Consider the following 60,948-nt stretch of genomic DNA (forward strand, 5'->3'; position numbering starts at 1 on the left):
GGACCTCACAGAAAACTCTGAACATCTGTTAAATAAGTGTCAGTACATCTCACCTGGTTCCTTTGAACAAATCCTGTTCAGCTCCTGCCATGCTTTGGTATCTCAGCATACAGCACCCTTGGGATGACTTAAAAGCTACTAACACCAACAGTAGTCTTTCTCTTGCCTCTTCTGAACTTTGGATAAGGATCTGAATTCGATACCGTCTTGTAGCTGTGATGGTTTAAAGATATAAACAAGATAACCTCTACTTATGAAGTTGGCTGCTTCTGTTTTGGTCCTAAAGAAGGGGTTGGAGTCGCTCTGGAAGCTCCTTTGTTATTTCCAGCTGTATCAGCTGGTCTAATGAAATATAACAGCCCTTACTACAAACTCAAAAAAAATTTCCGTAGACCAAGCAGACATAATAATGGGAAGTAATCAAGGCTACGAAGCACTTCTGAGCAGGCAGTTCATGTCTGTGTTCTCAGAGCCAAACAGAGGTGAGATTAGGCACAGACACAGTAGCCTTGGTGCAACGGAGAGAACAAGAGGAATGGGAGTGAGATAGCAGCAGGTGGTCGGAAAGGCTCCCAGTCTCCAGAAAGGCTCAGAGCTCCTGGAGCATTTAACCTTGTGCTCAGGAGCAGCCCTTAAGCGATGACCAGTGGCTTGGCTCACTTGCTGCTGGTTAGACAATTGCTTTTAGCAGGCACTGCGGTGTCTGTCGCCTTTGCCAGCTCTGTCTAGATGTATCCATAAAGGCAACTTACACAATGTCCTTCCTGGATGGAAGAGGTGGCCTGAGACATGTCTGCCTCACACACACACAGCCTCACACACTGACCCAGTCAGCAGGTCGGATCTGCTTGAAGGACAATGCAGCAAATCTTACTGAGGAACCTGGGTACATTAAAAATAACCTTCCCATGTGAAAAGCAAAGGTTTTTCAAGGCCAGGCTGGACGGGGCTTTGAGCAACTTGGTCTAATGGAAGGTGTCCCTGCCACGGGCTTGGTACTAGATGAATTTTAAGGTCCCTCCCAACCCAAACCATTCTATGACTCCATGATAAAAGTCCAGATCCTTTCCCTAACTGGGTTGTAAGAGTACCTGTAAGGTCAGCATTTCACAAACACTAAATTAACATTTGAAAATAAGTAAGTGGGTGATTTATCATACTTTTTTTAGGCACATACCTGATCACAGGAAGGATCACCTTTCTGAATCTGATTCTGGAGGGACCCTCAAGTGACTTGCCCGGAGTTAGATTTCTGGCACTTAGATAACTACCATTAGCCAAGATAAACATCTTATGTACTGTCAGACATGTAACTGCTAAGCTGTAGCAGAATTGAGTTCAAAGGGGCATCACAAAGTGTTAACATTCTCATTGCACAGAGGACTTAAGAATTAAAGAGAGCGAATAGGCAAAAAGATAATATTTTTTTAATCTCCTGAAATAAAAGTGCCCTTGCCAAACATTGCCTTGGCTTATAAAGGCATTTGAACAGTTTAAGCAGCTGCCAGGTGAGGAAGAGAGAGGAAGGTTATCAGCGGAATCATAATGGGAATTTTTAATTTTTTTTTTAGATATTTCTTCCTTTTTGAAGCCAGAAAGTCAAAAATAAGCATTTCATTTTAACTCAGTAAGACCACTTTGCTTAGTAACTTGTATCAATCCTCAGGCTCTCCTTTCATTGCTGTCTCATCAATTTTGCAATGACCTCCAGGCTTTCAGATTATGAAGACTCTACCACAGGTATCTCCAGGAAAATCAGAAAGCTGCAGGAAAGCCTCAAGAGCCAAGCCCAGATTTACACAACACATGATAAGAGGTCATGTTTCTACCGAAGGTCTATAAGCATATTTAAATAATAATAATTAAAAAAAACTCTCACAACATAGAACTGTCTTCTTCTTTGTCACCTCCCAGTGCTCATTTTCCATTTCCCCAAACCAAATGTGCAGCTTCAGAGGAGTGAGTAGGAATGCGTTATCCCAGGTCAGCCTCTCCACGTGTATTGTCCAAGGAGAAGTTCTGAAAACGCAGCAGTTCAAGGTGCCCTATTCCAATAGGAATCAGTATTTTTCATCTTCAATTTAAAGTAAAACACTCCATTTTGAATAAATTTAAGAAAGTTCCTGGGGATTTTTTTTCCTGGGATTTATTCTTTCAGCTTTAAATTATCTCACAGAAAAGATACAGAACAGTTCTTGGTGCTCAGTTCCCAGCTGAGTTCATTGCCATTGTGAGCTGTGAGTTCAGATCCCAGAGAAACCTTGTCAGCATTGTGCACTCACTCCTAAGGAGATGCCTGTACATTGAAAGACTTCTGTTATTAGGTATTAATTACCTTAGATATTTCATTACAACACAGTTCCCTAGGCCCCAAATGGAAAAGGAACTGAAACAGTACATTAAGGAAGATCCTTTTCATAACAGTGGCAGCTGGAGGAGAAATAGGAAGCACTAAAGCAGGAAGATCAGAGCATCACATTCAGACCCAAGCGATTGGGTCTATCATCTTTTGGCTGGCACACAAACAGCTACTTTATTGCTGGTGCCCTGAAGACAGCAAAAGCAGAATCGTTTATTACAAGAACAAGTCTGTTTCTATATTTCCTATCAGTTATTACACCCAGCCAAGCCAAAAATCTCTATAGCCTGTCCTAAAAGGCAATGCAGAGGGAAAGTGGAAGAAACATGGAATGCAGAGAGTGATCTTGCATCTGGAATAACCTCCCAGGATCTGACACTACACAGCTCAGAAGCTTCCTGAGCTGGAAGTTGATCCAGACCCTTGAATTCAATAATCCCACAAGATGAATCCTCCATGGTTTTGCCTTTATTTTACGAGCCTATCTATATATTTGGACTCCACAACTTCCTGTGACAATGAGTTACAGGATATGAGCTTGGCAGAAAAAAGGCTTCCTCTCATTTGTTTTTGAAGTGTGTTGCTCCAAAAATTCATTGGGTGCTCCATTTAATTGGTAGAGGTTCCTGTTCCCTTTCTCCCACCTCATCACCCTTCAGGAATTTACAGACCCATTCCACTATTTAACAAGCAGAGGAGCAGGAGGCCTCTGTTCTGATGTGGCCATTTGGTTGTCCTGTCACCCTTCTCTGAACGTTTTCTGATCTTGATGTGTCCTTTCCTGGGTGGAGGACAGCAAAGCCAAAATTGCCAGAAACATCCAAGATGTGGGAGCACTATTCAGATATGTGATGTTTTTGTCTTCTAACACAGAGATATTTCTGTCCTCTTCTGCCCAACGTTTTTACAGTCACTGCTAATATTTATTATCTCCTTGAGCACTGAGCTGATTTACAGAGCTATACAAACTCCAAGATCACTTAACCTCTGTGCTTCAGTCTATTTAAAATTTTTTTTTTAAAAAAATTAAAATCTGTTTGCCATGTAGAAGGTTCTGATTTAATAAGAGAAATTAAACTCAAGAGCAATTTTACTGAAGTAAGTAGCATTACACAGACCATAATTAATCTTACAGTCTTAGGGTAACAGTGCTCTCAGAGTTCTTCTTTCCAAAACATGGATTAATTCAGAAAAAGGGTCATTAAAGCGGGTAAAGTGAACTTCCTACTACATGACTTTGAAGATGCTGGGGGGCAAGTGGTCATGGGGTTAGCTGGCACTGAAGTAAATGCACTAAAGTCTAAGGAATTTGCTAATTGAAATGCACTACATGAATAATAAAGTAAGGCTTGGGAACGATCATGATGGAGGCCGGTTCTGCAAACATGAACCAAAGAGGTATCATTTACAGCTTTCCACTTTGACTGCGCCTCTGAAAAAAGACTTGAAGCCCAAGAGAGATTGCATGAAGATAGTATGGGGTCATCACCCCTAGTGAAGTTAAATGTGTGCACAATTTACCGTGATCTCCTCTGCAACTCCACAGCTTCTGCAGTGCAAGGGCTGCTAGCTCCCATTCCCCGTGCAAAATGGGAAGAGTGTGGGTACAGGGCATGGAGCACTGCATTAGACGTACAGTCTAAATGACCCTGGTGGCCCATCTCTAACAATAAACTGTGGAAACTCTTCCACAGGGAAGTGAGAGAACTCTGCAAAAGATGGCTGGAGCATCATCTACCCTGGACGTGTCTTGGGCCCTTGCTACTTCAGTATGACTACTAGTAGCTGCTCAGCCCTAAACTCTCAAAGTGTTTCAAGCTGGTGAGCCTTTTTGGCCTACATGTCTTGTAGGTTTTGCTGTAAAATGATCTCCATCACCCTCTGTATCTGGGTTTGGTCAACATATTGACTTGGTCCAGATAAGAACCAACGACCATCAGGAGGAGCAGGACTTGTTCCCCAGCCTAGCTCATCCACATAGACACAGACTATTGATGAGCTAAAACACAGAGGATGACCTTCAGGACCCTCTCCCAGATTTTCTTATGTAACTATTTAACCTTACCTCTTCAGGGTAGGAGTAAACATGGCCAGCTTCTTTTTTAATCTAAGCTTTAGGAATAAAGAACTTCTTGTCCTTGTCCTTAGTCCTAGATGTACTAAATATAGAGGTCATGAAAAAGCTCTGTCACTACTGAGTAATAAATTGTGGTTATTTCATGTTACTGTAGCTATCTAGGAATTGGGTATCTTGTCTAAATTGTGATGCCTGATGTTCTCTCTACAACAGAAACAACCACACTGCTGGCTTTCTTTTTCTTTTTTCTTTTTTCTTTTTCTTTTTCTGTTTCTTTGTCTTTGTCTTTTGTCCTTTGTCTTTTGTCTTTTGTCTTCTGTCTTTTTTCCTATGGCTATCAAGGCAAATTCACTAATTTTTCAGCTGAAACATGAACTGCCCTAAATATCATGCCCACCAACTTTATATAAGCTGCTTGGATAAACTTTTTTTTTTTCCCTATCCCGTTGTAAATTCTTTCCTTGTGTGTGCATGGTGCAAACAGTCAATGGAAAATTTTGGGATAAGTCTCAGGTGTATTTCCAACCACCAGATTTTGTGTGGCAGTAATATCCATATTACTTGTAACAGCGCTTTTACCCTTGAACTTTTTCAGGTTTCCAAGTGAGGGAATTTTCAGAAAGTCCAGTATGAAACAGTCTGAAAAGTGTCAGTCGCTGATAAAGGTTTAACACTGCGGATACTCTTACAGCCATGCCAGCTGTTAGGCAGCACCAAAATACTGCACTGGGCACGTTTCTACTGTCAGTGCAGCCCAAGTGAGAGCCCACTCTTAAGACCAGCCCTGTCACCCACCCACTTTGTGAACTCTTAACTGCTTCAGACCCACAGCCACAGCTTTTGAGGAGGAGAGCCTCCCCTTAGGGGAAAAGTCTGAATTCTGCTGGGACTGAACATGTTGCACGTTAACTCAGCTCAGGCATCTCTTTAATTCAGCTCTTTCAGAAACTTTCTTTTGTTTGTACTTCCACTGTGGCCAACAGCAAGGCCATGAGGGTGGAGAGCAGGGCTGGGAGATCTCTGCCCTGTCCACCACCCATCACTGAAGACAGACCCAACCCGTACAGATGGGCACTTGTAAGTGAAGATGCTCCCTGCCTGCCTATCTATTTATTATTTTTGCCATCCTATTTAGATTTGTAGCTATTCAGGGCAGAAGCCAGTAAATGTTTATGCAGCACAGCATCGTGGGGCCCAGATCCTGCTGGAAGCCCCTAGACGTTGCTGTGGTACACATTCTTGTTTTTATTTGCTACGTGAAGTTACTGCGTGATGAATGAGCCTGGAGTAGACCCAAAGGCCAAAGCGTGCACACACACACGCACACAGATAAAGCAAATTGTTTGGATTAACTCTGCGAAACTCGCTTAATAAGTGTCACTGCTGCTCTCCAGCCAAGCAGTGCTGCATGCTCAAACCTTTCTAAATGATTTTCAAAACTAAATTTTAATCAGCTGCAACTTGCCTTTTTAAAAATTAAAAATAAGGAGGTGGTGTCAGAATGGGGGGGCACATTCCTCTACTATTGCAGTCACATATGAAAGAAGTGATGTCTCAACTAATTTCTTGTCATACCTTTGGACACTGCAATTATTAACATCAGGATGTCTCTCTACGGTAGCGTGCCCACTTAGTAAGTGGCTAAACACCGGTCTGTGCTCTGCTGCACTCTGATCCTTCTGCAATAGCGTGACTCACTTGTCAGTGAAGGGGATGCAACCAGAGGTGCAGTGATCACAAGCCAAGTTATAGGTTTTGGGTAAGATCATTCCCCATGCCACCGCTGGGAGAGGAAATCATGTTTCAGCCAAGCTTGCCACAAAGGACCCTGAAAGAAAATAATCCTGTAAAGAAAGAAAATAATCTTCCCCATCTTTTCCTAATTGCCCAATGGATCTGTGATGGGATTGAGCTCTCATGAGCACTTGGAGGAAAAGCAAGGGGCAAGGTGCTACCTCCAGTCAGGAAAGGTCCTCTTGTATCACCACCTTCTCCACTGCAGGTCTCCATGTGCGGATAATATGAATGTCCTTCTTAGTGTGTAACTTCATACAGAACCTTCCTCTTGTTTTAAATTCCTTTTACACCCAGGCAGAAATACACCAAAGGAGGAATAAGAGGATGGTAGCTTCTCTGTTAAGCACCACCTAATACAGCAGCCTTTTTGCCTAAGGTGATAGGCAGGAACGACAGACATATTCCTCCATTCTGGGTTGCCTCCTGCTCCCTAAACTTCCAGCCTCACCTAGGTCCTCACCAATCCATGCTTTTAACCACACTGGCTAACATGAGCTCAGAATATATTTCCAATAGAGAAACAGCCTTCTGTCCTTTCACTCCCTTAAAGGAGTCAAGGACTTAGAAAAATCCAAGCAATGCCCCAGTCCTGATTGTCTTTAATTTTTATTTTTTAAAAAAATCTGTATTTTAGTCAGGATCAGCATTTTATGTAGAGGAAAAAAACCAGCAAACCTTGTTGACAGGATAGTCAGTTGCTTGCTCCAAGTCTTTCAGGGCCTTTTGGAGGTTTGAACCTTTGGACTCTCGACTGTCTGTAATAAGAGACATAAGATTTTTGTATACAGCTTTGAGAACTGGTATGGTTATAGTTAGGAAAGTGATTCTCTAGGAACATAAGCCCCTTTCCCCAAAGATCTGTTTCATTGTGTCTTTGAGTCATAGTGGATTCTTTAGCAAGCAAAACTAATATTTTACTCCTGTTGGTTCTGCAGAGCCAAAGCCGTTAATGGAAAAATCATCTCCATTCGGTTCCAGCTCATGCATCATCAACAAAATGGTTGGCCAGATTCCAATGGCAGAACTTTTGGGGAGGACTTAAGAGGCACACACAAAAGGTTTTCATCCAAAACTGAATTTGTGTCCCTGGTAATTAGGGGAGGGGGGAGAACGTCTTTCATTTTTTAAATCAAATGGATGCAATCTGGAAGCCATTGAGTGAAACCAGAGAGGGGGAGAGAATGTCGAACTTCACCATTTTTATCGAACCTATTTTCTGATGAATGACTAGACTTTCATGTGAAAGTTTTGGGGTTTTTTGTTGTTTTGGCCTGTGAAAGGCTGCTGGATGAGGAATTAAGGATGTGGAAATGCATCTGTGCCCAGAGATTGATGATATTCATGGCTATTTTCATTTTGTTAAGGTTGCAGAATGGTGACATCAATGAACACAGCTGGGCCACTTAATGATTAAAGGTTGGATGTAAAAGCCTGGTATTTCACTTAAAGGAAAGGCAATGCTTGGCTTTTTGCAAAAGAATCCAGTCTATATCATCCTTCAAAAGCTTGAGCTGAAAGTCATCCCCCACAGCAAATACTGTGATTCTTTTCGTAGTGTTTTGAATTTATGAAGTACTCACAAGTTCTGGGTTCTTTGAGGTTGCTTTCTTCTCAAGGCAAGGCAGAGCCAGAGGAGAACAGGCAGGTCTCAAAGCCCATTAATTCCCTTGCTGAACCCTTTCTAGGGCAGGGAGGGTCTCGTGTTCTCCGAACAGGTGGTCAGGGGTTAGAGGGAGGCAAATTCTCCACAGCAAGAGTCTCTGGGGCACCACGCCATCACAAAGTGGGAACTGTAACCCTGGCAACTTGACAACGGAGGTTCTCTTCCAATTCCCTTTCTTTCTCACATCATCACCCTTTAGCAATGGATGTTTTATCATGAACCCTCAGGCTTATGAACCCATTTTATGTTTCCTGACTCTTCCTCACAGCTTTCCAGGCTGTCTCAGGGACCACAGCTTCGGGATTCCCTGTATGCTATCCAAGTTTGTAACGCTAAGATGAGCATCCCAGGGCTCTGCAGCATTAATCATCATCACTTTCTGCTGTGAGACCTTGCCACCCTTCTCTGCTCTGCAGTAGGACACCACATGAAACCTCAAACGTCTTTGCATGCCTACAGTGCAGCCATATGCCTCTGGTCAAGTGACCCTGGGCTCCTCTTGCAGTCAGAGCCCTTTAGGAAGCAACTCCTTTGATCTAATGTCTACCTCAGAATGAAAGAGCAGTGCCTCAGGAGCATTTCTTTCATTTGGCAAACTGTAAAATAAGTTTGGGCTGCCTTCACCAGCTGTAGACATCAGCGACTCAGGTGTCTGCACTTCGTTTCACAGCTACTATTCATTCTTGTGCCTCAGTTTACCCAGCACCAGGAATCTAGAGACCCTAGAAGACACTGGAGGCTCAATCAGTGGTTTTCTTTCTCTCTCAAAACTGAATTATCACAAGACCCATCTTCACTCAGAGCAAAGCAATTGTGTAGCTGGCACTCCTGGTGCAAAGAGCTAAGGAGGTTGAGAGCAGCACCAGGTTTATAGTCCCGTTCTGGTTGACTTGTTTGAAATCCCTGGGATATTTTGCCATTGTTTTCAATAGTCTCATCCTTACCAACAGAGATATCCATCATATTAATTTAATTCTTGGCAAAATTTAAGGTTGTTAAAAAAAAAAAAGCTTAAATTCTTCTTAAAATGTATTATTTACATTGTATAGAGGCCTTACCTCATACTCTACTGAACACCTTCTTAGCTAGTTAGATTATTTACCTACTGATTTGCTCTCTCCCATGCCCCCAGGCTTCGTATTACTTATGTCAAGTTGCCATCTTGTTCCCTGAAAGAAATTAATTCTTACCTGTACTGATGCAGTTCCTTCTTTTTAGTAAATGTATAGCCCAGTCCTCAAACCATTTTTTACATGAGATATTTATTGACTCACGTCTAAGAACACTGCAGGAAGATGACCCTTATTACACAGTGCTCTCTTGGCAGAGATTCTCTTGGCCTCAATGACTGGTGGCATCTCTTGGGATGTGAACTGGTAAATACTAAGAACAGGTAGTGCCCTGGTGGGTAATGAAACAGTTATAACGATCAGTTGTTAAAGCAGCAACAGAAGATAGGCATGCTTCTCCAGAAGGATGTGCCTTCATTATGGGTCAGGTTACTCATACCATTTTGGTCCATGAATCTTCAACAAGCCTAAAAGTTCACTGCAAAGCCTTTAGGTTCTCTGTAATCAGCTGGTGAAGAGTGATCCTTCTAGCTCCGCAGTAGTTTTAGCACGCCTGTGGACAGCTAAGTGCATCTGGGGCTAATATATATGTACTGTTCCTAATCGCTCATCATTGCACCCACTGGGTATCACAACCTTTGCAGCCTGCCAGCGGAGTTTAATTGCTTCCCAGTCTGCCCGGGGCAAAAGCAACCAAGTCAGCCTGAGCCATGGTTTTACAGTCATTAAACCCATGCCTGTGTGCTGTTGGGTCACTCAGAATTTCCAGCTGATCCAGATCGTGCATCTCCTACTTGCCTTTTGTCCCATTAGCCTCTCTCCATAGTGTGCTTTGGCATGAAATCCCACATCTGAGAAACCTATCTATGCTTTCCCAGATAAGAAACGTCAAATGCCTTCTACAAAATCCTACTGAAAGAAAAGAGCAATGACAACAACCTCTCCACCTCTGAAAATACAGGAGATTAAAAAGAGTGAAAGGCAGATAGGAGAAGTAAACAGACACCACTGCAGATGGACTGGTAGCAGCTTTAAATCACTTTGATGCCAATCTCCATTTGAGGTTACATTCCCTAACAAGGGAAACTGTATTTAATCTTTTTTTATTTTGTTAGAATTTTATCCTTGAGTCAGAGAGTTTCACAAAGCATACCTGCAAAGGGTATTTTCTAAGGTTCCCTGATTTAGTTGGTGACTTCATTCAATGCTGCTTTAATAAACAAGGTCTCCCCAAAAGGTCTTGAGAGATTTATTCAGTGTGTTCAGCTCTGCTAGAGTATTGCTGCTTTACATTTGCCTTTGAATTTCAAGGTTATGCAAAAAACCCTCCTTCTCCCTGACTCTGTTGCGTAGTAGACTTCAGAATATGTTTCCAAGATAGCAAATTTAGTGTCTGACATCTACAATGTCTCTGACATTTGTAAAACATTTATCACCGTGTTATGTGTGTGCCTAATACCACTGATTAATTTGGAAGAACTAAAGTCTGACAGCAACAAAATAAAAACTTCTGTATATATTAAGAGAATGGGGAACCACTGAATTATGCTGAGCCTATAAATATTGGAATTGGCTTATCCCTTGGAAGCGCTCCAATGGTTTCATGGGCCATATGGACACTTGTAAAACAAAAAGGAAGTTGGAGAGTGAGCCAAGACAGGAGACTTCCATGTTCTCCATGCACATTCTTTGGTGTGGACCTGACTCTGGATATAGATACATCTGAATCCATAAGTAATATGGGTCAGGGCCTTTCTGGTGGTGCTGAGGCCAACTGGCACAGCACCACCTACAGTCCTGCACTGAGTTCTTCTATTCCCACTTCCAGGTCGTGACAACCTGAAACAGGGTATCTTCATGCACCGCATGTTAGGAACTGTCCTCGCCTTTGCAAACCTCAAAAAAGGCCAAGGCATCTGCTGGAAGGATGCTAAATGGCATTGCCCGGGGCCAGAACAAATTAGCTATATGGATGACAGAATTCTTGCACTGGGGAAAGTTCCTTGATATTTTTTAACTTATTAGTATAGAAGTAAACAAACCCTTGATGTTGCTAGTTTGCAAGGAGGGAGAAGTTCTTGGTTTATTCCTTTAGAAGTCTGCAGTGTTTCTGTACAGTAAGGCTGAGTTTCTTGGCTGGGTGATTGGGTTTGGGTTTTCTTATTTAGCAAAGTATGCCACTCAAAACAAATACAGCTCTTCAGGACTCTACAAAAACAACTTCTAGAGCTCACTTGTCACCAATGCAGCCATGCTAAGAACCTGCTTTGAAGCATCTGTTCTGCGCCTACCTCAAGGTTGATACCACACTTGAGCAGTGGCCATGTTTGAGAGAGAAGAGTGATGAGGAAGCTGGGGTTGGATGAAGCATGGGGGAACAGTGATTCTGAAGAAGCTGTCTGGATGCCTTCAAAGGATTGAGGATTCCTTCAGTCTCCCTAGGGGACGCCCTGGGAAAAGCTGGTGCAGTAATGAGTTCCCTTACCCTTGCCAGGGGGTTTCCAAAATACAGATGTCAAAAAAGTGGGTACACAGGACATACATGCCTAAGTATGTTTACACTTATGTTTTTGAAGATACCTCTTGGTTATAGGGCAGGCTGGTGGGCTGTTGACTTCTGACTCATCTTTTTGGAGCTCTTAGCTTTGGCATCATGGGGCATCCTAAACCAGCCTCTAACAGGTGGCAGTGAAGAGGGTTGGGGAATGATTCAGCAAGAACACAGTATTTATGGCTATAAAAGTAAAATGGCTTCTGGGAAGTGGGAGAATATGAGTTATTTTTAGAAAGAAAGGTCAATGAAGCCTTGTCTACACTGTGAGTTCTCCCATCTCCCAAGCTGGCCTGGAAGCTGCCTGAAATCACCGTGTAAACAAGCTCCCAGCTGCCAGCATCAATGTTACCACCCTTCAGCTTCAACCGGGTTTCAGAGGGTCTATCTGCTCTGTTTGCCAACAGGACTGCATCCCCGCATTGAAACACGGTATTCCTCACAAGTGGTCTCCTGAAACAGGGCAGAGCTCCTTCTTTCCCCCCTACAGAGCCCATGGTCACAACACAGAGAGAGGAAATAAATTATTTAAGGCCAAACATGAAGCATGTGACAGAACAGGGTCTTGACTGGAGCTAACTCTCTAACCATTGCACTACCTTGCTCCAGCTGTGTTGCAGATCCTTAAAAAAATATTTGAAGTTTGGAATGATGGATCACTTCCATAAAGAAGAAAATCTTCTCCACAAAGAAGACGACTGGTAGATTTCAAGTCAACTTTTAAACCATATATTTTTCCATTTCCTTTGTATTGGAAGAACAAGGCCTGGAAATATGGACTAAGAAGCTCTGAAAGAAGAAATTCCTAGGAAGAAAGGGCATCCCCAGACCCACGTTGTTAAAAATTATTTAAACAAGTCTCATGACTTCTAGTCTGAACTGGAAATCTGGAACATCCTTTGTGTACAAAACCACTACCTTTCTACTCAAGACATTGCCTAGTTCCATGTGACAGCTCCAACATTGAATCTGTGCACCTAACCCAACCATGATTTGCATCTAGCCTGTTCCTAAAATCCTGCAGTGAGAGAGATTTCAGTATTTCATTACTCTCATCCTTTGGAGTCTGTTCTACTACCTGCCCCAAATGCCTGTTTCTATAATTAAGTTCATTTTCACTTGTTCTGTCTGCAGTGGACCAGGAAAACACAATATTTCTTTGATCTAGTTAGTGATCTTTGAGGTTTTTGAAAACTATTTCCAGGCTTTTCCTTGGCATCTTCTACAGTAAAACTTTGTTCCATTTTTCTTTGCAGGCCATTACTTCAGCTTCTCCGATGCTTCTCCTCACCTCTGTCTGGACCACTTTGACCTTCACTACTGTCTCCAAATGGAATGCAGGACATATCAACCTTCTCAGATATTCACAGTAATTTTTCCTGTGTTTCAGCATTCTTCAGACCTTTGTCCATCATTTCCCATATTTTCCAGTCTTTAACAACAAAGGATTTGCATTCAGCCACTCCTTTCCTATTCACTAATGTGTCAATGTTGAAACAGTCTTTGGAAAAGTGTGTTTAAGTTGAACTGAAGTAAAAGACGCAAATAAAATAGGCGTTTAATTTTCTCTAAATCTTCTTTAGTCCCTCTTAGCCATTAGCTTCCTGCACTACTGAAATACTTCTCTGAAAGTCCCCAGATTGAACTCTTGCGTATACGCTCAGTAAGTAGAATAAAATGGACTCTTCTTTCTGTTTGTCTCTTTCCAGTACATAACAGGATAAAATATTCAGTTTGGGGAATTTGTCTGAGAAGGTTTGGCAGCCTTCTGAGATTTTTTTGGCCACTGGGGCAATCTGATTTGGCAAACTAGCTAAGAAGTTGTTGAAAGAATTAAAATGTATTATTGGATCAGATGTAATACGGCTGTTTTGCCAGAAATGTGTTTTGGAGGTCTCATTTCCACTGGTGGGTATTTTTCAAATTATGCAGGCTAGGTGGTTTTCTTATACGTGTGTAGTTAAAAAGGTCCTCGGATCCCCCCACAATGAACATGTTAGTCTGAAATGAAAACAAAATCATTTTCAAGCATTTTTTTTTTCCACTCAGAAGTTCACATTCAATATCGAAGTCATTAGATGCTGAAGTCATTAGGCCTACCTAAATCCTATTGTAAATTTACAGTTTATTTTATGGGTAAAACCCCAGCAGACAGCAGGTCAGTGCTTACATAAGGCTCGTGTCCTTTATTCTTGCCAGTTCTTGTACTTGGTTGAGTTTTTCAAGTCTGCAGAGGAGAACAATTGCTGTCTGAAAGGCTCGGATCAGATACTTTTCCTTACCCCCTTTCTGGGTATGTGCTTCCCCTTGAGGATTTTCCAGGAGGAATGTGTCTCTCAAATCACTTTCATGCTTGCAATGGTCCTAATTGGAAAAAAAAAAAAAAAAAAAAAAAAAAAAGAATGCTGTTTGGGAAATGTAGGGCATCAGTTACAGCTTATATTGGACAATGAAGTCACACTGAGAATTTTACAGGGAGCAGGGGTATGGTGGGTTCTGGAAGAAGATCTGAGGTTCAACTTCTGTTGAACCTGTTGTCTTCAGTAAATGCAGGAGCAATCATGCACCAGCTAAAATGCTCAGGTTAGTTGTCTCTGAGGTTGTTGCTCTTCTTTCAAGTCAGGTCTGAACCCCTCCAGGGAGAGAAAAGGCCACCTTTTATTCCAGCACGGCTCCACCATGTTCAGCATTGGCTTCTATTCAGTCCTTGAGCTAATGCTCCATCCGTAATTGACATCTAGATTTCATACATGCCAGAATTATGTAAGAACATATGTTCACATAAATTATGGTGGGGTTATATATCTTGTTTTTCTAGGTAGCCCTGTTTAATAAGATTAACCTGAAAATGTATATAAAGGTCACCTGTGATAGGTAGGTATTAACCCAGATGGGCCACCAATCCGAAGTCCTCCATTCACCAGCCCCTGGTTATGACTTCTGGTAATTTTACCTCTTTTTCTCTCAATTATGCAGCCCATATTTAGTTTCCTTGCAAACAGGTTATAACCTGCCCCACTGTTTCATATCTCCAGAGATAAGAAGAGTGAAGAGTGGCCCAGCTTCTGCATCATCCTGACCATCTCCTAGATTCTGGCTGTAAAGTGAAACCTTCGAAATGCAGTCTTTGCAACACCAAGGCAATGGATCTGGTCCCTCACTGTGGCATGGTAAATATCCCAGCAGAGCAGTTTTCAAGTGTCCTCTTTCTACCAACCTTCCTCATGTCTTACACTGTGCCCCTACAGTGCTGGTAAACCAAAATATAGGTCACCTTCCCGTATCTTCACTGAATGCCCTGCAGTCACCTGGCTTTGCTGCCTGAGTGATTGTGCCTGAAGCTGGTGCCCAAAACCTCTGCTGAGATCTGTGTGCAGGGAAACACAGACGTTTAGTCAAGCTCCTCTCTCTCCACCATCTCTTTTACATCAATGTAAGAATTCTCAGCAGCTTTTTCTTTCCTCTATAACAAATCTAATAACACTCTGAAAGTGCAAACAAAGCTTTTCAATACAGAAAAAGCTTCAGAAATGCCTTACATGGGCAATTTTTCTAATATCCAGAGCTGGTATATGACAATTCTGTGGCGATCAAGGAAATTAATGAATCACTATTTCCAATAACTAGAGGACATGAGATCTCAAAATCTCTTAATAGGCTTCTTTCCAGTCAGATGTGGACAAATCAGTTCATTGAAATAACTTCCCATTTGCCCTCAGGAAACCCAAAATGTACTGCTGTTGAGAAGATACATCTTTTTTTCCAACTGTTTCAAAATTTTAAAATTTTAAATTAAATTGAATCCCCTTCTTATCTCGAGGTTTTGTTTTACGACTGCTTGTCTCAGGATGCCTGTGAGAATCAATCTTATGGGCATCAAAATCACCCATAGGGCAGCTCTTGAACAGACAGAGGACTGAAAATTGGGAATTAAGCCCAGGATACTTCTCTGAAGGCAGGAAAAGAAGGAGAGGAAAGCATGGCAATTGATTCATGCTTAGAGTGGGCATGTGTCTGGCAGGTGGTGGAGAACCTTAACAGAGCTGAGGCAGGACTGATGTTGCAGCGCTCTGTGGGAAATGGTGTGGCTTTGCAAAGCACTGTACAAAAAGCAAAGGTTTTATTCCAAAGTATCAGAGAACAACATACCACATGAGCCCACAAAAGAAGAGACAACCCCATGTACGTGGGGTTTGCCATCAGGTACAACTTCCACCAGCAGCTGCTGGAACCAGCACCACTTACTGTCTTTATCCCAGCAACTGAACAAGACCAGGAGATGGGCCAAACGTCATTTTAATTCTAACCTATGCTGCTAATTTTTGAGCTCAGTCTGTAGCATGGTTTTGGCCCAGGTTAACTAATATTTTCCAAAACAATTCCTGGGCATTGTTCAGGCATTATCACAAGCCAGGAATCCTGCCAACTGCACAGTTTGGATGAAACCAGACTGTTTTGGGTTTCAGCTGTGTGGATGCATGCCCTGGTGGGGCAGATGGCTTCTGGGCCAGCAAACAGGTGCTGGCTGGTTTCTTCGCCAGCACAGGTACATCCTCTGTGTGCAAAGGGAACAGGAGCTGTGCCCAGAGCTGATAAGTATCTATCCTAAATTGGACTGTGCGTTATTATGTTATGGCCATAACAGCTGGACTGTGATAGTCAAGCTGTTGGATGTGTACATCTGTGCTTCTACTATTACCATATGTCTGGTTCTTTTTTGATTTATTTTTTTTCCTGGAATTTTTTTTTCCACATATATGTCAGGCTGGTTACTATCTACTTCCTTGGATCAATTGACTTCTTTGCCCTTTCCCAGCTGTCTGGCCTAGTGCACACTATTGCTTTCAAAGACAAAGCTGCAGCTCTGCCCCCTCTAGCTCTGATTTTTTACCTTTTTCCCTATTGTCTAGCCCTGAATTTCTGGCTTTTTTTCCTATTGCTGTCCAACTGTGTGGGATGTTCTTTTTTACTATGCTCCTACACAGCTCTATCTCATCTGGTCCCTTCTCTGCTGTACATACCCCAGGAAGGGGCCAGGCTAAGACGATTGGCACCTCAAGCAACACTTGGAGGTGGCTACTGTCAGCTGGGCTCAGTTTGGGCCCCTCAGCACCAGCCAGACCCTGAGGGGCTGGAACGTGTCCAGAGCCGGGCAGGGGGCTGGGGAAGGGGCTGGGGCACCAGCCTGGCGGGGGCTCAGGGGGGAGCTGGGGGTTCAGCCTGGAGAGAAGGGGGCTCAGGGGGGACCTTCTCGCTCCCTGCAGCTGCCTGACAGGGGGGTGCAGCGAGGGGGGGTCGGTCTCTGCTCCCAGGAACAAGTGACAGGACAAGGGGAAACGGCCTCACCTTGCCCCAGGGCAGGTTTAGATTGGGGGTTGGGGAACATCTTCCCTGAAAGGCTGGTCAGGCACTGGGACAGGCTGCCCGGGGAGGTGGTGGGGTCACCGTCCCTGGGGGTGTTTAAAAGATGTGTAGATGTGGGACATGGTTTGGTGATGGACTTGGCAGTTCTGGGTTAATGGTTGGATTTGATGATCTTTAAGGTCTTCTCCAACCTAACAATCTATGGTTCTATAAAAAGCAAATACAAATGTTTAGCCAAATGAAAATCTTTATATCCCATCCTTGATCACATCACACCTAAGCCTGACCAAGTCAGGGCTCTGTGCTCTGCCTCCCTGTCCCTCTCATGCCCTCCCTCAGTAAACCAGGCTCAGTCCCATGCCCCTCACCCATTTACCAGCTTCCCATTCCAGTGAAAACCAAAATCCTACCACCCTCCCCATGCCATATCCACTGTGGACATCTCCCTTCCAGTGTTTTCAGGTGCATAATCCAGCACAGCCACCACAAGCTGCTGTTTTGCTCTTAGGAACAGAGGCCTGCATGGGTCACATCTTTTGGACCCCTCAGATTGTGGGATCCCAGACAATTGTTTGTACCTAAAGCAAGTTCTAGCCCAGGTCCTGTTGGTTCAGAGAATCCTGTCTGGAAGGGGGCTTGCTTGCAGGCTGCACTCCTATGCTCCACATCTGCCTTTGGGAATCTGCATTCACAGCCTCCCTCTCCAGCTCATTTCCTCACAGCTGTCTGTTAAAAGAACCCCACATGGGCTAAGGACCATTCTGGCAAAGAATTCAGCTTGCTTCTGTCTCTTCAGCGTCCACGCTGAATTGCATCTGTTCCTTCCTCTCCTGCCCCTTGGAGCTCAAAGGCTACAGATCCTGAAGCTCACCTATCCATCATGCAACTGATCCTGCTCAGGAAAGATGGGATTTCAGAAGGACCACAGGATGTGCATCTAGAGACATGGAGAACTTGCAATCCAGGCCTGGTATGGGTGGCAGGCAGTAGAAAGTTTGCAAGGTTCTAGTGTTCACCACAACAGAGACAGCATTAAACAATTATTCCTTTGGACTCTTTCCCTCAACCTTGTGCCTCCAGACTTGTAAAGGATAGCAACAAATCCCTGCTATATTTCCAAACATGCATGTGAGGAAGTTGGATTTGACCCCCCAAAAAAGGTCTGGGACAATTAATTTCTTGCACAGGGTGAAGATAGTCCCACGGACCACACATCTCCTGGAAAGTGCTTCATGGTGCCGAAGGGCTGGTACTCCTCAGGCTGTGTTTGCCAGTGCCTGATAACTTGTGTTCCCCAGGAGAGAGTCTTGCCAGTGCCTGATAACTTGTGTTCCCCAGGAGAGAGTCTTCCCAACAGCTATGGACAGCATCTCCTGGTATCTCTCCTTCTCAACCACACACCACCACCCAGTGGGTCAGCTCAGCCCAGCTTTCCACCTCTCTGAGTAAGACAGAAAAAGAAAAGGGGAAATGTGTGCTAAGCCCTTTCATTAATAACCAGAAACACACAACACAAGTGACCCTCAGTAAACGTGTCCCCACCCTCATCTACGTATCTGCCGTCCCCAACAACTCGCCCCCAACGGCACATTCCAGCCAGGACAGGACTTGTGCCCTACACAGCAGTTCTGTCCCTCTCCCAGCTCGGCGACTCATCAAACAGAAAGCCACAGAAGTTAAACGATTAGTCTTTATTTCTATACACATGGGGCATTGATCCTGGGGTCTGTTTTATGGGCTGGGGAGGGGGGAAACGGGTTGGGGACAGTGTGGGGGAGAGCATGAGCGTGTTTCATTTATAAAGTCAAGCCCTGTTCTAGTGAAAATTGAAGCTGTTGTTTCTTTCCCTCTGTGTTAGACTCCCTGTCCTCTTACAGGAAGTCTTAATAAAGTCTCCAGGGATGTTTAAAATTAATTTTAAAAAATCATAATCCCCATATGGAAGCATTGGCATCAGTAAGATACACCACTGTGTGATAGCATGGAGCCAGGGAATATTTGAAAGCCTGTAAAATAAACTCATTAAATTGGTATTCTGAATGCATTGCCTATGGAGAAAGCTCCCCATAAGCTACTTCCTATCTCTTGAGCAAAGGAAAAGATGTGACTGAGTTTCAGAGCTGAGCAGTTTGAGGCTGGGATGGAGGTGGAGCAGCATGACATTACATAGGAGGGACAAAGAGTAAGGGACAGACCCTCGCTGTGAAGCACGGAGCTGTCTTTCTGCTTCAGAGAATTTTGTTTCCAAGCCATCCCTCCTCATACCAAGGAACAAACAGGCCAGAGCTCATCTGGTCAGCCACAGGCTGACTGTTCACATGCAAGGAGATGACAAGAGGTCTTTGCATGCTAGAAATAGCATCAGGTAGGGACCACTACAACATGTCTCACGTTCTGAGAGACAGCAAGGCAGGACACACAACCAACCAAAGTGTTTGGAAGTGGCAGCCCCAAATGGCTGCAGACCCCAGCAGCAAGCAAGACACACTACAGAGGATCACAGGAACAGGCTGTCTATCCAAAGGCTACCAAAATCCAGTATTGCTGCAGCATAAGACTAGCCAAAGGTCCCTGCAGCCCAGTCTCTGGCCCTGGATAGTAGTTAAAAAATGCCCAGGAAAGCCAAAAGGAGCAGGTCAAGTACGGACTGACCTTCATAGGATTCTCACCGTCTCCAGGCCAAAGGAGACTTTCTTTTCCCCAGAATCACAAGCTCAAGAGACTTGTGGGTAACAGTCCAAGGAAAGGCAAATTACAAAAGCATTTATGTCTTGTTTTCCTTTTTCACTTTACTCCCCCCAAAGCCAAGTGAGTTCCTTCAGTGCACTGGGTCTACCTCTTCAGTTTCTCAACAGCAGATTTTGAAAGTGAACATGCATTTCTATTGTGTCTTAAATAGGAGAATTTCTATTGTGTCCTATGACCTCCCTGCAAATAACTTTGCTTTGACAGGCAGTTTTATGGTATGAGAAGATAGCAAAGTTCAGGGAGGCTTTGCCACTATTATTTTAGATCAAATCCCTGGAGCATCTTAAGAAGGAAATGTGCACAAAGCCCTGTTTCACAAGATCAGTGCTCAGGTCCCATCTATTGTCCCATATTTTGCTTCTGACATGAAGCAGATTGCCTTTTGTGCCCCAGTTACCCTGCATGACACTTCTCAGTCTGCAGGAGTCCACACTGAGAGGCTCAGTACATCAGGGACTCAGCAAATGAAGAAGATGTATTTTGTTTAGCCAGAAAAGATTAGGACCATAAAAGTCTTTCGGGTCTATGTGTAGAAATGAGGGGAGTGCCGTGCAAAATGCCATACGAAATGAAGAACAGTAGAGAGCCAGAGTTATCTCACAGTTATTGTCTGATACATCTCTAAGACACCTTAGGGGTTTTGGAGTTATACTTCATGAGGATGTTTAGCTGGCTGGTGCATTTGCAGGAAAATGCTCAAAAGACCGCAGTTTCTCCCCCAATCCACTGCCTCCCCACCCCCTAAAAAAAGAAGGAAAGAAAAATAGGGAAAGAAGAGCTTTTTTCAGCTCTTTACTTCTTAAAAAGACCCTTTTCTTTAAGTCTATAAAACTCTCTCTTTGAAAATGGCCACCCATGTCAGTAACATGAAGATCAACCTGATCTACAGATGAAAAGCTCCATCTCCAGTCCTGGAAATATCTGGGGGTTGATCCTTTTCCTTTTTGGCTGCTGGAAGGTAAACCTCATGGTTTTAGCAGCTCTACCTCAGGTCTGGTACTCCACATGTTCACCTGGTGGCAGGGGCAATCTCCCAGTTCCAGTGAAGACCTCGTTTGTTCTCCATGGCTCTACCTGGGCGATCAGGACAGCAAAGGTGATCCAGATCCCTTCCTTGCTGCATGTCAAAAGGGAGCTGGGCACAGAGAGTTCCTTGGCTGGAGGCAGAGCCAAGACACTTCTGATGTTTAGGTCTGTGTTATGAAATCATAAAGAAACAGCAGTTCCACTGTATAAGGAATTACACAAAGACAGGGGAAAAAAAGTCCCTTTTTTTCTCCCCTGAGACCCTCTTGGGCAGCTGTAATCACTCCAGAGGTTTCATCCTTTGGAGGAAACTACAATTTAGTGGTGAAAACATATCATGACATCTCCTGGCAATAGATGCACTTTGTGCGTAGTATCTCCTGGCAGGTCAGCACAGAACCTATGCTTAGATTTTCATTGCTTTGCATTAATACTAAAAGCAAAACAAATGAGGAAAAGGAAGTGGAAGGGAAATAATGCAGACAGCTTTTCCACAGGCTTCTTTCCTAAAAGAAACAGGAATGAAATCCCAGGAATGAAATTAAATAAAAAACCCCACAAACCTTCAGCTTCCCATCTCATCTTACCGGCCTGCTCATCCAGACTTACGATCCTCATGGCACCCCCTTGGGGACACCTAGCTAGGCTGACAAGTTTTATCTATCAAAGCCAAAGATCAGTGATGTCCTTGGGGTATTACGCTACTGCCAGCTGAACTCTTACCTCTATTAACCAGCGGAAGAACAATACTGGAAGAGGATACAATGGCTCAGGTAGGTAAATCAATGCCACGAAAGTCTTTGGACCAAAGAAGAGATGTTACCAAACCCAGGCTTGATTTAACACCGTATCAGCACAAACTACCTCTGAAACTGTCTCCAGATATGACAGAGGAAGAGCAAGGTCCCCTCTAGTGGAAAGCTATGGAATTTATTAAGCAGGAGATCCTGCAAATCCATCCTCATCCTGGCTCCGTAGTACCTCGGGGTTTTTTCTCCATACCCCCCTTGCCATGCACACACCATCTGGCTAATTAAGGAAAGCAGAGCTACGGTCACTGCTGCCTGGATGTCGGAGCCTTGGGTCTTTAATCCGGCTTTTGGCCTCTGGGATTTATTGCTGCACTTAGGCTGTCAGAGAAATGAGGGTATCTCCGATCTCATCATTAATGTTTCATTTTGCAAAGCTTCAGCAGCTGTGGATATCATTTTCCCAATGCCATTTCTCCATCTGGCAGTGTATAAAGCTGCTGTGGGTCCGTGCCACCCCACACCCACCCTGACCCGGCTTTCAGTCCCTCCTGACCACTGCGATACGAACGAAGGGAAGATGCACACTGCTTTTGGACTGTGCCTGTAAATTTTCTTCCCCATGTGCCTGCTTCAAGCGTCACGACAAGTTTTGTTAGGCAGAATGTTTTCCTAAAAGCCTGCAACCCCCAGTAATTCATCCCCTTCTTTCCACCCATCCACTGTCACTGACAACTTAGAAACGAGTTGATATACCCCTCAGCTGACCCAGGGCTGGTCCTCAGAGAAGAATTTTTTTTGTAACACATCATCTTTTTTTCAGTAAGACACGACCACAAACTTAGTGTGATCTGATACATAATACTGTGAATGTATTTGCTGATCTTGGCAGAAATTAAGATGAATTGCAAAGGCTCCAGCAGTCCCGATACAGGTTTTTTTGTTTTGTTTTCTTTCGGTGTGAGGGAGGTGGTGGTTGTACTGGGGAAGAGGGTGTTAAGGGAAGAAAAATTTTACTCTGTGAGCTTAATGACAAAGTGAAGGAGCAAATTTTCTTCATTGAAGCTTTGGGATCAGGAATGAATCTGCTCCTCTTCCCTATTTGGTGAAAATAGGTACAGGCTGAGTTCAGCATCCTCATTCTGCACAGCCTAAAGAGCATTAATAGCACTGCATCAGTTCCCAGCTGCAGGACAAGGGAGAAGTCTTTGCTACCCAAATCCCATCCTACAGCTGCTTTACCTGTGCATTGGAGTTTTTAAAACACAAGGATCCAGCCAGGCCCCCCAAAATACACAGTGAGCTCATGCAACCTTGTACAGGTCCCGGCAGGTGACATCTCTGCATGCAGGCAGAGTGTGGCGTGAATGTCACTTTAAAAATCTTCTTTATTTTATTTTCTTTGTGACTCCTTATGAAAGAAATCAATTAAACAGGCAGAGAACAGCAGAAAGCAGGCAACTGGAGTACGACTGACAACTGCCATGTTCCTGTGTGTCGGAATCGATGCGCTCCCATTAACTCTGGCACTAGGAGTCTCTGCAGCTCCTTGAGTGAGGGTCTCTTGGTAAGAACTGATGCCTCATCAGGTGTCACACAGCACATCCACATACACACAAAGACTGGATTACAGCCCTGTGCTCCTGCAGGGCTGCCTCCTCCCCAGCTGGCTGTGTGACTCTTCCATTCCCTTTTGTTCCAGCTGGGAAAGTGGATAAAAGTCTTTTTCTTATATACAGCCCAGTAGTTGTCCTGAGCCATAAACCTGGTCACCTGAGACTCTCAGATGAGGAGGGTGTGGAAAACAGGTCCTCTGCTCCTGCCTGGAAGCTGCAAATCCCCACTCATCTGCAGACTTTGAAAAATAAGGTGTGGGGCAGAGATTCAGACCTCAACATAGATGTCTGTGACACACATATTCACATGCATCATTGGGTACCACTGCAGTGGATGGAGACTTGGGCTTCAACCACTTGTCTGCACAGAAAGGCAGAATTTCCGACCCTGGCTCCTCTCTCCCCCCCACGGCAGATCATACCTGAGGCACCGAACCGTCACCGTTCGTGCTCTTAATAAATTTGTGTGGTTGTGAACATCTTTCCCATCCTTGCTCCTCAAGTCTTACACCATCCCTTCAGTAGCTCTGGTGCTTTTGAGGCCTTTTATGAGGTGACTGACCTCACATCAGAACATGCTCTTCATTTTGCTGGGTTCATTTTCTACCCGGATGGGTTGGGTAGGAGAGGAGAGGGGGGAAAAGAAAAGCGTGACAAATGAGAATGCCTTTGCAGTGATAGATCACCTTTCTGTCTGTGTCAAAACCACAGGGTGAATGGAAAGCAGCTGGATTAACATAAATCAAACTCACAGAGCCTGAGAGCAATAAACCACTGGAGATAACTCCCTCCTTGCCCCAGGGAGTAGGCAAAGCCAGGCCAGGGTATATCCCCAGAGATGGTGTGCCCAGCACAGACAACAGGTAGAGCTTCAGCCATCCCAACAGCTTGCAAACTATCCCCCTTAGATTTTTAGATAAATACCCAATGGCTGTTAATCTTAAGGCATACATTGCAGAGATATTTACAAACTACACTAAAAGAAAAGTTGCTCCTGGTGAAACTACTCTTCAAAATTTTCCAGGAGTTGAGAGAAACAGCAGCCACGTAAAAGTGTGGCAAAATCCCTGGTTTCAGAACGGCTCAGGGAGAGAGCAAAGACATGAGTGCATACAGCCCTGCTCCCCTGACACCCTGAGCTTCTGCTGCAACACGCTGAGTATCTTCACATCCCCTTTGCCCCCGGGGGCTCTTGTCATCTGCTGCCTTTCCTGAAGGGATGATGAACTGAGGATCCTACAGCAGCGTGGATGCAGTCTGCTTTTTTTATTCTCTGCACATCCTCCTATGGCTTGATTCATATCTTTCATCAGAAAAAAAAGAAAAAGGTGGATAAGTCTTCTGGGAGATAGGCAGTTCTTTGTATTTCCTTCAGCAGTCCAGAGAGGGAAGCATCTGAGAAGGATGGAAAGTTTACTCCCATGTGTCCAAGCCATCTCTCAGAAAACACGAGCTATGACTTGGAAAACACTGTTCTTTGGGGTTTAGCATCCAGAATTTACTTAACCCCTAAAATTACCCACAAGCAAATCCTACTTAGGAGATGAGTGCTAGTAAATAATTACCAAGCTCCTTAAGGTCCTCTAGAAGAACAAATTGTAAATGATTCCGATCCTCCCATTAGTTTAGGTCTCTATCTCTGTGCATTTCCATGCTTCTTCAAAGTTCTGATTCTCACTCCAGTTGCAGTTTGGTTCCAGTTGCTGTTATCTTGTAGCTCTGCCCAGTGCATTTTTATTTACAAGATACTGTCTCACCAAATGGCCAGGATTTCCTTTAGTGGATAAAAAAACAGTGACTTGGTCTTCAAAAGGTAATAAATCCATACATCCAGTGGCACTCAACAGCCCGAATATCTGGAGACAGCATGCCCCATCTGCTCCCAGTGCTCTACCCCCAGCAGTTTGACAGTGCCCTCCCCAAACGGCTGCCAGCACTGTCTTTTAGCAAGGTCACTTCTTCTTTGCTGGGGCTTTGGCATTCCCACCGGCCTTGCCATTAGTTTTTGCGCTGCCTCCTGATTTTACTGCTTCACCTTCTTTTTCACCTTTCTTCCCACCACCTTGTTTCTTGTCAGTAGTGTCCTTTCCCCCCTTTTCTCCTTTTTCTCCCTTTTCTCCCTTTTCTCCTTCTTTCTTTTTGGCTCCATCCTTCCCTTCTTTCTTGGATCCTTCTTTCTGGTCCTTTTCACCGTTCTTCTTCTTGGAACCTTTGGATCCATCTTTCTTACCCTGAGCCTTGTCCACTTTTCCAGATACAGTGGGAACTTCTTCTTTTTTTTCTTCTGCAACCTGAGCTGTATGCAAGGATGGAGAAAGAAAACAAGAAAGCCATTAATTTGTGTTGACATTAGCCAGGAAGAGGGCAAAACTACTGCTCCCTGATGTCAAATCTTGGACAAAGAGAAGACATTTCTACTAGGGCTTTGTCCATGCAGCTGATTTGCTCACTGGCAACCAGCTTTTCCTGTCTTTGTTTTGAGAAGATAGACTAATGGGCTAAAGCAGAACTGGTAATTTCAAGAGCTGGGTTGCGGATTGATTGGAGGAAATGGCTCCTGTCTTTAGAAACTGATCCATGAACATTATAAGCACAGTCCATTAGTGTTTCCCAATAATGACACTCAATGTGGAGTTGTCTCCTTCCACAAGAAGGAACAGAAACATCTCTCATGCAATTCAGTACAGACCTGTCTTGGGTTTGGTTTTTTGGGGGTAGGTTGGCTTTTCTAATTCTTTGTGTATGGGGTATGTCTCCTGCAGCTGAGGGCAGGGGCTCTGCTGCAGATCTTTGCTTTCAGGGATGGACAAGCAGAAGATGGCTTGCCCAGCACAAGGCTACACAGCAGGCTTAGCCCGTATCCTGTCTGCATCCAGTTACCATGGGACTGGCTTCCAACAGTACCACTACAACTAATGGCAGCAACATACCATGGGCATATAGCAGTTAACTCGGGTGCATCGTTAGCCCTGTTTTGGTGTGTTCTAATAAGCCATATTAGTTATAGGAAGCTTATAATAACTTTACTTATGGAATATTTTTACTCGGGAGTTTGCTGGGTTCAGTGCCCACATTTCAGGTGAAAAGCCTCATTATCACACTGGCTCTGCAGCCTAATTATTCTGACAAAGGACGTGCTAGCAGAAAACTTCCTTATCTTTCTTTTTTTCTGCTACTAGAAGTAGTTCACTTTCTCAAAAATATTTTTGAAGTCAGAGCTTGATGCACGGAACTGTCATCTCAAGCAGCATCTTGACACCTAAACACATACCTTATTTCATATATTCCTTATGGAAAGTTTTTCCTTTGCTCAAGACCAGCAGAGCAGAAAGCTTTGCATAAACAAGGGAAAATGCAAATTTCCCATTACTTCCTTCCCTGAAAATCACCAGTATAGGACTCAGGTATATAAATAGATAACCATGTTAACAAACTTAGTAATTGAAACCAGCCACAATGTAGCAATGGCCTGGGAGTGACCTCAGCAAGTGGGGGATGACATGTCACTGTTTCACTTGCTTCAGCTGGCACCTAGGCTAAGTCAAATCATTTCACATTTGTTACAGGCTAAGGGAAGATGAGAGTGAACAGGCTTAGGAAGTGACTTGGTATGGCCCTTTGGTGAGATGTCTCAGTCCCCACCTGGAGCCACTGGACTCCAGTCTGTTTAAATAACCCCAAATCTCCCATTGCTATGGATGTCTGTGGTGTCACTTCCAAATGGCAGCAACCTATTACAGGTGTGAATCAGACCTGAACGTGTTACATTTACCTAAAATATTCCTTCAGTGTGGACAGAAAAATGAAATATCATCCTTTGGCCTTGGGAACTGGTGATTCATTTGTGCACACAAATGAGAGTAGAACAAAACAGGCTCTGTCTTTCAACCACAGGGGAAATCCTGACATCTCATAAAAAAACAAGGAGAGGGAAGAATAAAAAAAAAGACACCAAAAAACCCTCCCCACATTGTCTGCTTCTTGGACAAATATGGTAAAATATGGTAAGAACCAGGTGAACTCCCAAAAATTTCAGCTGGAGCAGCCTCAGAGCAGAATACTTGAAGATCACCCAGGCCATGGACCCAGACAGTACATCTCCACCCAAAGCAAAGGCCAAATCCGGCTGGTACTCCTCCCACAGACAGGAGACAGAGCACAAATGAATCAATTTGTATATAATATTTTATACACTGAATCCTAAAGTCCATTTTATTTATGTCCAGTAGAAGAGCTTGCCATATATGACACTCAAAAAACTGCATGCCATTTAGCAGTCAGAATATTCCACCATATTAAATGTGAAGTCAGGTAAAATAATGCCAAGAAATGAGAGCATTTAAGCATTGTAATGTATTCGTGATTAATAGCATTTGACACTTACAGAAATCTTTAAAGCATTTAATGGCCACTTAGTAATTAAGTCATCTCTCTGGCCTTGACTGGGTCTACCAAGTGTTGTCACAGTCTAAGTGTATAAATAGTCAACAAACACACACATTAAATTTCATGACTGCATAAATCAAGGTGGGTTGCCAAATGTCACTGGGGCAACATGGCTGAGCATCACACTCTGTACAGATGGAAATAACAGCACAGAGACAAAGCCCAAAGCTTTGCATATTTTCCATTCTAATGCTTGAATCATGTAGTGAAACTTTTTTGGGGACAGAACACCCACTAATCTCGGGAGGGCAAACCAGTGGGTCTGATTACACGTAGCTTTTGCATCTAACAGTTTAGGTGTTGACAGCTGAGTCAGTCCTTTTGGGTCCCCAAGGCTGAGGACATACAGGCATTTTTAAGGCACGATTTACCTCTTCCACTTTAGCACCTCCCTTACTGTGAAAGAAATCACATCCACCGTGGATAAAGTCTTGACAACTAGTGCTGATGCAGAGTTCTCCACAGATGTGGAGTATGTCCTTGTGGATAGAAGACTCCCACCCCAGTACCATCTCCTGCAGGGTGACATGGGCAGATTTGTACCTGCCTAGTCCCAGAGGACATTACCAGCCATTGATGAGCCATTACCAGCCATCAGCAGCCACTCGGCAACATGCTACCCACCAGCCTCCTACCCTGCACCTTGCGGGGACCAGAATTCTGGGATTCTCAAAGGTTGTCAACTGCTCAACTTGCACTTTAACTGTATAAAAGTTTAGGTAGTCTTTATGGTGCAGCTGACTTTTCATAAATTGCTTTCTTGTGCTGATTTATTCATGAGTTCAAGCTGCAATAATTTACCATGGTCTGATTAAATCTACACCGAATAGCCAGACTTTGGACGGAATACGTGCACGTGTTAGTGGGACGTAAAGGCTGTTTACAGGAGATCAAAATTTATTAGCTTTCTGGGGTGGAACCGCCATTCTGCTGCCCAAATACCCTTCCTGTCTCATCTGGATATTCTCATGTTTAATTTATTGGTTGTCCAGAACGAACAGCTAGGCAGGAAGAGGATGCAGCAGCAATGAGTGGCTGTGGCTTTCTGCTGTCCACAGGCATGATCCTTTGCACTTTCTGGGATCTACTGATAGCTGGTCCTCACAGAGTTAGGAGTAGGCTTTTGGGGCAGGAAATCAAAGGATACAACACTAATCACTTCTATATGTGATTGCCCACACAGGTCAGAGTGCATTAACCTACCCTTGGGTGACCTTGGACTTCAGAGTAGGTTAAGATAATTTAACTGTATGGCCAAGGGCTTATTCATGCCCATTGGGTTCAGCTCCCAAAAGTGGTCCAGCCAACCTCAGTTCATAGTGTGGGCACAGTCAGGTGTCGGAACACCTCTGAAATACTGAGGTATGTGCAAGTTCCTACTGTTAAGCACTGAGCTCTGTATTTTGCTGGTGTAGGACTAAATTTCTATGGTTACGTTATCTGCCTCTCACCAGTTTCATGGACTGAAGCATCACATTTTCAGTTATGGAAACTTCCAGTTTCTATGAAGCTATAGATCACAGGGTTTGCAAAGATGTAGAAAAGAGGAAAAAAAAGTTCATAAAAAAAGGTATTGAGAAGATAGAGGTCAAACGCAGAAAGGCAACTGAGAAGCAGAGTCCAAGGTATGATGAATCTCATCAGAAAAGAGAAGCCACAGACAGACAGACAGGAAGGCAGTCCCCTAATTTCCTTGCAGGGCCATTTCATCTTCTTCTTTCACCACAGGCAGGGAGCTGAGAGGTCTGGACTGGACATGACCAGAGAGAGTTAGGAGAGTTTCAGTAGAGCCTAGGGTACAGAATCAGGAAAGGTGAGTAAGAGCCGCGGAGACCACTGCCAGAAATACTCTTGGCCATCCAAGTAGGGAAAGCCATTTATGGGTCATGGCAAACTCTTTTTCTTCTTACTGGCATCCCCCAACCCAGGAACTGGACGTTAAAATGAGTCAGACTCTATGGGAATTTTAAACATGAACTTCAGAGAAATGACCCTGGCTTACACCAATGGAGAAACTGTCCCTTTCATCTAAATGACTGTGCCTGCTGCTGCAAATGCTGCAGGTTTAGTGCCCCTGGATGGGAGTGGTTTACCCAGTCATGGCAGTATCTTAACAGTTGTGCCCAAGGAGCCACACTGATTTACACTGCGGGACAGCCTAGCCCTTTGCATTCATGCACACAGAAAGAAACCCCAAAAGAAGAGGTGGGTCTCATGTGTAGGGACATGGGAAGTACCTCCAGGGATCTCTGTCAGCTCATTGAGTGGTGGCACAGTCTCCAGCTTGTCTGCATATGTCTTGGCTGCTTGTCGTTGAGCATATCGTGCCTCAATCTCTTTCCTTGTTCGAGGAATCCGGCACTTGAAGATACAGCACAGCGTAATAACTGGGAAGGGAGAGAGGGAAGCAAGAGCGTTCAGTTTAGTCAGCAGATCTCCAGTACAGTCCAGTACAGGCTCACCCATTTACAGTGGGAAGACTGCAGGAAGAAGAACTAATTTCAGTAGAGATTCTTCCAGCAGCAACCTGTAGCCATTTACATCAGTGGAAGTGCCTGCCTGAGGGGTATGGTGCCACAGTCTACAGCAACTGAGTTACCTGAGAATAAAGAATTACCATGCTTCAGCTGAGTGGTAAAGGACTGAGCATGTCCTTCCCACCAAAACCAATGTAAACCACTGCCTTAAACCATATATGCCAAATTCCAAGCATCAGAGCATCAACAACTTAAATTTGTTACCTCTTTGGAATTGATAGCAGCAATTAAGATGTACTGTCACCTTTCAACAGTGTGTTATTGCTAGAAGTTCCTGACAACACATCTTAGCCATTCATTTTTGGGGTAGGTAGATACTGGGATTGTCATCCTCCAGCTGGAGAAAGCAATGAGCAGTTTGGCATGGAAACACTGTAAAGCCTTCAAAATAGACCCAGAACAAGAGCTCAATGTATGTCTTAACTGAATTTCATCCAAATCCATTTAGGGCAGGCCAAGAACTAAACCCAGATTGTCCTAAATCCCTCCATCAAGTGCTTACTGTTCCATCATGCTTCTTTCCATGAGCTAGGCTTCTTTACATGACTTAAAAGATGTGGGTGATGCTTTTACTCCTAGTAAGATATATTTTCCCTTTGTGCTGAAACCTGTACATTACTTTAGAATTTCCATCTGCAAATCTAATCATGATTCAGACAATTCATTCTAATGAAATTACTATTGGTTGGTTTCCTGGAATACGAATTCACAGACTTCATCAGATCATTGGTTCAGCCATGTACCACCTCTGACAACAGCAAAGCAACTTCAGGGAAAAGGTCAACGACACTTCGAAACTGGTAATCATAAAATTAGTTGGCCCACAGGTCATAAACACATGTCAAGAAGCATGAGATCCATGGTCTTTATGAACTTTTGAGTTGCTTTTTTGTGCACATCCTTAAAATAGTTTGAGGGATTCTCCTGTTTTAAATAAAAGCTCTACTCCCCAACCTACCAAAGTTCTTAATCTCATTTATGCTTTGTGGAAATGGGTTCTGCAGGCAGGCAGAGCCTTGTGCTTGTAGAGATGCTGTGTGATCCATTTTACATGCTCTGACTCCTATTTTAACTGGAGTTCCCCCATGCCACATCAACGCCACGAGAAAAGAGCAAGCATCCAACTTCCTGGACACTTCAGAAGTTGGGTGATCTCCTCTGGCTTTGTATCACCATGAGCCATGTATCAGGCTTTTGTAACTAATCCAAGGAAGCGAGGGAAATAATCTGTACGTTTGGTTCCAAATGTGAGCATTTCTCATCCAACAGCAGCAAAAATTTTTTTTGCAGACAGCATTCACAACATCAGCACATAGACTGTTTGCTGGTGTAAATTTTACTCTGGAAAAGTTTGTCCTGTACCTGTCCAGCCTCTCCTGAGTAAAGAGGGATCATGTTAACCAGGAACAAGCTCTGCATGACCTCTCCATATCACAGATGGGAAAAGGAAACTAGTAAAACACCTTGCTTGGTGTTTTGCAGTTGGTGTAAAGTTACCAAGCATAGTGAAGCAGCTCCTTTTTCCCTTTGCTGAATTTTTCTGCCAAAAATATCCCTCCCCTTAAACAGTTTGCTGCCGAGGTGCCATAGCAGCATCACACTTAGGGCCATCTAAATGTCACAACCGGACAAGACAACTGAAGTGGAAATAAATTGCCTAAAACAACATAAAATTGTAATAACCTGTAATTGGGGAAGCAATCAGGATGCTTTTATCCTTGCTCTTCCATGAGGGTCAGCAACAAGCTGAGGGTAATTGCACTTTTACTTGTTTTACAAATGGAAAGCAAGGTGCCCATATGGTGTTATTGGCAGCTTGCAGCTGGGTAATACCACATCTGGAAAGCACACAGCTGGCTCTGCCCTGCTGTTTGGGGCAGCAGGATCTCACTGGGCACCTGCCGGAGCCCACTACAGCTGCACTGCAAGAGGCAGGAGGCACAGACCTTTTCAGGCTGGGAGACAAAAAAATACCCAGTACCTGAATAAGGACTCAAGGCAAGGTCAGACTAGAAATAAATATGCATTTTTAACAGTGACAGCAAGTGGGGAAACAATTCACTGCAGGGAATGGGGTACGTGCTTTTTCTCTAACCACTTTCAAATAAAGATCTATTGTTTTCCTAAAAGCACTCTGGAATTCAGCTAAGCCAGGAAATCCTCTACTCACATTTGAGAAAAATTTGCCAGGAAAATTAGCACCATATTTCCTGGAAACTGATAAACAATAAGACTGTCAGCTTTCAAGTAAAGCACAAAAAGATTGGTCAATGCCCTTGAAAGTCAAGGGCAAAATGCTTGCCAATATCACAGGAGTTGGCTTAGCCCTACAGGAAGGAGCCAGAGTTGTATCTCTCACAGTTCCACTTCTTTTCAATTACTAAGGATAAAAACAGTAGTTGCTACACGGCTGTCATGAGCTGGGCTTTCTGTTTAACTTTCTAATGGAGATGAAGTATTACATTGAGGTACTGGGGACTTACGTCGATTTGGGATGTGAAATGATTCATAACCAGCCACTGAAGCAAGAGGCTTAGTGAAAGTGGTACAGTACTATTCCTCCATCCATCCCCCTTGCAAGCTGTGCTTGGTGTGAGGCTCCAGCCATACAGGGAGCTCAGTATTGAACTAAATGCCGTTATCTTTATAAAAGAACAGTCCAGTGAATAAGATTTCGGTACAGGAACTTTAGGATGCTGAAGATACCAGGAATGATCATTTCATTGCTAGGGGGAAGTCAGTGCCTGATGGATATCTTTGCTTTTCCCTCCAGGTCAGACACAGGAGACAGAATGGGTGGAATTCCTCTGCTCTGGTCAGTGTGCCCCAAAACTAGAGATTACAGCGTGGGACAGGCACTCCAGGCTCCCTTTATCACTGATGGAGAGAGAGAAGCATCTCTACAGGGTGATTAATCTCATTTTAAGACAGAGATTTAAGATATGCCAAATAAATAATTCTCTGCAGCTGCCTTTCTCTCCACAAACTATAAAAAGAGCTTGGAGTCACCAGTCTGACAGGAGGACAGAAGAGCTGTGACTCCCTGGAGTGAGGGCCAAGGCTGGACAGTCTGCCCTGGGGCTTCCCAAGTGGTGTCAGAGATCTACATTTAGACATGCAAATTGTTCCCTCAGAAGAGGTGAATCTTGACTTTGGATGTTAAGAGTGAAATGTTTGTTGCATATTAGAAGTTCGGAGCTATCTCAGCACCATTTCTGTTATGCCTGATAGAAACTTTAAGTTTTTTCCTGCTTCAGACAGGTGAGATTATACTTGCCTCATTGCTAATATATCCATCGAGCGAACCAGAAGCCATGTAACCTGCAATGTTCCCTAGGCCTTTGTTGACGCCAAGGTTAACGCTGTTTTCCACTGGAGGAGCAGTGATTTTTTGCATCCTGAAGACAGCCTGGGAAACAGCACATGCCTGTAAGAGCCCCCTCACCACCACTGCCTGGTGTTTGGCTGCCTGGCTTCAGGGCCAAGATGAGAAGTAATGCAGCTGGTGGCCTTCAAGGGAGGGGTCAGAAGCCTCGGTGGAGGCTCCCCTTTTCCTCACCTGGGATGACTCCACAGCCGATGCTCTCGTGCCTGGCTCCCGCTGGAGGGCCACTGCACAGGGTGGTGGTGGAGCGATGCCCGTGCCCGGCCACGTGTCCCACTGACCCAGGGACATGACTTTCGGGCTTTACCTCAGACCTGCTGCATCCCTACCCCTTTGTCTGACACCAGGTACGCTTGGCTGTTGTGTGAGGGTGGCTAGGAATGAGGGTTGCTGTTTAACAAAATCTATTCCTACAAGATAGTAGATCAAGAATTTTGCTCTCTTCCACGAAAGTTAAATATCAAAGCAATGCTCTTACAGTATGTGGCATGGCATCAGTTGAGCATGTTAACTGATGGGCCCGTGTTCTCAGGGTAGAGCTACAACATAAAAACCCCAACACTTAAAACCTCCATGAGGTTTATACGTACCGTGAACATAGCTTAAACTAAAAGTTTTTGTTTGGGATGTGAATATGTGCAGGGATATTAATTACAACTCAGTTGAAGAGTGATAACTTGATCACTTTTGATTCTGGGTCCAGAGGAAGAAGTATTGGGGGGACCATTTAGCTTGAATGTAACTCGAGAATTTGTTGTTATGCTTTTCTTCTGGCAGGCAGGTGACCTGACTGCAAGCCTTGAATGGCTGTTTTATATTAAACACTCACCAATTCTCCTATTCCCCAGGTGAATGCTTTAATCACACTGCTATTAAACAATATTTCATCTCGTTCTTTCATGCTGTGGCTCTCCTTTTCCTTTCCAGGATTTCAGTTTTCATTTTAATTTTTGAGAAGGCTTCTAAAAAGCAGCCAGAGTTAACTATTCCATTAATGCCTGCCTGATGCTACGGTGAGCTTGAAGGAATCTCCATAATATGTATCAGTGCCACAGTAACACCACAGAAGGTCCATAGAGATAGCAAGGTTTGAAAGGTGACATTATTCATAGCTTCTCTGCTATCGAACTACATGAGGCAGAAGAAGATACAGCCTTGCAACAAAATGTAATGGATTAATTTACAATTCTCTCCATTTTCTCGGCTTTTCTGTACCAATAATGTATGGTCTTGGGATACTGTGATAATAAGCATCTTCCGTGAACTGCACAGTTGAAGTACAGGGTTTTTTCTTTTTCAATAACATGCTGTGGATTGCTTTGCTGGTTGGCTTCTAAAAATCATTCTCTCACCTGTTTTGTTTTTATTTTTCCTTTTCAGTTACCTGACATACACAGTTGAAATTGGGCACCTGTTCTGAAGGAACATTTCTGGTTTAATTTAAAAAGCAGGGTCCGATCCTGCACATGGTATTCACTTTCCATGCTGAAGATTCAAGCTGGCAACATATCAAATTATGGTTCATTGTTTCTGCCAGGCTGATCATGTGAAATGTGATTTTTCAAGAAGGAAACAAATACTTTGTAGTCCTTTATGAAATGGTTGTTTAAAGGAGTCAACTTTTTGCTAGCTATGATGACAGAAGAGGTATTGTAAGTGATATCTTTTTGTTCTTCAGCATATACTAAAAAACCCTGACTGGGGAAATAATGGAGAACTCCAAGGCATATTCCTTTTTGGATTTTTAACATGTTTTCATTATTTTTACAGGAGGCAATGTCTTCCTAATATTCATACTCAATACTATTCAGGTTGAAGGAGCTGAGAAATGACCCCCAAAAACCTCTCATCTAGACTGCAGTAACAGAGCAAATAATAAACACATAATTTCCACCATAAACAATTCTGGCTGTGTGTTCACTCCCACTGGCTTAAACTAAAATATTTTTTTTACTAATTGAAGCAAGCTAAGAGCGTATGCAAAAAACCACAAGAGGAGCTGTATTGGCTTAAGCCAAGTATCCATGTGGCCACGATGCCCTGTTCAGTCTTTTTTTTTTTTTTTTTTTTCACTTAAGCCAATTTAGCTCATCAATGCTGACACAGTTGCTTCTAGTTTAGCTGGGCAGTATATTTTAAAAACAAAAAGAAGGAAAGAAACTACTTGGTTCTCCCAGGAGCTAGGAAAGATATAAATGACTTATCTTCTCCAGAGACTGCTTGGTGTAATATTTCAGTAGAGCTGCGACTGAGACATGAACAGTTTTATAAATTGGATGGAAATTGGCTGAAATACACAGTAGGTTTGTTCCCTTTGAAGCTGAAAAAATACAGTCTGCCAACGAAACATTTAATTAACATTTAGCCAAGTAGCCTGTGCTGCTCTGAGTTAATTAGGCAGCCATTCCATTGTTAATAATGCAAGCAATTAATGCAGATGTATTCAATGGCAAGTTAACTGCAGCACTTGTGTTTAAATGCTCTTTGAGAAGCCTGGAGAGCACTTACTACATGGCTACAGCGATGCTTTAAGGAAAGAGCTGGCGTATTTTGGTTGTTCAGCTACTCGGCGGTGTTAATAACTGGCTAATTCTGATCATGTAACGACCAGTGAGGGCTACTAAGCTCTTAAGAAAATTAGTTCGTGCTCCAGTGGCTGCCTGTAGGACTGGTCTACCCTGAGCGGTCGTCGGCTGCTGGTGGTGCCTGGAGCACCTCATCTAAAGGTGCCGGGGCTGCTGCTGGAGCTATTGCTGAGATGAGGTGCTAGTGCCTCAGAAGGGGTCCCTGAGCTGGGTGCAGGAGGAGACCTTCCCTCGGAAGGGTCTGCAGCCGTTGCAGGGCATGCAGCTGCAGCCGGGCTGGGGCTCAGGCTCGGCAGTGGAGCTCGGGGTCTGCTTCCTTCTGGAAAACGGAGGCAGAGGTGGTAAAAACGTCAGGTTTAAAGGCTAGGGTGGAGATCAGTTAGGTGCTCTCTTAAGCTCCTTCTCAATCCTGCATTTTATCCTGCCCGGTGTTCTTTCAATAGAAATCTAGTACTTGGATTAATGCACGAATTTCCTAGAAAGCAAAAATAGGAGCCAAAGAATAATGAGGTCTAGACTGTAGTCTCAATAGTTGTGTCAATAGACTTCAAGAAAAACATGTTTTTAAACATGTCCACCTTTGTAAAGTGCCCTGAGGACATGCTGAAAGGGGTCAGGGCTGCGCCTGTTTGCTCAGCTATCAAGCTTAACTACACCTCTCCGTGGGGTGTTTGTCCTGGTGTCTGGAGATGGGGGTCTGTCCCCAGCACGGGGTCACGCCGTCTGACCTCTGCACATCACAGGTTATTACGTGTAATTAGTGCCCGAGTGAAATAACTCGGGTTGGGTTGGATCCCACCTCACCCTGGGGAGAGCTGTTAGGGGGCAGAGTGTGGCAGTGTTTAACCACCCTCCCTGCCACCTGTATTTCTCGAGTTCTCATTAGAATTAAGTTGGGTTTAATGGCCAGGCTCTGCTCTCACTTCTATCTGCTAGACTAAAAAGATATTTAATTCTTCTTTTTCCCCTTTTTCTTTCCAAAGTCCTTCAACGCTGCAATCAAGTGGCTTTTTGATCTTCTTTCCAACAAGCTAAACAAAGCGCAGTCAGTGAGACTCTTGCTTGAAGACTTTTCTCCAGGCATCAGAGGTGAGAATTTTTGGCCTTTTTTTTTTTTTTCTTTTTTCTTTTTCTTTTTTTTTTTTTTCCCCTGCAAGCCTTGTATTTTCAGCGGGTTTGGTGCGTTTGTTGGTTTTTTTTTTTTCACACATACACACAAGCATCTCACCAGGACAGCATACAGAGGTCAAAACCCTTTCTTAGCTCTTACTAATCCACACAAATACATTCCAATAATTCCTTACTGCAGCATCACCCCAAACTGCACTGTTGCTTAACTGATTGCTTTGCTCTGATAACAGTTACTAAATTTTACTGAACATAATTTAGTCCCTGGATGTTTGTTTATTCTGTAGATGAGGTCTATATCCTTTCTCCCAACCACAGATCTTTGCTTCTGATGTCATTCACTGCATTTTATTCGAACAGATTCAGACAACTGTCTGCATGGTTCCTTCCACCTTTTTTTTTTTTTCTTTTCTTTCTTCTTTTTCTCCACCCCCCCGCCCCCTTTTCTCCTGTCTGCCGCCAAGGAGGACAGCTTTAACAGCAGCCACTTCGTATTTATTCTCAACTCACCAGTGAAAAATACGGGTTAGGGTTGGACCTCTCATCAGAACAAATGTTTGCTTAGGAAATTTTGATCTGAGCAAAGTTAGATTTCTGGGCTACGAAACGAGCAGAACAAAAAGCAGCAGGTAGTTGCTGGGAGCTCCCTGGAGCATCCCTGTAGACCCAGGCAGGGTATTCAGAGATCATGGGTCATCTCAACCTTAGGTAGACATCTAAAGCAAACAGATTAATTATTCCCACTTAGTTTGTCGTCTGGTCAGTAGATGCCTGCCCTGAAGGCATCTCTAGATAGATGAGATGAATTGTAGTGATAAAATCCATATTAGATGTTTTGGCTGGCAATCTGAGCTATTAATTAACACAAGCCCTAATTAAAAAAGAAAAAAAAAGCTAATGATTGCTTCTGCTTTTTGTCTCTTTCTTGGGGTCTTTTATACCTGGTGCAATAGCTCCTAAGGCTAAGGCGGAGCTCCGTAACCTTCTTCCATCCCCACCATCCCTTCTTAAAGGCTGGGAGCAGGAGCAGGATTTACCATCCAAGAAGGTGAGAGGTTTGGGACTGAACCTTCTCCATTGCCTCCATGAAACGAGAGCATCTGTCCCGAGGAAGAGCCAGCAGGGCAGCTGTGTGAGGCAAGAGCTAAGGATGATTGCTCCATAACAAGGAGAAATGCCTCTTGACAGGCATTTATTAAAAGAATAAGCAATATGTTGGACCTATCTCTTCTGAACTAGCAACAAAACCCAGGATCCCAACACCCACAGCTAATCTTGTGATTTGGGAAAATCAAAACGAGATTAGGATCTAATCTTTGCAGCTCAGGCTTGTCTACCCCCAGACCTTATGTAGTCCTATGGATACACACAGATTTAAATTCATAATTAATTGCAAGCAACATATGGGTGCTACCTACATTTATTTACACCAGCAGGGAATCAGGGGTATAAGCTGTTATTTACTCTGCCCTAGGAATCTGCAAAATCCCCGTTGTTGTTTGGTGTTAGTTGGGTTTTGTGAGTTGATAGCTTGTGCCTGTTTGCGCTGAGTAGAGAAAAATGCACCGGGGCATGGGGCAGGGTCATGCATGAAATTGCACAGGAAAGGCAAATGGGAATTACAATGATGATGCTCTGTTGAAATAACAATAGTAATAATAAATCAGAACATGACGAGTTATTAACCAAGTTGGTTTGCCCAGGAAAGCTGCAAATCTGACTTCCATTTTCAGGCCCGTAAAGCCATACACAGGCGATATTTGCTTGTCCCACACAGATCTCAAGCACACCTGTACCTCTCACACTGTGCCATACAGCAAAGCAGCCTCTCCCCAGGGTCCCCATCTCTGATGCCAGCGTCTACCTGTGCACCCCAGCACCCCACTGCCTTGAGCATGCCCGATCATTGAGCAGGGAGGAGGATGGAGAGGTAGGTCAGGCTTCCAGCTGGTGGGAGCACCTACACAGAGGAGCTGTTTTGGAACCCCACTGTGGTCCAGCACCCCATTTCTTCCCCTTGCAGTCTCCAGACACAACCCCCTGTGTGACCTGACAGCTGTGGCAGTTAAGGGAAGCCAGCCTCAGGCAATGGCATCTCCAACCCTTTTTAGCTGATAGGGATCACAACAACTAATTCTGTGGTAGCCTGGGGGGTGTTGTGTGAGCTTGCACAACAGTGGAAGTTTAAGATAACATCGCAGCACAAAACAAGAACACCATGGGTTATTTGTTATCAAAATAATCAACAAGAAAGAATATTTACATGTCATTAATTGAAGTACTTAAAAAAGTGGTCTTTCCTTTTTATAAGACACTTAACTCCCTTAAGCACCCTATTTCGTGCTCAACTTGAGCTACAGGGGCTGGTGCCAGTGAGCTTGTGGGTTGGGTTATTTGGTAGCCCTACAAGCGCAGAGCCCCTCTAAAACAGAAGGAAAAGTCTCTAAAACTCCAAAACAGAAGGAAATGTGTGATAAGAGGTTTCTACCTGAGAACCTGGGCTGAGGGCTAAAGAGGGGCTCAACCTATTGTCCCAATGCAGAAGCCATCCCTTGTCCAAGGGATGATGCTCCCTGTGCCAGAGGACAGTACTCCCCTTCCTTACAATCATGTGTTACTCCGTGCATGCTGATGAGCGTTTCTCATGCTGGGCGGCTGGTGATGCACTGATTGAAGATAGACGGCTAAAGCCTCTGTCAGAAAGCACTGTGAGAAGCATCCCTGAGCCAACCTACGTTATCCATGCCGCACTGGAAATTCTGCACATTAATGGAAACATCTGAGTAGTTTTGCCATCTAAAAAGTAATGGTTATTTAATGGTGTCAATCTTTTGCCTGGCGTTTATACTTCAACACCCGCAGCAAGTTGGTAAATAAACCCTCTAACACCTCAAAATAAAATATGCTCAGTTAATTGCATTCAAGATGATTAACATCTTTGTTGGTGCTCGTTAAATAATACTTGATTCCTAGGCAGATGTTTGTTCAGTGCAAGCCTCCCTCCCTTGTACTTTCACACTATTTTACACTCCTCTGGAACCTTTGACAGGTTCTAGGGAAAGACTCCCAGTTTAGGTAGGCAGATAAGCAAAAGCTTTGCATTTGTGACTCTCGAGCATCCCTCCTGACACAGACCTGCATCTTCAAGCTTTCATGCCTGTGGTTATACATTCCAAGAAAAATCACTGGTGCTCGTGCCTGGGGCTACACGTTACTATTTGACTGGCACAAGTGAGAATGGAAAAGCATCTCTGGTAGGTCTTGCAGAAGGACCAAAGATAAGGAAAAAGAGATCAGAACTAAGCCTCCTACTTTTGCAATCAGTTTCTGCTTTAGCCCACTGCTTTGTCACTCTTTTTCCAGGTAAGCCCTACTTCCCAGCAGTACTAAACCTAGTGGGGACTACATGTAAGGGTGTACAGGGAGCAAACTGGTTTCTGCAGACCCAGAGCTGTTCTGGTGCCATTAAAACACCAGCACCTAATGAATTAAAGGTCCACTGCTCATGGACAAGAGGGGGTCTGAAGTCCACCACCAGCTTAAGTGCCTCAGGAGTTCTTTGGCATGATAACAAGGTGCCACCCAAAGCCAACTGACTTGGTCTTCAGTTTGAGTTGAGCACAAGGCGTGAGCTCATGCCTGAACAGGGCAGTGGGATGCAGTAATGGCTCTGCTGCAACCCCACCTCAGGTGGGAGCCTCCTGCTACAGTTTCATCCTACCTTCTCCCTCACTTGCTCCATTCAGCAGAGTGCAGATTCAAACCAGGATGATAAGGAAAGGTGTCTCTCCCTGCCTGTGGTACCTGAAATGAGTCTGGTTGACATTGCATCGAGCTGGCATGATACAGAAGAAGGAGGATACTGGGCAGGAGCTAAGAAGCATTGCTGCTTCACAGCACTGTCCTTACTCCCACCACCCTCATCATGCTTTCTCCAATCTATTCATGCCTTTCATTCCAGAGGCATGTTAAAGCATTTCACCCTGCATCCGGACCGGGTTGTTGGATTGTCTCTGCAGAAATCAGTGGAGCTCAAAGAGGTGCTGCCTGGATCCTCCCTGGGGGGCTGCTGTCCACAGACCTGGAGGTGTATGTAAACAAGGGAACCAGCAGACCTTGAAAGCAAAGCAGCATCCAGAGGAAAATAAACAGCCCACAGGGTTGCTTAAAAATGTTGATGGTGGTTGTTAGCCAAGTAAAAGGGTGAGTCGATGGAGAGCACTGGGCAAGCCTTGGGCCAGCCGCTGGCTTTCCCGGGGATGGATCAGGACCATCCCCTCCCCAGTCACAGCACTGCAGTTTGCAAAGGGTAATACCTTCGGTGCGAAGTCCTCAGTCTTTGTGGATGAAACGGGCTGTGCAAGATTCTGAGGTTGTGACTCAGTCCCATCCTATCAGAGCAATAGCTTTGGACCTCAGTTCCCTATTTACAGCTTTCACAGGATCAAGAAAGCAGATAGCAGCCCTCCTGATTGAATCAAATCCTCCTGACTGCTAGTCTCGTCTTAGATGTCTGTTGTTTCATCAAAGTCTCTCCAGGAAAGGGGGATACATGCAGATCTTGGGGGCAGAGGAGCTGAATTGATGCTGCATGTGGTACCTCAGAAACACTTTTTCTTCCTTTTCTTCACAGATTTTTCTTCGTAGAGGTTGTTTGCTTTAAAAATGAGCTCGCATGTGCTTTCTCCAGTTGTAAAAAAGATTTGACATTCATGATACTCTAGTGGATGAATAAGAATTTTGTAATGATACACACATCTGAGAGTTACGCCTGCAGCGTCACCTGAATGATGCTCTGCATGTGCTACTAAGTTATGTTTTCTATTGTGGGCTGGTTTCCTCCCAAAGTTTTGCTTCTCTCATGACATATCCTATCCCAGAGCATAAACAATGGAAAAAGATAGAGATGGATGGGTCTGACAGAGAGATGCTTTCATACGGCATCTGAGAAAGCTGGCAGTCAGCTGCTGCAGGAAAGAGAAAAGCCTCCTGCTGACAGGTGTGCAAACACTTATCTCTTCTGGGCTCTGCTTTGTGGAGCTGGGCATTACCCCTTTGGTTTGTAACCTGCCCAAACACTTTTTGATGAGTTAGAAGATCTCCCCAGATACTTTTTGCCCATTTTAGTGGTGTGTGTTGACATATAAGATGCCTTTATGCAGGGATTTTAATTTTTTTCCCCATTAAGGAAGGAAGGAAGGGTGTTGTGAATTTGGGTGTTTTTTCTGCCTTTCATTATGCGATGATGCCATCTTGTGGAAGCTGTTAAGAGCAAGAGTTGGAAACCACGCGTAGATCCTATCCATACCTGCTAGTCCTGTCATTCAGCAGGAGCAGGTTTGTGGGGTGGAGGAGTGTGCAGGATCCACCACCCAGGCTCGGTGTGTTACAGGTGGGATGCTCTGGTCCTGTGGCTGCCCTTAGCAATTACCATGCAGCTCTGGGACTATTCCTTTCTGGAGCAGCGATCTTTAAATTTCTATTTCAACTGAAAGGAATTCAGTTCAAGTGTTCCACAGTCACCCGCTGTGAAGTAGCAAGGGGCATTAACTTTCAAAGTTCCTCTCCTCATCCTCATTTACTCCTCCTCTGGCTTCACGTGACAAAGCAGACCCGCCCCTGAAGCCCCGATAAGAAGGTGGGTGGAAAGCCAATGGGATCGTGTGGGAGCCCTGGGAAGGATGCTCCTTTGGCTCCTCGTGCAGCAGGGCAGTGCTGTTAGAGGGCTGCGCTACCCTCTTGCCCTGATGGGGAAGGTGCTGCTGGAACCAGGGAGGAGAAAGCCATACTGAAGCTCTTCTCCAGCTCTTGTCCCGTTAGAAAAGTAGAACCTTGCCTAGTTCTCTAGACTGACACCGAGGCAGCCTCCAAGAGCTTGTTCACAGAAAAAAACACCTGTGTCTGCCCCTGAGAGTTAAAGCTTTTCTGGTAAAGCTGGGGAACCATCAATGCTTTGGGGATCACAAAGCAAAGGAGGAGGATGATGCTGCTGGAGCAAGACACGAGAAACTGGTGAGAACTGACTGTACAATTCAGTTATTCTGATGTCGTTAAGTTTGAACCTGCCTTGTTTTGACTTGGGTTAGCGTTGGTTAATAGTTGCTGTCTTCACCAAATACTGTTTTCGTAAAGCTGACTGAGCTGGCGGGATTGCTTTCAAACCCCCTCAGCTCACTGTAAGAAAGCTTCTTCAAACAAAAAGGCTGTAACAGCAGTGGAGCCCTGTTGTGATGCGCTGAATCTATTTATCACCCCGATCTCCTGGTAACTACTTGCTCATTCCTCCAGTAACACGTGTCTGTAGCAGGCTGACATAATAGTCTGGTTTTGTTGAACTACCTGTCTGTGTTAGCAGGCTCTTGGGTCTTAAAGCAGATGTTACTTTACTGAATTGCAAGTAACTGCTCGTCTAAACACAAATCCTTAAAATTGTTATCTTATAACTCGGGACCAGTATCTCATAATTCACGGTTTTCTGCACTTAAATAACTGGGCTGTAACATTCTTTATGTGTTGTTTTCTATAATAAATGTAATTTCTGGGCTGTCACTTGATGAGTAAACTTTTGCTGGGTGTTTGCTCCTTGCTACTGATATTTGTAGGTAACTAAAACCCTTAGTTTCTCTGCTACAAGCAGTGCACTGTATGATACGTGGGTCTGCGAGCATGGCAGCCTTTCCGTGCTTCTAACCCTAAATAATCTGGTATTGCCAGAGCCAGCTTCTAATGAACAACAAAACAATCATCAGACCTACTGAGGCAAAAATTTATTTACAATTTGATGCCCCTGAGCTAAGGAAAACAAGCTAAACAAACCCTTCCACCCGTCTACTTGCATTCTAAGGCGCTGGCTGATAACTTTGATGCCCATTTCACATGGCACGAGGAGTCTCTAGGGTTAAATACTTGGCGGTGTTTTGGTCTGTGGAGTTTCTTCTGGTTTGCAAAGGGTGTTGTGGCATGTGATGAATTAGCATAATTGTCATTGATGGAGAGATGGCATGTTGTAGGATTCCTTGTCTCTCAGACTTTAGGTGCAGGGTGTGGTGTTTGCCCAGAAAGGGCAATGAGGGGAAAAGAAAACAGAGGAAAATGCTTGTACTCGCTTTGAAAACGTGAATGTCTGGGTTTTAACTTTCCTGTTATGTTCCCCTGCTCTGTTATCAGAGGAGGACTGATACAGGCTACCTATAGTAGCCAAAGAGGTGGCTGTGTCAACAAGAAGTGCCTTGGTTCCCCCAATGTCAGCAGACACCAACCCCAGACTGCTATGCTCTGTGATTAGGTTAAGGCTACATCTGATGGGGTTTTAGCAGCAAATTAAAAAGTAACAGAGAGCACTAGAAATCCGTGGTCTGCAATACTGGGTTTTTAGAGCCAGCCCAGCAAACCCACCTTCTAAGCAAGGGCTGGTAGTGGGTTAGGGCTGGCACTGCCTGCGGCTGGTCCCCACCAGGAGCTTGCACTCATCACTCTGCTCTGGAGAGTGCCGTTACCTGTGGGAGCAGAAGTGATTCAGAAAGCTAAGGCACTCAGGACCTTCCTTCAGTCACTTTAAAATGCTTCATTGCTCAGTTTCTGAAATTAATTTTAACAAGCGATTAGGGCCACCTGCCAGAATAAGAGAATGGTAAAAAATGCTGAGAAGATTTAGATGTATCTAAGTCATATGGCTGGGTGGTCCTTTCTGGAGTGGGTAAGGGTTTGAGGAGATCAGAGTTGATGGGATTTACCTTCAGGGACTGGGGACAGGCTCTGTCCCTCTGCTTACCTGTCCCTAACAGGAAAAAGAGGAGATTCAAGGGCATTGTAGATGAATCAGTGTAACTTCATTTGCTAGAAGAAACAAATTAGTTTACACTTTGCGAAAGTCTAGAGGGTAACAAAAAGATGGGAAAGAAATGGATTTATCACGTTTGACTCATCAGACTGGTCTATTTTTCTGTATGAAGTTGTAGATGGCTCAAGGAGAGAGCAGAAGATAACTTTGATGGGATTATGAGGGTGTCCTAAGTGGTATTCTCACAGGGAAGCTCATGGTAGTGCAGAGTGAAGCTGGATGATGCTCATCCCAGAGAGTGAGCTGCAAGGGGATGAGGCTGGATGAAGACACTCAGGTGGGAAACTGGCCATATCCAGATAGACCCTCAAGCGTGCTGGGAGAGTGTCTGATCCCATCCCACTACGGTCATGAGGTCTAGCCAGTGACTTCCTACTGCCTGAGCCCCAAAATTGAGGTTTTTAAATCCTGAAAGCCCTGCCAAAATCAAGCTGAAAGTCTTGGCACCTGGAATAGGAGTTGGGGACCTTTAACGCCAGATCTGGTTGTGACTGCAGACCTTAAGGCTTCCTATCGCAGCATGTGGGGCAGCACCACAGGAGGCCATGCATAATTTCTGCAGTTGTGGGACAGGGCAGGACCAGGGCTATAACATGCATTTGGGCCTGAATGTGATATGGCAGCTGATCATGGTCCCAGCTATGGCACAAGCCTGTAGTATCTCTTCTTCTCTAGGATGGCACCAGCTAGGACCTGTTGATTGGTATATGTATGTTACAAGATGAAACTGTGGTGGCCCATCTGTGGTTCCTTCAAAGACCCCACCTGCCTCTCCCTGCCGCAAAACCCCCTCAGTGTGTAGCCCAGTGATGCCAGAGACCAAAGAGCCTCATCCTGCCACCTCCGTGGCCGTCTGGTCTGTAGTCCTCCAGGACCAAGTCCTGCTTGGGATGGTGCTGTGGTTGGTGCAAGGCAGAGAATCACAACTTACTGACTGCCAGGACAAAGATGGCAAAGATACCAATCACCTGCCAGAGGCGCAGCCCCCAGATCACCACCGTCTCCGAAGTGACAGGGTCCGGTTTCTTTTTTGGGGGTTCTGTGGTGGCCTGGGAAAGAAGGAGAAGAAACAAAAACAAGAAACGCTGTTTAAGATTTGCAAGGGTCCCTAAAACAGTCAGAAAGATGTCAATACTACAGGAGACAGCAGACGCCAATTTAGTGGCCTCTCAACAACCTGGAAATCTTTGAGGAGTAGAGACTTCCATAAAGAGCTGGTATCTAAAGCTTTTGCCATTTTGAAGTTTATCTGAATTGTTGCCCAATTTCATGATTGCCAAGCAAACTGTTTTGTTGTTGTTTCTTAACTTCCCAGCTTTTTCTAAAGAATCAGTTTCCTGGGGTCAGGAGGAAATTGCTTGTATTTTGCATTCCTATATTTAAAAGATCTTTTTAAGACTCTGCTGCAAAGTACAAGTGGCTTTTTTCTTTTTTTTTTTTTGAAAAGACTTCTCTGCAGGTTGCATTACAGTGGTGTCTGCTCTGCTGGGGCTAGATAAGAAGGGAAGGAGAAAAAGAGCTGAATGTTGGGGTGCAATGAGAGCCAGCGGCTCCCTGAAGATGGGGAGCTGGGGGGCACGATGCAGACAGCAGGGCAGAGGTCTCACAGCAAGACCCCATCCCACCACCCCACACAAGGGGAGTGGGGCAGGCACAGGATGAGCAGACAGCCCAGGTCACCAGACGCCTCCACAGTGGTAGGGCAGGTTGAAGGCTCAGTGGAGCTCATGGCCGGGCAGAAGCAAAGCAAGGGGTGAACGCTAGAGCCTTGGCTTGAAGTAGCTCCCACCGGACGGGGGTCAACCCTTGTTGCACTGTCTCACAGTTGGCCCCAGCTGCCCAAACTCCAGGAGAGTAATCTGCCTTTCTCCTTGAGAAACACAGAACTGCTGCATCAAATCTGGCAGAAGTTAGTGTGTGTGAGGCTGCAGTTGGCACTGAGCTTTGAGCTTGATTGTTTCTATTTTTTCATCATCGTGAGACCTGCCAGTGGACTGGGGGAGCTGCTTCCCTGACTTGGGTGCGGGGCTTGGTGTTGAAATATAGTGGGTCTCTTCCCCTCCTTGGTGCACATTCCCATCCTGACCCCACACCAGCCCCTTTTTCTCTGCTCAGACTTCACAGGGCTGGGGCAGGGGGCATGGGTGCACTTGGCTCCTCCTCTGCCCACCACCTGTGGTTGTGGGGTAATTGCTATAGCTGACAGCTACCCCATCTGAAGGAGCAGTGCAGGAAGGGACCAGGTAACTTGTCTGCAATGCCTTGGCCACACTATAGCTGCAAGGGCACCTGTATTTATATACATATATATATATATATAGAGGGCAAAGCATTTGTCCCTTGGGCAGAGACGGCCATGGCCAAGCCTGGCTCACCTGCCCCACAGGCAACGGCTGGCTCTGGGTCTGCTACAAGAAAACAGGTGAATCTTGTCTCCAGCTGTCCTGCTGTGGAGCTCCTCCAGGCATGTACCTGTCTGTGCACTCATGTCCAAGCCCTGAACATCTGCACACTGATGTTGCCTTAACCCTGCTTTCTGTGGGGGGAATGCTCATCTGGAGGGGAGGACTCTTAAACTTGAGTAACTTGCAGTTCTGTGATGTTGTTTCATAGCTCCTTGGCTTTAAAGGTGTGAGGAGGGGTAGGATTCAACCTCTTAGATACAGGCATCAAGTCTTGTCTGAGGCGCTACAGGGCGTCCTGCGTCTGTCTATGCAGCAGGGCACAGATCTTGCACTGCATCATGTGCCAGCTCATGTCAGACACTGTAGGACATCTGGGATGGCACTAGACTTCATAGCAATGTTACAGCAGCGGCCTCATTACCGTAGGTTTGAGACAAAAATCAGGACAACTTATATCCATACCTTGCACTGTGCACCTAATGTCGTATGAGCATCCAGTGCCTCTGTTTCCCAACTGGTAGCAGAGGGATGTTGCTGTTTCCCTACTTTTGCCTAGAGGTATTTTGAAGGGAAATGCCCTGTGGATTTGATGCAGGGACACATACTGGCGCTTGCTTATAAGGTCAGAAAGGACACGATTTAAATTCCATTATCACTGGGGGATGAGGAGTTGATGAACCCTTGAAGGGTAGCACAACATGCAGGCAGTAATTCCCACACAGCATATTCTCTAGCTGTCACAAGAGGAAAGCTGAGTTTGAGATGGCTGTTCAAGTTGTGTTTAAGTCCTGGGGATTCAGTCATGTTGCTTTAACCCTGTAAAATTAGCCCCACAAAGCACATATGTCAGATTTCATGAAATACAAGGGAAAGTGGTTCAAAACATGTCACTCTGGGCTAGAGGCTCCAGTTCTGTAGCCAGAGCTCAGATTCCCGCAGCAGTACAGACTTTCAGAGCAGAAAGTGGAATATACGGCAGGGAGATTAAACAGCACAGACAGCATCAAGGAGTCGAGATTAAAACTTGCACTAGAGCTGATATTGAATTTTTATATAGATAAATAATGGTAATGAACAAACAGTTGTTTGCAATTAAGAATTTGGGTAACCTGTGTTTGCTGAGAGCCCCTGCACCACTTGAGAACACATCAAATGTGTAGAGACAATCCAGGTGTGCTGTGAGCCCAGGAGGAAGGTCCTGGCTTCTCTTATTTTTGCCTCCACATGAGTAAACCATGAGGCTGCCTGCTGGGAAGGTGGTGCTGTTTCATCTCTTTTATGTTGTAGCTTGCAGGTTCCTTCTGTACTTTCACTTACACACTTATATTGTATATTGTGATCTGGAAAATAACTTAAGGGGGGTGGGGTGTGGCAGGGAATGATACCAAATGCCTCTGTTCCTTGAAAATATCTTTATTTTTACAGTTAAGTGGACTTTTCCTACCTGTAAGTGTATTTTTGCTTTCAATTCATATTTCTTTTGAGGAAGCCAGTTTCTACTGGTGTTCTCCATGAAACAAGTCTTGAAATTAATTGGTAATGAAACAAAAAAACCCAAAAACAACCTGAGAGCACTCTGGTATTTTTCTTAATTCACAGTCTTTTTTTTTGTCTTTTTTTTGTCTTTTTTTTTTTTTAGGCAGTCTTGCTTCTATATTTTGAGTCACTAATAACAAGTTTAAAGAAACTTGCTCTTAAATTATCTTGTAGATGTTACATTAAGCCTGTTTGTCATTCAGGAAAGCATGTCTGTAAGTTATTCAGGCTAACAAGGAGGTCTTTGAATTAAATTCTGTGGTTTGTATCTATATCAAAGGTCAGAAGAGATGCAATGATGTCCTGTTTAGTACTTATCTTCAAAGAGAGAGGGACTTCGGTTAAAGAGGGGAGCATGTCTGATGCATTAAGAACAGTACTAATTTCCATCTGCTGAAAAGGCTCTAGGAGTGATGTGCAAGGGGGAAATGAGAAAATATGTGAAAAAATGGAATAATAATGAGAGCCTTATCTTGTGAAGACAGTGATGTGAGCTTTCCTTTTGTGGTTTAATGGTGATTTGGCTAGTGCTTCAGGTAAGGTGAATTGCAGCCTGGGCTCCATTGACTGTTGAGGATCCACTCAACATCTATGGGAGATTCTGGGTTAAATAGCTTCTCGGATACCTGCCTTTGATAGAACAAACTTCTCTGGAGTGACCACTTAGATAAAACGGGACATGGACCTGATGGCCTCCATAGTAGCTAAATGTGGGACAAACAAGGTACCGAAGTCTTATTGCAGATTCAGTCCCTAATTCTGGTGTGTTCCCCATCTCTGAAATGGGGCTGAACATGTTTTACAGGTGTGTGAAGAAGGCAGATGTTACTAGTGAGGCAGGCTGTCTAGGTCAGCTCCTGTAGTCCCAGGGCAGTGATGATATGGTAGGGTCACTCATACCAACAAGCAGCATTTTTCCCTGGCTTATGGCTTAGAAAATTAGAGGTTAACAACCCCTCACTGCTAATGAGCTTCATGTTATGATGTGTTGTGGTGCAGGAAATCATAGAATTAAAACCCACTCTTGACCTTTCAGAACAATTGTTAGCAAAACACCTTTGTTGCTTTATATCAGAATGGAGGACCTGACCTGAAGTGGCAATAGATTTTTGATAGAAGCTGAAAACACTTAATTTCTAAAAATAAATAAATAAATAGTATTGATCTGAACAGACACAGGCACATCTGATTCCCTGCAGTGCCCTTCCCTTCTCAGCCCATGGAAGTGCTGTTAAAACAGGGCTGTAATGGATACCACAGACTGAACTGGAGCTGGAGCTACTCTCCAATTACTTGCTTATTTGTGCAATACAATCCTTATTTTAGTCTCTTCCTCCTGAAGGATGCTTCCTGCCATGTCTAGAGTGCTTTGTCTCCCAGGGGCATCCTACTCAGAATCCATCAGTGATGGTAAGGACTGCTGTCCGAGCCTGTCTCTGCCAGGCTGCCTTGGCTAGCCAGCACCTCATTGCAATGAGTGACAGCCACCCTCCTCCTGTAGCACAGGGACTGGCCACGGGCCATCAGGTGCTCAAAAACCAGAATTGCTACAGGTGAACTAAGGCAGAAAAAAAATAATCTGGCCAGAGTTGGTGTGGTCTTGTGGAGGCATCTGGGACAATCGAAGTGTAGGAGTCTGAGATACCCGCCACTGACAGAGGTCCCTTTTCCACTGCATGGTTTCTTTCTACTCCTTACAAAGCATCCAGCATCAAAGAAAAGAAATTGAAGAAGCCGCAGCAGGCAGCAGCCCTGGGGAGGAATCAGGGCACTGTTTTAGGTTCAGAAAATTGTGTTTAACTAGAAGTGCTGACCCCAGAGATCCACGTTTGCCTTCTGCCTTGGATTCAGCTTTTGCTATTCACTGCTGATCCCAGAGCTAATCTCCTCAATCTGATTCACAGGATACACTCCATGCACAGTAGTTGGCATGGTTTTGCTATTTTGTGAAGCTTGGCTCTCCAAAGGATGGGTCTTTTCTTCCAGACTTGTCTCTGATGACAGCTGGGAAAAAGAGCCAGATATTTAAGAGGAAAATGGGTGAGAAAAAGACATTGTGGGCTTCTGCTGGAACTCTGCGTGTGGGGGTAAGTCTGGAGTGCACATCAGGAAGGGGAAAACAGAGAGACAAACAGGGACGTGGCTGGTGTTAGTCTTGCCAGGGTTATTCCAGGTGGGAGTGGAGGTGAGGCGAAAGCTGTGTAGAGAGCTGGAACTCTAAGGCTGACTGTAGCTATTGCTCTGGACTGTCTTAGGAGCAAGTCCCCAGAGGACCTGATGATAGTCCAGGGAGTGGAGCTACCGCTCTGGAGGTTATGGTGCACATACTGCCCGCCCAGCTGAGCCTGGCGCTTTGCTGATGGTTTTTCCTTCCACCTGCCTTGCCATCGCACTTGCAGGTGTGTTGCACGCAGCAACAGGATGCTCCACGCTTTCTTGGCTATGGTGGAACACTCAGCATGAGTGATGGTCTGCTACAAAGAGTCCCAAGACAAGAGAAAGGCTGTAGCATTCCTCTACATCCAAGAAGTCTGTTTTCTCATGAGGGTCTGCTCTAAAAGATGCCTGCTCATTGGGTATATTCCCTGCCTGCAGCTGTGGAGAGCAACCCCTTCTGTGTCATGTAACATGGTTACCTGTCTCCTGACCAGCCACGGGGTATCTCATCCACCAGAACCTGATGATCTTCAGCAGGTTGTTTTACTTTACAGTTAAAAATTAATTGGCAATAATCATAAAGAGTGTCCTCCAAGAATCTAAAGTAAAAAAGAATGCAAATTGCAGACTGAAGGTGAGGGAACAAGAACCAACCTTCAGCTCCATGGCTTGGAAGTGGTGGTACTGGTTTTCTACAGCACACACAGAGGTGTGGAACCCAAGATCCTTGTTGCTTTTGTGGGCTGAACCTTCCAGTGTTAGTCTCTTCGCTCTGGGGATCTCAAAGCACTCGATGCATCATCCTTGTTCAAACCCAGTAATATTTCCACCACAGAGTAGAGTAGCTGAGATGGGCAATTAAAAAAATATTCTCAGCATCACAGTGTGGATCAACAGCTCTGGAACGGATTGCAGGATCCTCCTCTAGCTGCTGTACAATGTATATAGAAACCTTTCCAGAGGTGGGAGTAGGCATTATTTGATGTTTAAATGTTCCCCATTCTAAGTCACGAAGGAATGATGAACAAACCCTTGGAGTAGTAAAAAGATGGGGAAGATGTAAATAGACAGAAAGGTAAGGGGTGTGCTGATGTATGGGGTGCTACAGTGATGGTGTGCCTCAGGAGGAGCACAGCCCGAGGCTCTGGACCACTGCAGAACCATGTGCTCACCATCAGTAGCAGGAAGGCTAGGGGTTGGAGCACCTGCTACCAGTTTATGGATGATTCTGGAGGAAGATGTGGATGAGGAACAACATAGCCTTAAACAAGGTTGAACTTGCACTGGAGGGAAGAAACAACAAGGTTAAAGCTCTCTGCCACTTGGTTTCAGAAAAAATCTTCTTGTGAACCAGTACATAAAGCAGTGAAATATATTGCATATTTAAGATGAAAGTGCAAAGGGAAAAAAGCATGAAGCAAGACTGCAGCAGAGTCATGACCATTCACGTAGACAGTTTGGTTTAATCACTGCAACATTTCTTCATATTCTTAGAGCGAGTGTGGGGTGCTAGGGCTGAGGTATGCAGTGCAATTAATTACTGTAGTGTAATGGCCAGGCTCCCGCAGCTCAGCAAATTATCGCATACAAGCTGATGTCCAGCAACTGCCTGTGTGCACACATGGGGACTCAGTTGCAGGTGGTTAAGTTTACATTGCTACATGTGATGACCCGACAAGGTGTCCAAACTCTTCAGTGTATTGAAAGATGCAACACTGTCCCACATCTGAATGTGTGTGTGGGAACATCTTAATGAAAGTAATTCTCAGCAGCTTCAGGAAATTGGAAGTGCTTATTAGCAATGCTTGGCAATAAATGTCAAGATTCAGAGCTGTTGATTTGTGCATGGGAATAAATGTCAAGATTTGGAGTTACTGATTTGTGCTTGGCAATAAATGTCAAGATAACAGGATGAATGGATTGGGGACAAAAGGAAAAGATATAAGGAGATGAGATGCACCAGAGATGAAACTGGGACAAGGCAATTCTTATGCAGACCTGAGTGGGGGGAAAAAAACCCACAAGAAAACGGTTCCATCCTGGGTGAATTTGTGCCCTTGGGTCACAGTGTGGCCCAGAATTGGAAGATGAAGAAATGGATGAAGAGGTTACATTTGGTATGAGAGCGAACAGCATTGCTTAATCTACGCAAAGCAGTTGCACTAAACAAGACTCCAGACGACTGGAGGCAGTAAAAAAGATGTCTGCAAAAGATACCAGGCTTCAGAGAAGTCATCTTTAGGTGGAGGAAGCTGTTAGGAACACAGAAAATGCAGGCAAGAAACAACATTAGCAACACTCAGGTAATATTTCAACAGGGAAAGACTTTTGAAGGCAAGCAGGTGAGAATATACCAAATGAAATGGTGCAAACCCACACCTGTGGTTAACCTCACTACAGTGCTGCTACCACTTAGTTGTTGGGCAGTGCCTACAGGGATATGAAGTCAGGGTTCCAGGAGGGAACAGCCCTGAGCAGAAAGCAATAACAAGGAGGCCCTGGGCTGGCAGAGTGTATAATCATGTTATATAAAAGGGAAACTTAGGGCTTAGTTTAGCAGCCTAAATGTAAAGGAGACGATGATGTATGTTTGGGTTAACAACCCCTGTAACATTTATGGAAGACCTGGCCTCTCTGGAGCAGCAGCTGGAAAACTGGCAGAGTACAGCACAATGCCTAAAGTAAGATTAGAGTGATATGTTAAGGAAAGTGAGAGTAACTCCTGGCCAATACTACTAATAACTGTAGAGACCAAAGATGAACTGTTGATCGGGGTGGCCCTTGCAGGATGTGGAGTAGGTCCTTAGCTTCTGGCCATACTGACTCCATCTCCCACGGGAGCTGAGGTGCCCCGATCCCTTGTTGATGCCAGTACTGCAGAGACTTATTTTTGGTGTCTTAACCTTCAGGCTAAATCTCTCCTGCTGAAAAAAAAAAAATGCATTTAACCCTTACTTAGCTGCTAAAAAAACATGTGGTACAAGTAGTTAAGCCTAAACTAGTTATTCCAGGGTTATTCATGTCTGAGAGAAAGCGGCACTTACGTAAGGCTATTCATCCCTTTGAGGAAACTTATCTAGACCTGCTGAAGAAATGATTCTTTCTCCTCTGTGATTATTTGTGAAGCCTACAGTGACTAGCTCAGATTTGGGTGTTCAGTTTGTAGATGTTGGATTTAGAGCAGGTAAATCCTGTCTTTGATATTCAATTCTTTGCTGCTTCAACCCCCAGAGATCAAGTAAAGAGAAACAAGGGGATTTTTGGCGTGTCCTAGGGATCGAGTGGCTCCCTGGCAGGAGCTGGAACAGGGGCCCCATACTTTGGGTTTCCAACATCTCAGACCCTGTAGGGCTGGTTTGGAGGAGGTGGGGATCTGAAGTAGGAGCCAAGGCTGGGTATGGTCGTGATACCCTGGCCTCAGTTCTGCTTTATTGCCCACCGTGGCCCGTTCCCCTCACTATGGAGGTACAGCATCTGCTCCCAGTGAAGGCTGGGCTGTGCCAAAGTCTTGGCCCCCAAGCCTTGGATGGCATGTCCCCATGTCTGTGGACCCCAGATGTGTCTCCTCCATCCCAGCATGTCTCAGAGTTGCACTGAAGAAAGGATTTCTGTGTTGTGTGCAGGCATCACCTTTGCAGCTTCTCCAAGTGCCCAGCAAGGGCTGGGAGGAGGAAAAACTACTCTTCACAGTTGGATCTGAACTGACATTGGGCATTCAGGGCTGTAAAATATCTACTAACCCCCAAAACATTAAATCGTTTCCAGGCAAGTTGCATTTTTAGGTCAGAACAGTTTGACACTGGCTCTTTTAACTGGAAAAAAAAAAAAAAAATAATCATGATTGCTTTGTTTCTGATTCATTTCAGGCAGACAGAAACTGTCAGTGGTGATGGTGGGGGAAGCAGAGCTATTATCCCTAGTGGAAAAGGAGATAGCTGCTGGATACAGGAGTTAATTTGCTTCATTAAACAACAGAGAAAAAAAATTGTAAAAGGCACAGCTTGTCAAGGTCTTTTTGGTTGGTTTTTTTTTGTTGTTGTTTGTTTTGTTTTTTTAATGCCCCTTCTAATTAGGCTTGACTGGTGTTGCTGCTTTGGCTGCAGCGTGGCTGGGCTTTGAAAAACTAATGAGATTTATTCCCAATTGCATTTGATTACATGTATCTAAAGGCCACAGATGGTTCAGGAGGACTGAGCTTTAAATAATGCACATGTGCACTCTCTTCTTTCCCCTCCTTCCAAGTAATAAGACGGAGATGGACAATGTGACAGGATGGACAGATGGACAAACCTCCATGCAAGCAACACTTATTTAGTAAGGCTATCGAAATCCTCTGCAGCGGTGGGGGAACCCTGGCAGAGTCCAGATGAAACACTGAAAGCACAGTAATGATAATTGATTGGTGGCTTCACAGGTCAAGGGCCAATATAATAGGATTATATATTTAGGAAAAGAAGACTGATAATAATGACTGAGTCTAAGTGTGATAGCTGATAAATCTAGTAATTAATGTGAAATTACCATGTAGATATAGCTGTTGCCCTGATTGTGAGGCTTGCTTGAGCCAGGGCTGCTCCTGGGCTGGCCAAAGGGACACCTCTTGTGGTCTCAGGCCTCCAGCTTCCCAATGGGAACCTCATTGTTTTTCATACCTGGACCAGTTCATGTCCTGTGAGCAGCAGTCTCGGGCTGAACCCTGATGCCTCTCTCCATCTGAGAACAGCAGCAGTCACACTGCCTCTTTAGCATAGCTGTAGCATTTAGGATAGCTGCTTTATTGCCCCTGCTAATGATTTAGTTATAGATGCAACCTCTCTGCAAATAACAATAGTGCTCTGAGAGCATGTCTAAGGTTTTCCCTAATATTTATGTGAGTTTGGGTCTGGGAGGGATCAGTGACTTTGTACCCTGTATAGTCTCTGTCTCTCTTGAGCCTGTCTCCTCAGACTGACCATAACAAAGAATTTCCCAGAAAATAGCTTTTATAATTTTCCATAATATTTTGAATCCAGCTGACCTGAAATACGTGTCTTTTCCTTAAAGATGCAGTTCTTAAAGCTAATTCTTATATCTCGAATCATTATGTGTGTTCCTTGTGTATGTCCACCTGAACTATGATGTTTTCCCTGTATTGACAGCTATTGAGTTAAATCTATGCATCCACAAGGGAAATCAACCTCAGAAGTTCACTATAACTACTAGCTAATTTTACCTGCCTTCATTTAAACTACAATCACACATGAGTATTTTTTAGATTATTATATACAGCATTACACCCATCACATTCATTTGGAGGCTATAGATGAGGGTTGCTCTCCCTGGAGCCCAACTATATACAGCTAAGTGTAGTATAGACTGAACTCCACTTAACACCCCATGGATCAACTGTATCATTTGTCTATATGGCAATTTGAAAGTGGAAGGTCTTGGAAAACATCTGAAAGCCTTTAATTAACCCCTCCTTTTCTTTAAACTGGCCTTCAGTTTATTTTGCAGTAATCTTCTTACCCTACTCCACCAAGCCCTGTCTTCGCTCAGCTGAAGCTATTCATAACTAGTTAAAAAGAACAGATTTTGGGGGGTTTGGTAGGGGTTTTTCTCCTCCCCCCCCCCCCCTTTTTCTGTTTTGTTTTTGTTTTCCCCCTTCCCTACTCTCAAGTCTGTGGTGCAGCTTTTCCAAGGAGTCCAAGCTAGAACTCGCAGGAGACCAGAAGCTTCTTTAATTTCTATTTTGGTAGAGAGAAGGGCCACCTTGTTCTGGTCTGTTAAAGCTTCTGAAGAGTTTCTTTTATGTGGCTTCCTAGGACAGAGTTTAATCTCCTGAACAGGAAGCTCCAAATTCTAATCCAGAGACCAAGCGCTTGGCAAAGGTCTGACAGATGCAGAATTGACTCAATAAAGAGATCATTGACTAAACAAAATGCTATATCCCGAGCACCTGCTATGCCTTCCCATCCCAGGGACCAACTTCACACATGGTCCAAGTCTTTTAAGAGCTGACCTGATGCACATTATCCTGATCAGGTCACCTTATTGGTTTCTACATAAGGAATTCATTACATCTGGGGCCAGAGCACCCTGTGATAACCCACGAGGCTGATGTGCCTAACCTCTGCCAAAAGAAGGTGGACCTCTCCTATGAAATAGTGGGAATGGGAAAGGTCCAACTTTCAGACTGGTATTTAATTTTTACATCTGCTTTTATCCAGCCTGATTCCTTCCTTAGGTACCTCCAAAGAGTTTATAAAAAAGGAGAAAACCCAGGTAAATCAAGTAAGGGCTGTCAAAAGCCTTGGTATAGGAATGAGAAGATAATTTTGTCAAGAACTCAGTAATGAACCATATCAGGATTACTGGGAAAATATAGTTTATTCCAGCTGGTTTATCAGTCCTTAATGTTAATAAAGTGGCTCAAATAAACCCAGATTTCCCTGTGCTTTCCCAAAGCAAAGTCCTGATGGTTCTCCTGTTGCTCTACAGAGCAGGCAATTCCTTAAGCTGATTATTAAGCATGATGCTACTTTTCAGCCCTGGCCCAAAGGAGGGCTGAATCTGAGAAGTGATGGGGTTTGTATTGGCCTTTATAAGAGGAAATTTCTGTTTGAAAGGCACTGGAAATGTTGATGGCTCTCCCTCCTCAACTTGCCCTAATTCTGTTTCCACCACATCCCCATGGCATGTCAAAGATCTGATGGACAAAAGCAGCAGCAGTATGAGCTGTGCTATTGCCTCATCTCTCCTTCCCTATGTAAACTGCCTGCTTCTTGAAATGCAAGCTTCATCCTAGCTGGGGCTCCTGGGGGGGGTGATGGGGAAGGTGGGAAGCTAAGGAATGGGCCAGCGCTAGTTGTGTTTCATGTAATGAATTTATTTTATTAGAGGATATTATTTTATGGGAGCTGAATGCATTGTCTGAGCAGCCCTGTGCAAGGAGGAAAAAAAGCCAAAGCCATGCTCTCTTGTTCTTCAGTTGTGTTGTTGCTAGAGCACTAGTGTGATGCTGGAAAAGAGCCTTTTCCCAGCCTTCCAGGAGTTTATCTGGCACCTGCTAAAGTCTGAGCATGTGAATGCACAGGGGAGGGCTTCTGGCACATTGCACGGGCAGTGGGCAGGGCACACCATGGAGCAATTTCCAAATTTACCCAGTGCTGGGGTAGCTTGCTAATCCTTGGACAGTTAACTTTCAACCAGGGGACTGAGAGTTCCTCCAAAAGGCCTGTGAAAGAGGAAAGCTTTTTGTCAGTGCAATTAGAGTCGACATTCGGAGGCTTTTATTGCCTCTTTGCTCCTAAGTGGACAGTGTACATGAATCTGCACACTTGAAAACACTTGAAGACCATCAAATAAGAGCATCTTCTTGTTTCTTTACTTCTTTTTATTGTGGCTTGGGGTTTTTTGTGTGTTTTGTTGTTGCTTTTTTCTTTAAGCTTGCTGAAATGCTTTGATGTCTAGCCCCTTTGACCTTCTCTCTGTTTGCTTTGGTGGGCTGGCATAGCATAAATTGAATTATATTGGATAACTACATTGTATAATTATTTGAAGTAAAAAGTCCTTGCAGAGCTTCAGAGCAGCCTGTAATTCATCTGCTTTCTACAAAAACTTGACTGTTCCTCTAAACTCATTTTTGGGTACTTGGTAGTTAACCTGCCGTGCAGATTGTGTTTCCAGGTGAGATTTGCTCCCTCTGATGTGCTTTAAGCAGAGAAGTTTTCAAGAACGTCTGGTATAAGTAAAGCAGTGCATAAAATTACTTATGTTTTATAATTTTTTTGGTACTTTTGCTATTTATCTTTGTTTTGCATTGTTGTGAAGACAGTTCCTGTGAATTGTGCATCTGTGAAACTTAATGAAAGGGACCATGTTCCTGGTGGGGTGGGTGCTGTGCCCGCACGCCGCCTGGGGTGCGGTGAAGCGTGCTTTGTGAAATGTGCACTGTAAGAGAAAGTTCTGCCTCGCTTGTCACCTTGAAAGCTGCTGTAGGCTGAACTGCTTGGAAAAATGTGAAAAATGTCTACAGCAAAGTGTGCATGAGTGTGCAAAGGAGTTTTAGGTTCCCATTTGCCTTGCTGGGGATGTTATATCGTGGTCAGATAGGTAGGATGGGTTGGCAGACCCATTTGAAAATCTTGAATTTACTAAATTTAAAATGAAACAACCAGAGAGTCAAGGCAATAGTTGGACTGTGGCATGGGGATATGAATTCTGCATGGTTGTCACTGCCTTTGATGTGCTGGTGACAAACTGCCAAACGTGCACCCCAAAGGCGGCAGAGATCAGACCTGGTTTGGTGTGAGGCCAGGTGATGCGCAAGGCAGCCAGGGATGCAAAGTTTTAAAACACTGAAAAAAATCTTTGCTTATGCCAGCCTGTAAGAGCCCTTCACACAGCTATGCCTACACAGATGCATTTTTGAGCAGTTTAGCTAAACCCAGAAATCTGAGCAAAGCATCTGCTGCAAGAACACGCTGCTCATCAGCACCACAGCCCTGGGGGCTGATCCTGGACCAATGCTGCAGCTGCCTCTAACATGGCTCAGGCCTTAGGAAAAGCAATGAAAAGGTTGAAAATGGCTGGGATGCAAAACTTTTGGCAGCTGTAATTCTGAGGGGCCAGATTCTCACTTCTATAACTGCTGCCAGGGTGTAGACCTGGGATGTGAAGTTGCTGTTCCCTCCTGGTTCATTCCAGCCTTGCTGGAGGGAGCTGGGGCCATGAAAGCACAAAGTCACCCTCAGGGGAGAGTTCTGAAACTGAGCTGTAGGTGAGGAATGTCACCTCAGAGGTTAATGTTTTTGCTGAGCTGGAGGAAATGAGAGAGAGAGAAGAAGAAAAATGCAGCTCAAACATTTCACTTGGGCAAGTAGATCCAGGGACAGGATCACCTGGGTCATGCCTGGTCCTTCTCTTCTTTCCCTGAACCTCTGATGTGGGACACTTGTTGGACATGCAGTACTGGGCTAGAAAATGCTGTGCTGTGACTTTGGCCCTTGGCAGTATCAAGCCCTCTTTGGGGCTTAAAGCAGCCCTAAAATGCTGACTGTCCTCAGCAGCAGCTACTGGTATTTTAAAAGCACTTTCTTTCCAGTGCTGGGCCTGTAGAAAGCAACAAGCATCTCCCAAAGAAGCCTCAAACTCCATGGAGCCACCTTAAAGTCTCTGCTGTCCGCCCTGCCTGTCCTCCCTGGGTAACGTGCATGGGAAAAACACGTTCCTGGACACCCCAAACCCCCAGTTCACAAAGCAAGCTGCTCCTTACCTCAATTAACTGTGCCACAGCTGCTCTGGAGCAGGACAAGAAGAGGGAGGAAGAGCTCACCCAGGAGAGAGGATGCTGCAAGGGTGGATCCCACGCCATCTTCTCTTCCCAGTATATCTCTGACTTCTGCGCTGTAGTCCAAAGCCGGGAGGTTACGAATAACCCAGCCAGCTCCCAGCTGCGTTCAGCATTTACCAGAAGCAGTCGCGTGCTGTCCTGGCCCTTCTTTACTGCCTTCCTTTCTAACCCAGCAGCCACAGAGCTGACGCTGGGGAGTCATTAATTAATTAGACTGGTGTCGCTTACAGAGTAGAGTGCTCTGCTGCTCCTCAAGCCGGGCTTCGTGAAGGGGGGATGCAGGGAGCAAAGCAGCCTCAGAGCCTCACTGCTCCCTTGGAGGAAGGCGATTCACTCACTGAAAACCCTGGCTTTGCTTTTTTTTTTTCTCTCCTTCTCCTTTTCTTTCTTTCTTTTTTTTTTTTTTTTTTTTAACAGCTGCCTGACTGATTCTAGCTCTCTTGCTCTCCTGGCCTGTTGAGAGAATTCTCTTCCCTTAATGACAAAGGGCTGTAAGCCAAGCTGATGCATCATCAGCATCATACGTACTCAACGCTAGCAGAGTTCAGTGTTACTGGAGATGAGGATTTCACATC

At 44.5% G+C, this 60,948-nt stretch overlaps 1 protein-coding gene across 1 annotated transcript; it reads right to left on the reverse strand.

Annotated features, from left to right (window-relative positions):
- Positions 1 to 29,150: 29,150 nt before the first annotated feature.
- On the reverse strand, positions 29,151 to 60,715 carry TMIE (transmembrane inner ear). Its single transcript, XM_037382729.1, has 4 exons — positions 60,296 to 60,715; positions 45,873 to 45,990; positions 29,704 to 29,853; positions 29,151 to 29,257 (listed from the first exon to the last, which is right to left on the reverse strand). The coding sequence occupies exons 1-4, from the start codon at positions 60,392 to 60,394 to the stop codon at positions 29,151 to 29,153; spliced, it is 474 nt and encodes a 157-aa protein (XP_037238626.1). The 5' UTR covers positions 60,395 to 60,715.
- Between the last annotated feature and the right edge of the window lie 233 nt (positions 60,716 to 60,948).

This window comes from Falco rusticolus, chromosome 4 (assembly GCF_015220075.1).
Source record: "Falco rusticolus isolate bFalRus1 chromosome 4, bFalRus1.pri, whole genome shotgun sequence".
NCBI classification, from domain to species: domain Eukaryota; kingdom Metazoa; phylum Chordata; class Aves; order Falconiformes; family Falconidae; genus Falco; species Falco rusticolus.

Bases quoted from the DNA above. Each gene is read 5' to 3' on its own strand.
- TMIE (XM_037382729.1), bottom strand. From the start codon at position 60,394: ATGGCGTGGGATCCACCCTTGCAGCATCCTCTCTCCTGGGTGAGCTCT. The intron at 29,854-45,872 runs GTAAGTTGTGAT...CTCCCTTCCCAG, and splicing joins CATCTTTGTCCTGGCAGTCA to TTATTACGCTGTGCTGTATC. The intron at 29,258-29,703 runs GTACTTCCCATG...TCTGTACCCTAG, and splicing joins GCTGACAGAGATCCCTGGAG to GCTCTACTGAAACTCTCCTA.